Source organism: Leptodactylus fuscus, chromosome 10, assembly GCF_031893055.1.
Source record: "Leptodactylus fuscus isolate aLepFus1 chromosome 10, aLepFus1.hap2, whole genome shotgun sequence".
In the NCBI taxonomy this organism is placed as follows: domain Eukaryota; kingdom Metazoa; phylum Chordata; class Amphibia; order Anura; family Leptodactylidae; genus Leptodactylus; species Leptodactylus fuscus.
Genome location: NC_134274.1, coordinates 86824202 through 86895513, shown reverse-complemented (window position 1 = coordinate 86895513; position 71312 = coordinate 86824202). Strand labels below are relative to the sequence as shown.

The 71312-nt window shown below is 52.3% G+C and overlaps 2 protein-coding genes across 2 annotated transcripts; both read left to right on the top strand.

The window, feature by feature from the left end:
- The first annotated feature begins 29318 nt into the window (after positions 1 to 29318).
- Positions 29319 to 45777, top strand: CCDC86 (coiled-coil domain containing 86). The gene is made up of 5 exons (XM_075288361.1): positions 29319 to 29375; positions 31023 to 31515; positions 43508 to 43637; positions 43869 to 43943; positions 45384 to 45777. The coding sequence occupies exons 2-5, from the start codon at positions 31211 to 31213 to the stop codon at positions 45528 to 45530; spliced, it is 657 nt and encodes a 218-aa protein (XP_075144462.1). The 5' UTR covers positions 29319 to 29375; positions 31023 to 31210; the 3' UTR covers positions 45531 to 45777.
- Positions 45778 to 49015: 3238 nt separating this feature from the next.
- On the top strand, positions 49016 to 57508 carry LOC142219241 (zona pellucida sperm-binding protein 1-like). Its single transcript, XM_075288187.1, has 12 exons — positions 49016 to 49187; positions 50357 to 50478; positions 52924 to 53191; positions 53274 to 53417; positions 54089 to 54264; positions 54343 to 54440; positions 54528 to 54649; positions 55117 to 55306; positions 55581 to 55698; positions 56486 to 56567; positions 57207 to 57287; positions 57360 to 57508. Exons 1-12 carry the CDS (start codon positions 49016 to 49018, stop codon positions 57506 to 57508), a joined length of 1722 nt encoding a protein of 573 aa, XP_075144288.1.
- The last annotated feature ends 13804 nt before the right edge of the window (positions 57509 to 71312 follow it).

Here is a 71312-nt window from a genome sequence, read left to right as displayed (position 1 = left end):
ATGACACCCTTTCTCATTTGGTGAAGAGGCCCCGGCTAGATGTGGCCGAGCCCTCCCTCCCCTCCTTGGAAAGATTACACATCGGGGAGGTGGAGTCCTCGGACGAGGACCTAGAGGAGACAGAAAGGAAAAATTTTTCCTTAGATAAAATGAGTAGGCTCTTTTTATATTTTATAACCACTGGCTAACACGGTACCAAAACAAACATAGGCTCTTTATGGCCATTAGGCCCAGAGACCGCGAAGCTAGCGAGGGACCTAGCCGCTGGTCGAAGACATTCAGAGCCAATTCGGACCTAGTCCGCATCATGGAGGGAGAGTGGAGTCGCCCAGAAAGAGCCTTTGCACCATCTGCCCGCTTTAAAGCACTCTTCCCGGTATCTGAGTCCCAGCAGGGAGTCTGGGTCTGCCACCCAAAGTGGACATCGCTGTGGCGAAGTTGTCGCGCTGAACAGTGCTTCCCGCAGAGGATGGCTCAAGCCTGCGGGACCCAATGGACCGCCGTGTAGAGGGTTCCCTAAGACGGGCATACTCTACGACCTCCTCTCAGGCCTCAGTAGCCATCGCAGCCAATGAGGTGGTCTCTGGCCTGCGGGCCGAGCTAGCGTCCCTATCTAGCGATATAGACACAGGGGTCCACCGTGACAACCACTTTTCGGCCATGTCCGACATAAATTTAATGGTGGACCACCTAGCAGAGGCCTCATGGATGCAGGCAAGGCTAGCTTCAAAAGCGATGGCTCTCTCTACAGTAGCCAGGCGCCCATTATGGCTGAAGCCGTGGAGGGTGGACAACACCTCAAAATTTGGGCTCTGTGCGCTCCCATTAGAGCCGGGGAGGCTCTTCGGCAGGGAGCTTGACAAGATTATGAAGAACCTGGCAAATACGAAAACAAAGAATCTGCCACAGCCGCCCGAAAGTAGGAGGGCTCCCTTTCGAGGCTGCAGATCATCCTCTAGGGGCTTCAGAGGTCAGAGGTGCACTGGCCCCCAGTCCAGATGTAGGGGGCGGGGCACCTCCCGCGAGCGCAAGAAGGGCCTCTGACTAAGCCCCCCATATCTCAAGTCCCCCACTGGTAGGCGGGCATCTGCCTCATCATCTTCACGCCCGGCGCCAGTTCATACAAGACCCCGGGGTTATTTCACCCATCCAGAACAGGTACAGAAGATATTTCACCGCCCCCACTGCGGGCAATTGTGTAACAACTCACCCTTTTTAGGGCACCAAACAACTTCATCTGGAAGGAGCCGGCTTAGAGCCTTAAGTATTGCGCTGCCAGGGGTTCGGCGTTCCGATCTTCTTCATACCCAAGACACCAGAGGGATGGCGTATGATTACCGATCTCAGAAGCCTGATTCAGCTCATTCACAGAATTCAGGTCTGCATGAAGATAATCAAAGCAGTATTACCCCGTCTAGGGCCCGGAGACCCCTTTATCATCCTGGACTTGAGAGACGCAGATCTGCACACTACAAACTTCATTAAGCGCAGGAAGTTTCTAGCAGTGGCTGTACACCCAGATGGAAAGATGCAGCATCTTCAATGCTCCACCCTCCCAGACGGCAGACCTTCAGTCCGCCATACCTTCCTAAAGGAAAGAACTCCGCCGTTACTACCCTGCACCTTCCAGGATGCTTCAGAGTCCCTTATCGGAACGACTAGTTTCTCAGAGCCCAAGCCAAGGAGGCCCTTACCATGCAGGTTCAGACCGTAGTAGCTTGGTCGTGTCAGCCTGGCTGGCTAATAGTCTGGCTAAAGCCAGTAGTGATTCCATCAGTATGGATCCAGTTCTGGGGATTCACCAAGGACTCTCTCATCATAATGATCTCTTGGTCCACTCCTCGCAGGGGAAAGATTGCTTGTGCGGTTCATCATCTCTCTGCCACCAGGAAGGTCACGAGAGCCAGGAAGGTCCTAGGGTCGATGTCCGCCCCCAAAGAAGAAGTTCCCTGGGCCCGGTGGCGTATGGGCTCACTACACAACGAGATCTTGAGAGTCTGGAATCACTGTCCTTCGGGACTATAAAAGCCTTTCCAGGTAACCATCAGCACCCGGCAATCACCAGCCCAGTGAGCCCGTCTTCGCAATGGGAAATCCTCGGCCAGGTTTACCTGGACCCTGTTGACAACAGATGCCTCCCTCACAGGATGGGGAGCTCATCTGGGGGAGATCCCGGTATAAGGCACCTGGAATTACCTGGAGAGAACGCACTCATCCAGCTGGCGAGAGCTTATGGCAGTTCGCTGGGGACTTCCGACGCTTGCATCACTTCCTGGGAAGAAGACGATCAGGGGTCAGACGGACAACCTGACGACAGTCTGCCTCAGCATCAGACAGGGGGAACCGGGTCCCCCTCCCTTCCACAAGTCAGCATCTGGATCTTCGCCTGGACAGAGCAGAAGATCTCCCAGCTGTCAGCAGTTCAGTTCCCAGGTTGCCTAAGCATCCTAGCGGACCAAATCAGCAAAAGATTAGCTACCTCAGGCGAGTGGTCCCTACACCAGAGTACCTTTCACCATCTCAACAAGAGGTGGGGTCTCCCTGAGGTGGATCTGATGGCCACCCATTACAACGCCAGAATAGAAAGGTTTTGCTCCCTGTACCGGAAGGACAACCCTTTGGTGTTGGCTGCCCTGTCAATACCTTGGAGGTTCAAACTGGCATACATTTTTCCTCCCATTCCGAAGGTATTGACGAAACTCAGGCACAACCAGACATCGGCAATAGGGAGCATGCCATTCTGGTCAAAAAGGGTATGGTTCACCGACTTCATTCCTATGAGTCGGGGGAACTACTGAAGGCTTCCACCAGCGCAGAAGCTGGTAATCCGGAACAGTTGGCCTTGCTAAGGCCTGGACAAATTCAACCTCACTGCCTGGAGGTTAACCAGCCCATAGGGGGCAAAAGAGGATTGTCTCAGGGAGTTCTAAGAACATTGGCGCACTCAAGAGCAGGATCGACTAACCAGAGCTACCAGAGGGTCGCCCGAATATTTCAAAACTGGTGTACGAGTAACCAGCGCGACCCTAACAGGGATGCAGTCTTGGAATTTCTACGAGACGGCCTGGAAAGAGGGCTGGCACCGGCTACCCTGAAGGTTCAAGTTTCAGCTCTGTCTGCTCTCCTGGAAACCAGGTTATCACTAGATCCTCTAATCAGACAGTTTCTAAGAGGGGCTACCAGACTTCGCCCTCAAGTGCAGCCTCCTGTCCCTACCTGGGACCTGGCTGCGGTTCTACAGGGTCTCTGTTCTCCATCCTTTGAACCCTTATCGGAAGTGGAATGGAAGTACTTGTCATATACTACATGACTATATATACTATATGACTACTGCAACACCCTTCTCCATGGACTCCCAGCTAACACTCTCGCTCCCCTCCAGTCCACCTTAAACTGCGCTGCTCGCTTAATCCACCTCACCCCACGATCTTCATCGGCTGCTCCCCTCTGCCAGTCCCTCCACTGGCTACCTATAGCCCAGCGAATTGAGTTCAAGCTACTAACGCTAACATACAAAGCCATCCACAACCTGTCCCCTCCATATATCTCTGACCTCACCTGTCCCCTCCATATATCTCTGACCTCATCCTCACCTGTCCCCTCCATATATCTCTGACCTCATCCTCACCTGTCCCCTCCATATATCTCTGACCTCATCCTCACCTGTCCCCTCCATATATCTCTGACCTCATCCTCACCTGTCCCCTCCATATATCTCTGAACTAATCTTGCGCTACCTGCCCACACGTAACCTCAGATCCTCCAATGACCTCGTGCATCCCCCATACTCTGGAACTCCTTACCATGACACATAAGACTGACCCCCACAATCACAGGTTTCAAGAAGGCCCTGAAGACTCCCCTATTCAGGAAGGCCTACACCCCCCAATAACACTATCACCGCACCGCCATCTGTACAGTCTCCCCCTCTCCTTCTGTCTCTACCCCCTTTCCCTCATAGATTGTAAGCCCTGCGGGCAGGGCCCTCTACCCCACTGTGCCAGTCGGTCACTGTTAGTATTATATCTACCTGTATATTCTGTGTATTGTATGTAACCCCCAAATGTAAAGCACCATGGGAATAATGGTGCTATATAAATAATAATAATAATAATAATAATATAAAGTGACTTTCCTGCTGGCAATAACCTCCGCCAAGAGGGTTGGCAAACTACAGGCCCTAGCGGCCTCCGAACCCTTCATAACCTTCTTTCCAGACAGAGTCCAGCTGAGGTTCGTTCCAGGATTCTTGCCAAAGGTACCCACTCCTCAGAATATCAACCAGGTAATTGTCTTACTGACCTTTTTCCCTCTCCTGTCTCCGAGTGGGAGGAGAAGATGCACAAGTTGGCCTTGGTGAGAGCATTATGAATCTACCTGGAGCGCACTGCGTCCTTCCGAAAATCAGAGAATTTACTAGTCAACGTGTTTGGCCACAATAGAGGTGCCAAAGCATCCAAACCAACTCTGTCAAGATGGATCAAGGAAGCCATTATCTGCTCCCTACGTACCCAGGACCTCCCGGTACCAGACTTTGTCCGTGCCCATGCCACCCGAGCAGTGGCAACATCTTGGGCCGAAAGGCGTTCCCTTTCCTTAGAGCAGATATGTGCCGTGGCTTCCTGGAGTTCACATCTAACATTCGCCAAGCATTATAGACTGGACTGGAGAACGACGGACTCTACAGCGTTTGGACACTCGGTGTTGGCATCAACCTGCCAGGATCACCCACCCTAGGGTAAAAGCGATACTTGCTAAATCCCCAGTTGTGCTGCTGTTGGGTGTAGGGGGAATGAAAGATTATGAATGATAATCTGTTAGCCCAAACAGCAGCACAAGGCTCCCTCCCTATGCTGTATTATTGTACTATCTGTGTTATTTGTATAAACGTGTACTTATGTATTATACTTGCTACTAACACAAGGGGGAGTTGGTCTTCCGGCCTCTTATAGGGGTCAAAGCTGTTAGGTAATTAAAGATTCCACCTGTCCTAACAGCTCATAGGGGCAGGAATACCCCAGTTGTGCTGCTGTTTGGGCTAAAACAGATTATCATTCAGAATCTTTCATTACATTACATTTCAGGAACTTGTAGAAAATAGTTTTGGTTTCAAAATTCTACAAAATTCCCTGGAAATGGCGACTATTACAGAAAGTTACAGAGAGAAACTTCCATCTGCGGCAATAGGAAAGGCTGGGTGTCACTTTGGTTGCTCCGGTCCTACTGCTAAGTGCTATTACTTATTGTGTGCCATCTCTCAAGTGCCCTCCAATCCTACACGATCGTACATAGTGTTATATATTTGGGCTGGTGCACGAGGTCTTAGACCAGAGTCACCATATTACTGATGAGCATAGTGCTAACACCAGACCCAGGCAGATCAGACCAGAACTCCCAAATGGAGCGATCCCACAGCCTAAGCCCCCCAGAGAAGCTAGGATTACAGGTAGACGCCACAGCACCCGGCAGAGATAGAGGGATTCTCTACACATAGGAGACATCACTGCCCTGCAAATGACTTTTTCAAAAAGTTGCAGAGACAAATTGACATAAAAAGACTGGGTGTCACTTTGGGCTACTCCAAGCCGGCTGTTCATAAGTGCAATCTGTATATAAGTGTCTTATCGTCTGAGTAAAGACTGAATGTGGTTGTTGACCCGGGCCGGTGACCCCCTGAGCGCTCTTATCAGTAATGAACAGAAACACCAGACCCCACAGAAGGAGCAGAACTCTACAAAATTCCCTGGAAATGGCGACTATTACAGAAAGTTCCAGAGAGAAACTTCCATCTGCGGCAATAGGAAAGGCTGGGGATCACTTTGGTTGCTCCAGTCCTACTGCTAAGTGCTATTACCTATTAAGTGGGTTTTTGTAAGTGCCCTCCAATCCTACACGATCGTACATAGTGTTATATATTTGGGCTGGTGCACGAGGTCTTCGACCAGAGTCACTATATTAATGATGAGTATAGAGTGCTAACACCAGACCCTGGCAGATCAGACCAGGACTCCCAAATGGAGCGATCCCACAACGTAAGCGCCCCAGAGAAGCTAGGATTACAGGTGAGCGCCACAGCAGCCGGCAGAGATAGAAGGATTCTCTACACGTAGGAGACAACAGCATACCGCCCAACTAAACCGAATTTGGGGTCCTGTCCCGCAGTCCCAGTTGGCGGGAGGTATGTTCTGGTTTCTGGAGGATACAGATGAGTTGAATACACAGACGAGTGTAGTAGTTGCTGTCACAGCTCAGCTCCTGCTTCACCGCTGAGCTCCGGCTCCTGGAGATGTAGGCGCGATGTGATGATGTCATTCACTACAACTCCGTAAGTGACACTGCAGACAGAGCAGCGAGGAGAGGTAAGTAACACTGTTTTTTATGTTAACCTTGAGGGCAAATTGAGGAGGAACATAATGAAGGGCAGTGGCATAACTACCGGGGAAGCAGTGGTAGCGGCTGGCACAGGGCCTGAGATATTAGGGGCCCGGCGACAGCCGCTACCGCAGAAGGTTGTGGTTTTTTTTATAGGTCGTTATCGGCTGGAGTGGTGGAAATAAGGTAAACATGAGGGGGGCGCTGTACAGCACTGACCTGGCTATTTAATACAGATAGAGCGGCCAGGATCCAGACATGGATGTCCCTATATGTACCCTCTCTATCTGCTTGGCGGAAAGAGCCCCTGGCGGTTTTATTGCTGCACATGATTGGCAGCACTAAAGAACCTCCACCCACCGGCGAGTGACAGCGCAGCGTCCAGAATATAAGTATTATTGGGAGCCGCGCCATCTTGTTATAGCTGATCTGCAGGGTCCCAGGTGTTGGACTCCCACAGATCTAGCATTGATGGCCTCTCCTAAGGGTAAGATATCAATAGTAGAAACCAGATAACCCCCTAAATACCTACAACCAGATTGTCTGTGATTGTGGGCAATGACCCTGGGTCTCCGCCGTGTCCGTCTTACAAAATATTCCATCCAATTCTCTTTGAGTCCGATATTTGTATATTTGTCCCATGAGTTTTAAAACAGAATGTAATGTCCCGGTACTGCTCGTCCCATTCCCTTTAATAGTCCTTGCAGACCGAGATGGTATGGACATTTGCATGTAAGGTAAAGAGTTTCCTCCCCCTTCATTCCTTCTATATATTACCAGAGCCAGCACACAGGGGGTCTATTAATGCGCCATCTTCTGGATGTTTTTGTGAACTACACCTGCATATACTTGCCATTGTAATTTGAGTTGCCAATGTGAAGGTGTGTCCATTATGATCAGGTGACCTTCAGGACCAATCAAGCTCCCTTGACTGGCCTGGAGGAGGAGGAGTTACAGGCTCCTCTGGGGGGGTTGGGGACCTTTTGTCTGTTTCCTTTGTGTGGAGCTAGATGTAGACAAGACATGTGGAGCTAGCAGCACATGGAAAGCTGAAAATGGCAGCCAAGTCTCAGAGCACTTCAAACAGAGATGGCTTTTCCTCTGTACTCAAGATTCTCCTCAGAGAGTGTTTTCCTCTGAAGCTCCAAGCCTACAAGCACTAAAGTTGACGGACCTGGTTATCCATACATCTGGGACCTCACACGTATCTCTCTATTCAAGTAAGTCTTTGGGACAGATCTATATTTAAGAAACCCATAGCTAGTCTGGCAGAATTTGAGGGTCTCCCGCTGCTGACACCCCTGTATTTGCTCTTCTACATACGTGTACCCAGTTTGTTGAGGACTAACCCCCTGGATACAGGCCATCTTTACAAGTATATACAAGTTTAACTACCCAAGCAACTACTAATTAAACTATCCAAAGCATTCCGGCTCCAAGCTCTATCACCTGCTTAATTGGACACTACCTACAAAGATCGCTGTATTGTATGTGAAGAATTACTCCATATGTACATTTGTATTACTTTGTCCTGCTAGTAAAAGAGCAACGGCTACCCCCGAGATGTGGTTGTCTGTTGTCATTGTCAGATATCACGTGGGGGTGGGTAGTTGGGGACATCAAAAAGGAGATTTTGTGCACATTTGGGACCCAGGGACCCCCTGAAAGCCGGCCACATCTGATATATTACCCGTGATACCAGCCCTGGCCCTCCTGAGTGTTACAAGAACATGGAAGATAAATCTCAGGTCAGTCCCCCCCTCCCCCACCAAGGCTGTTACTACAGTTTGGTTTCCCATTTTCTCCATAACTTTATATTACATTTCAGGAACTTGTAGAAAATAGTTTTGGTTTCAAAATTCTACAAAATTCCCTGGAAATGGCGACTATTACAGAAAGTTACCGAGAGAAACTTCCATCTGCGGCAATAGGAAAGGCTTGGTGTCACTTTGGTTGCTTCGGTCCTACTGCTAAGTGCTATTACCTATTAAATGCTTTTTTGTAAGTGCCCTCCAATCCTACACGATCGTACATAGTTTTACATATTTGGGCTGGTGCACAAAGTCTTAGACCAGAGTCACCATATTACTGATGAGCATAGTGCTAACACCAGACCCAGGCAGATCAGACCAGAACTCCCAACTGGAGCGATCCCACAGCCTAAGCCCCCCAGAGAAGCTAGGATTACAGGTACACGCCACAGCACCCGGCAGAGAAAGAGGGATTCTCTACACATAGGAGACAACAGCATACCTCCCAACTATACCGAATTTGGGGTCCTGTCCCGCAGTTCCAGTCGGCGGGAGGTATGTCCTGGTTTCTGGAGGACACAGATGAGTTGAATACACAGACAAGTGTAGAAGTCGCTGGGGGGCGTGGCTTAGGACATGGCGGTGTGAAGACTAGAGATGAGCGAACACTGTTCGGATTAGCCGATCCGAACAGCACGCACCCATAGAAATGAATGAAAGCACCTGTGACGCCGGCCGGCCGCCGGCAAAGTCAGCGTCACAGGCGCTTCCATTCATTTCCATGGGTGCGTGCTGTTCAGATCGGCTGATCCGAACAGTGTTCGCTCATCTCTAGTGAAGACGTGATCCCTCAGAGCTCCCGGACCCCAATGGCTATCTCTTCACCTATCTTGGGATCCGGCACTTACCTGTTCCCGGCTCCATCATGGTTCGACGTGTGGGCCGCAAGGCATCATCCTCTGCCCGGCTCGATCCTCCTCTGGCGCGGTTCCTCCTCGCCGCGGCCTCATCGGCTCCCCCATCTGCTGACTCCAACATGGCGCCGGCGCGCGCTTCCTCCCTGTCCTCGGCGGTCCCGGCGGTACTGCAGCAGGCTCCTGCGGTGACGGCTTCTGCTCCGGCTCCTCCTGCGACCTCCCTGGCTCCTGCGCTTCTTCCTCCCAGCATGGGGACTCCCCGGACTGCTGCTGACCAGGTACCAGCATATCACAGGAATGGCGGCGATGATCTCGTGGCGGCCCCCCTCCCCCACTCCTCTTCCTGGGACGCCATGTCTGTTTCTCCTCCTATGCTTCCTGCTCCTCCTACGACCTCCCATGGTGGACTGTCCTCAGTGGCCGACCTTCCTCCCATCCCCGGCTCTCTGCTGGTACTGCATGAGGCTGCCTCCTCAGGACCTTTTACCCAGACCCTGGACTTGGTGGCCATCAGCCTCTCACTCCCCTGCCTCCTGCCATGGCTTCCACTGCCTCCCCTGAGATGTACCTGACCCCCTCCCTTGGGGCCCGCTCCCCTCTCAATCAGCCAGTACAAGTCTCACCCCTGCCCCCCGGGGATGACCCCACTCGGCCCCCTCTGCAGCGTGATGTGGACTTGGATTTCTCTTCTACCCCTGCCACACTACGTGCTCCTATGGACTCTGATTCATCTGTTTCTTCTTCCAGGGCTTCTCCCTCCCCTGGACGGCCCAAGCGCCCCAAGTTGTCAGATATCTGGGAGTTACTCCATGCCATGCCTACTAAATCGGACATGGAGGTTCTTGTTCGCAGGGTGGAGGAGTGGCAGGACAAAATTCTAAATGGCTTCAAGGCTAACCTGGACTCTCTTTCGGCTACGGTTTCATCTCAACAGCTCCGTACGGACTCCATCGATCAGCATCTCCTGGCGGTGGAGCAAACCTTATCTAATCAACGCAATTTGAACCGTCATCTCTTACTGCAGGTGGATGACCAGGAAAATAGGGGCCGCCAAAACAATATAAAGTTACGGGGCATCCCTGATGCTGGGCCTACAGGGGAGCTTCACTCTATTGCTGTCTCAGTGTTCAATACCGTTCTGTCCAGACTGACAGACACTGCAATCAATATCGACAGGTTTCACCGCGTTTTGGGGCCCAGGAGGGCCTCCTCCACTGATCCTAAAGATGTCCTTTGTCGGGTACATTTCTACAAGGAGAAAGAGGATATCCTCCAGGCGGCTTGCCATCATGGTCCGGTTCCATTCATGGACGGTTCGATTACCCTTCTCCCGGATGTCTCCCGCTGCACTTTGGCTATGCAGCGCCTCCTGAAACCCGTTCTTCGCATGGTCTTGGACTCTGGCGCCTCCTATCGTTGGGGTCACCCCTTCCATCTTCAAGTCCGTCGCAATGGAGCTGTCTTCACTTTGCATTCCCCGGATCAGGCGGAGGCCCTGGCTAATTTTCTGGATGTCCTGGGTCTGTCCCTGCCGGACTGGTTGGAGTACCCGCTCCCTGTGCCTCCCACCGCTGCTCGGCCTTCTTCCCCTCCGCTGCCGCACCAGGGGCGGTGCCTTGTGGACTCTGCTGTGGCTCCCTCGGGGAGCTCTGTATCCTTACTCGCTGAGTAGACTTTGATGGGCCCGCCGCGGCCCGCTTACATTGTATCTCCGCATTTTTTCATTGTTGCCTGATTGACTCTAATGTTGTTTGCTCTCTTGTTTCTCCTCTTACCGTTAAGTTTTGTGCCCCGCTGCCGCGCGGTGCGGGCTTCGGTTCCAGCTGGTGTATCTCGCCCCCCCCCTCCTTTCCCTGGCCGTTTTTGATTGTTTTTCTTTTTCCTTTTCCTTGGTCCTTTGTTCCTACCTTCCTCCTCCCTCCTTTCTTCTCGGTCTCCTTTACTCTTCTCCTCTCGCCTCCCCCTCCCCTCCCTATTTTTCTCCTTTCCCCTTCCCTTCCCCCTCTCTACTTTCTCCCCTTCTCCTTCCTCTCCCCCTTTCTCTCCCCCGCCCTGAGGGGTGCTCCGGATCCTCACCTTAGACTCACTGATCTTTTCCTCTATCAACGCGAACGGGCTTAACACCCCGGAGAAGCGGTCCTCTCTCTTGCGACTACTCTGGAGTAAGAGGGGTGCGGTTGCATTTATTCAGGAGACGCATTTCCGGGAGGGCTCAGCTCCTTCTCTCTCTTCCTCTAGATACCCTGATAGTTATGACAGTTGTTTCTCTGATTCTAAGTCTAGAGGAGTTAGTATTCTGATTGGTTGCACAGTGGTGTGGAAGTTCCGGGCCGTGGTCTCGGACAACACAGGCAGGTTCTTGTTTGTAAAGGGGGAGTTGGCTGGCACCTTGTTCACCTTTGCTAATCTTTATCTCCCCAATTCGGACCAGATTGGTACCCTAGATCGTATCCTAGATAGCTTTCTGACTTTGCTGAGGGCACTCTCTTGGTGGGTGGGGACTTCAACCTAGCTCTGGACCCGTCGATGGACATTTCCAGTGTCCAGTCGTACCTGCCGGCCTGGGCGCTTTGCCGGGTTCGCAGGCTCCTCCACTCTCACCATCTGATTGATGCTTGGCGTGTGATTCATCCGGACGTACGGGATTACTCATTCTATTCTCACCCTCGCGATGTTTACTCCAGACTAGACTATTTCTTTGTTCAGCATGCCGATGTCGCTCTGCTCCGTGGTTCGACGATCGATCCTATTACCTTCTCCGACCATGCGATGGTCCATGTTGAGCTGTCATCCCCCGCCATGAGACCTCGGTCTTGGCAGTGGCGCCTCAATGAGTCGCTCCTTCAGGACATTCCGACTTCTCAGGCGGTCTCTTCAGCTCTCGAATTTTATTTTCGGGAAAATGACACGGCCAACGTCTCCCCGGTTACGCTCTGGGCGGCTCACAAGTGTGTCATTAGGGGGGTGCTGGTTCAACATGGCTCTCGTTTGAAGAAGGAGAGGTCTCGTGAGATAGCGGCTTTGATAGCCGATGTAGTCTCTTTGGAGCAGACCCACAAATGTTCGCATGCGTCGGATGTTCATGCTGCCCTTCTTTTGGCCCGTAGGAAGTTGCGCGAGTGTCTGGATATTAGGACTAGATGCCTCTTAGCTAGAGGCCAACGTCATTTTTATGAGTTCGGGAACAAGTGCAATAGGACTTTAGCTCGGTCCCTCCGGGAGCAGTGCTCGCGTAACTTTGTCCCCCTTATTGCAGGGTCCTCGGGTTCACGTCTCACCGATCCGAATTGTATCACGGAGGAATTCGCCGGTTTTTACCGCCGTCTGTATAACCTCTATCCTGCTTTCACGGTCCACTCGGATTCTCCGCTTCTCCCAGCGATCAAACGGTACCTCGAGGACTCGGGTTTGCCCCGTCTTTCAAATGCGGCTCTGGCTTCATTGGAAGCTCCTATTACCGGTGATGAGGTTGCGCAGGCTCTCAAGTCCATGCAACCTAGCAAGGCCCTGGGCCCTGATGGCCTCCCTGCTTCCTATTATAAAAGTTCACGCCCTTGCTCCTGGGCCCCCTGTCGCACGCCATTAACTCCATCTCCGAGGGTTCCTCCCTCCCTCCAGATCTGACCAGAGCCCACATTACAGTTATACATAAGGAGGGTAAGGATCCTGCTCTCTGCTCCAGTTATAGACCCATCTCCCTTCTTAATGTGGACTTGAAAATCTTTTCCAAGGTTCTGGCCACTCGCCTTGCCCCTCTCCTTCTTGACCTAGTGGACTCCGACCAGGTTGGCTTTATTCCCTCACGGGAGGCGAGAGATCACACTGTGAAGGTTATCAATGCCGTCCATTTTGCTCGCTCTCGGGACCTCCCGCTCTGTCTTCTCTCTACTGATGCGGAGAAGGCATTCGACCGGGTAGGTTGGCCTTTCCTCTTTGAGGTTCTGAATCACATCGGTCTTGGCCCGGTCATGAAATCCTGGATCTCCTCTTTGTACTCCAACCCCTCGGCTTCCACTAGGGTCAATGGTATCCTTTCCTCTCCTTTCCTGATTGGTAATAGCACGCGTCAGGGTTGTCCCCTCTCCCCCTTAATTTTCGTCCTCACCCTGGAACCCCTCCTTCGGACGCTTCGGGCCAACGCGACCTTGCTGGGTCTCGAGATGGGGAGAAAGCACCTTAAGGTAGCGTCCTACGCGGATGACCTCTTGTTTTTCTTGCGTGACCCCTCTTTTTCCCTCCCTGTCTTGATTTCCGAGCTGGACGTGTTGTCCCCCTTCTTACCAACTTCAAAATCAATTATCAAAAGTCTGAGGCGCTTGATGTCTCTTTGACACCGGGGCTTAGATCCTCCCTTGCTCTCACTTTTCCCTTCCACTGGTCTCGATCGGCCATCAAATACCTAGGGGTGTGAATTCCTGGGGACCTTCGAGATCTCTTTGCCACGAACTATCTTACTCTATTTAAGACTGTTCGCCTGGACCTGAAAAGGTGGGCGAGAGGCACCTATATCTGGTTCAGTCGCTGTGCCATTTATAAAAAGAATGTAATGCCAAGGCTCCTCTACCTACTGCAAACTTTGCTGATTCATGTCCTCCCTAGCTTTTTAAGCTACTCTACTCTGATCTAGTCCGTTTTGTTTGGCAGGGTAAACGTGCCAGGCTTGCGCGTTCCACTTTGACTCTCCCGAAACAATGGGGGGTCTGGGCCTACCGGACCCCCGCCGCTACTATGAGGCTGCTCTCCTGCAGCGGGTGATCGATTGGTGCTGCCACTCCCCCTTCAAACAGTGGGTCTCCCCGGAGGACTCTTTTTCGAATCTTCCGCTCCATTTGCTTCCCTGGTTGGACTCAGTCACTCCTCCCTTTCTTAACTCTCACCCCACGATCGGACCGACTCTTAAGGTATGTAGATCGCTCCTCCGTAAGGTTTGCCTTTCCCCTTCTCCTTGCCCCCTCTTTCCTGTTTTAGGGAACCCAGCATTTCCTGCTGGGCTCACTGGAGGTCCGTTCCGAGTCTGGTCCAATGCAGGCTTGCAGAGCGTCCTTCATTACCGTACGGATGGTACATGGCGCTCGCTTGCGGCTCCTCATTCCGAAATGGGCCTACCCCCCTCGGCCTCTGGAGGGTTTTGTAGCTCTCCCATTTCCTTTCCTCCCTTCGTGTCTCGGGGAACTTCGATAGGCCTCTTACGGGCTTTGAGAAGGCTTGTACGGGCTCTGGGCTTCTGCGTCACTCCTTGTCGGAGCTCTACATGATGCTGGTCTCCCCTCCTCCGAACCACAGACCTGATTTTTTGTCCAAATGGGAGGCTGATCTCAATCTCTCCTTCTCAGATGTGGAATGCTCAAGGATCTTGGAACTAGCCCATAAGAGCTCTATGGCCTGTAAGTATCAAGAGGCGGATTACAAGATCCTTACCAGGTGGTACCATGTCCCCTCTCTCTTTCACAAGTTCTTTCCGTCTACCTCTCCACTCTGTTGGCGCTGTGGTTTGGAGGAGGGGACTCTCCTCCATGTTTTTTGGGGTTGCTCAGCCCTAAGGGACTTCTGGGATGGAGTCCACCGCCTGACATCCCAGATCTTCCAAACTGCCCTCCCTAATACACCGGCTTGTTTCCTCCTCCACCTTTCTAGTATTCCCCGCCGAGCCTACCGTAAATCAGCGATCCGTCATCTGATCAATGCCGCCAGGGCCTGCGTTCTGGCGTTGTGGAAATCCCCCAACCCCCCGTCTCTTCGCCATTGGATTCGCAAGGTAGAGGACATCCAATCTATGGAGGAGCTCACGGCGTCTCTCTGAGACTCCCACGAGGCTTTCTTGAAGGCTTGGACCCCGTGGATCCTTTTTCAGGGGTCCCAGTCTTACAGAGATGTCATGGGTTAGGTCTGCGTTTCACTTGGCAGCTTGGTCCCGGAGCCCCCCCCCTTCGTCTCCTCCTCATCCCTTTCGTGTGCTTTCTGCCCTTTCCCGCCTCTCCCTCTTCTTATTTTCCTGCTTTCCCCTTTCGATCCCTCCTGGTTTCCCCTTCCTACCCCTCCTCCACCTCTTTAGTGTTCCTTGGCGATGCCGGTGCCTCTCTCACTTTATTGCTGGAGTAGAGGCTCTATCCCCGCGCTCCTTGTTCTGTTTTTAGCTTTTGGGCCCTTATTTTTTTCGTGGGCCACCCTTGTTTTGCTGCTGGCTTGTTCATTGCCTCAAACTGTTTTCCCTTTTGTTTGTTCTTGTGTTTTATAAATAAAGAATTTATAAAAAAAAAAAAAAGTATAGTAGTTGCTGTCACATCTCAGTTCCTGCTTCACCGCTGAGCTCCGGCTCCTGGAGATGTAGGCGCGATGTGATGATGTCATTCACTACAACTCCGTAAGTGAGACTGCAGACAGAGCAGCGAGGAGAGGTAAGTAACACTGATTTTTATGTTAACCTTGAGGGCAAATTGAGGAGGAACATAATGAAGGGCAGTGGCATAACTACCGGGGAAGCAGTGGTAGCGGCTGGCACAGGGCCTGAGATATTAGGGGCCTGGCGACAGCCGCTACCGCAGCGTTTTTTTTGTTTTTTTTTAAATAGGTCGTTATCGGCTGGAGTGGTGGAAATAAGGTAAACATGAGGGGGCACTGTACAGCACTGACCTGGCTATTTAATACAGATAGACCGGCCAGGATCCAGGGTCCCTATATGTACCCTCTCTATCTGCTTGGCGGAAAGACCCCCCTGACGGTTTTATAGCTACACGTGATTGGCAGCACTAAAGAACCTACACCCACCGGCGAGTGACAGCGCAGCGCCCAGAATATAAGTATTATTGGGAGCCGCAACATCTTGTTATAGCTGATCTGCAGAGTCCCAGGTGTTGGACCCCCACAGATCTAGCATTGATGGCCTCTCCTAAGGGTAGGATATCAATAGTAGAAACCAGATAACCCCCTAAATACCAACAACCAGACTGTCTGTGATTGTGGGCAATGAACCTGGGTCTCCGCCGTGTCCATCTTACAAAATATTCCATCCAAGTCTCTGTGAGTCCTATACTTGTATATTTGTCCCATGAGTTGTAAAACAGAACATGGAAGATAAATCTCAGGTCAGACCCCCGCCCCCCACCAAGGCTGTTACTACATTTTGGTTTTCCATTTTCTCCATAACCTTCTATTCCCCCTACGCCCAACAGCAGCACAACTGGGGTATTCCTGCCCCTATGAGCTGTTAGGACAGGTGGAATTTTTAATTACCTAACAGCTTTGACCCCTATAAAAGGCCGGAAGACCAACTCCCCCATGTGTTTTTTTCTGTCCTGTGGGACAGGACAGGTGGTAGGGGTAGAGGTGTTCTGGGAAGCCAGGCGGCCATTTCCGGTCCGGCCGCGCATGTGCGGTAGGTCGCAACCCGGAGTAGGCCGCAGACTAGATTTTTTGGGAGTCTCTGCGCTCCTCCAGTCCACTAGTTGGACTTTGTATCATAGTCCGCCCCCCTCCCTCCACCCTGGACGGGGGGGGGGGGGGGGGGTAGAGACCGTGGGCGAGGCTTCTGGATTCCGGCCCCTCCCCTTCCTACTGGAAGTCCTATTTAAACCCCCCTCCACCGCCTAGTTCTTGCTTGTCGTTCCGGTTACAGGCACCTACTCAAGACCCTGTGTCAGAGTAGTGATTACTGTTTGCTGATTGCTTTGTTGAGACAAAGTTCGTACTTCGTAGAGGTCTGGTGGAGGGGGAGGGAGTGGGTGGTTTACCTGCTGATTTAAGGAGATTGATTGTCTGTTTCTTCTTTTTCCTAGAATGTCATCTTCATCCTCTTCCGCCCTCCCTCCTAGGAGAAAGAGTGCATCAAAGAGGAAGCATCTGGCCTGTGCCAATTGCAGGATCCCGATACCAGATTCCTGTGAACACAGGTTTTGCAAGGGGTGCAGAGCTCCTCCCTCTGAACCCACCCCCATCCGAGAGGTAGTGTCGTGGGTCAAAGACTTAGTGTCCCACTCCATGAGAAAGGTGGAAGACACCGTTTCCCACCTGGCGAAGAGGCCCCGCCTAGAGTCATCTGAGCCCTCTCCCCCCCCCCCCCCCCTGAGGAGCTTCAGATCAGGGAGGTGGATTCTTCCTCCGAGGATCCGGAGGATGCGGAGAAGGAAATTTTCCCACTAGAGAGGATGCCTAGGTTATTTAAAATCATCAGGCCTAGAGACCGAGAGGCTGGCAAGGGGCCGAGCCATAGGTCGAAGACCTTCAGAGGCAGCTCGGATCTAATCCGGACCATGGAGGGAGACTGGAGACGTCCTGAAAGGGCGTTCGTCTCATCCAAAAGATTTAGAGCGCTATTGTCTACCTCGGAATCCCAGCTGGGGGCCTGGGGTCCACCGCCCAAGGTGGACATCGCGGTAGCGAAGCTCTCCGGCGCACAGTGCTCCCCGCAGAAGACAGGTCGGGTCTACAAGATCCCATGGACCGCCAGCAAGAAGGGTCCATGAGGCGTATGTATGCAGCCTCCTCCGCTCAGTCCTCTGTGGCGATCGCGGCTAATGAGGTCGTCTCGGGCCTCCATTCTGAATTGCGATCCCTTAGTAGGGATATTGATGCGGGAATTAATCGGGACGATCGACTGTCAGCAGTAAAGGACATCAACCTGCTGGTTGACCATCTTTCGGATGCTACGCGTTTCCAGGCAAGTCTGGCGGCTAGAATGATGGCTCTCTCTACTGCAGCCAGACGTCCCTTATGGCTGAAGCCTTGGTGGGTGGACAACTCATCGAAGTTCAGCCTCTGCTCTCTTCCCTTCGAACCAGGTAGGCTCTTGGGCAGGGAGCTGGACAGAATAATGGAGGGCCTCGCTGTCTCCAAAGGGAAGAATCTCCCCCAACCTGCTGAGAGGCGAAGATCCTTTCGAGGACGTGGATTTTCTCAGAGAGGCTCCAAAGGTCATAGGCGCGCTGGACCTCAGTCCAGAGGTAGAGGACGTGGTACCTCCCGTGAGCGCAGGAAGGCCCTCTGACGGTGTTACCTCCCGCCCCCCAATTCCCTCCGAAGTAGGCGGCTGTCTTTCCTACCATGCAGCTGCCTGACGCCTGCACACCTGGGACCCCTGGGTCATTCAAACAGTGTAGGAGGGCTACAGGATTGTCTTCACATCTAGTCCTGTAGACAGATTTGTAACAACTCGCCCTTTTCAGGGCCCCAAACAACTTCATCGGGAGAAATCTGTCCAAGAATACGTGGACAAGGCAGCGCTGGAACTTGTTCCTCAAGTGGAACAGGGCCAAGGTGTCTACTCTCCGGTTTTCCTGGTATCCAAGACTTCGGGCGGATGGCGAATGATTATTGATCTCAGCTATCTGAATCAGTTCATCCACAAGGTACGGTTCCGCACAAGTCTGTGCTACGGTTCCGCACAAGTCTGTGCTACCCTTTCTACAGCCTGGAGATCATTTCGTCTCCCTGGACCTAAGGGATGCTTTTCTCCACGTACCTATCTTTCCCGCACACAGGAAATTTCTAAGGGTTGCAATATACAGTCCTATGAAAAAGTTTGGGCACCCCTATTAATCTTAATCATTTTTAGTTCTAAATATTTTGGTGTTTGCAACAGCCGTTTCAGTTTGATATATCTAATAACTGATGGACACAGTAATATTTCAGGATTGGAATGAGGTTTATTGTACTAACAGAAAATGCGCAATATGCATTAAACCAAAATATGACCGGTGCAAAAGTATGTGCACCTCAACAGAAAAGTGACATTAATATTTAGTACATCCTCTAGATAACAGCCTCTAGTTGCTTCCTGTAGCTTTTAATCAGTTCCTGGATCTTGGATGAAGGTATTTTGGACCATTTCTTTCTACAAAACAATTCAAGTTCAGTTAAGTTTGATGGTCGCCGAGCATGGACAGCCCGCTCTCAAATGATCTGAAAACAAAGATTGTTCAACATAGTTGTTCAGGGGAAGGATACAAAACGTTGTCTCAGAGATTTAACCTGTCAGTTTCCACTGTGAGGAACATAGTAAGGAAATGGAAGACCACGGGGACAGTTCTGGTTAAGCCCAGAAGTGGCAGGCCAAGAAAAATATCAGAAAGGCAGAGAAGAAGAATGGTGAGAACAGTCAAGGACAATCCACAGACACCTCCAAAGAGCTGCAGCATCATCTTGCTGCAGATGGTGTCACTGTGCATCGGTCAACTATACAGCGCACTTTGCACAAGGAGAAGCTGTATGGGAGAGTGATGAGAAAGAAGCCGTTTCTGCACGTACGCCACAAATAGAGTTGCCTGAGGTATGAAAAAGCACATTTGGACAAGGCAGCTTCATTTTGGAAACAAAGATTGAGTTGTTTGGTTATAAAAAAGGCGTTATGCATGGCGTCCAAAAAGAAACAGCATTCCAAGAAAAACACATGCTACCCACTGTAAAATTTGGTGGAGGTTCCATCATGCTTTGGGGCTGTGTGGCCAATGCCGGCACCGGGAATCTTGTTAAAGTTGAGGGTCGCATGGATTCCACTCAGTATCAGCAGATTCTTGAGAATAATGTTCAAGAATCAGTGACGAAGTTGAAGTTACGCCGGGGATGGATATTTCAGCAAGACAATGATCCAAAACACCGCTCCAAATCCTCAGGCATTCATGCAGAGGAACAATTACAATGTTCTGGAATGGCCATCCCAGTCCCCAGACCTGAATATCATTGAACATCTGTGGGATGATTTTAAGCGGGCTGTCCATGCTCGGCGACCATCTAACTTAACTGAACTTGAATTGTTTGTCCAAAATACCTTTATCCAGGATCCAGGAACTGATTAAAAGCTACAGGAAGCGACTAGAGGCTGTTATCTTTGCAAAAGGAGGATCTACTAAATATTAATGTCACTTTTCTGTTGAGGTGCCCATACTTTTGCACCGGTCAAATTTTGGTGTAATGCATATTGCACATTTTCTGTTAGTACAATAAACCTCATTTCAATCCTGAAATATTACTGTGTCCATCAGTTATTAGATATATCAAACTGAAATGGCTGCTGCAAACACCAAAATATTTAGAACTAAAAATGATTAAGATTAATAGGGGTGCCCAAACTTTTTCATAGGACTGTAGATGGAAGACTACTGCACCTTCAGTTCACCGCACTACCATTCGGCATATCATCAGCCCCCCACACCTTCACAAAGGTGATAGCTCCGGTCGCTGCCGCCCTGCGCCTCCAAGGGATCTTCATAGTCCCATATCTGGACGACTGGCTTCTCAAGGCTCAGTCAAAGGAGGTTCTCACTACGCAAGTACAGACCATAGTAGCTTTGCTAAGCCAGCTGGGCTGGCTAATAAACTGGCAGAAGTCAGTCATAATTCCATCAACACGAATCCAGTTCCTGGGTTTCATTTTAGACTCTATCAATATGATGATCTCTCTGCCTTCTCCTCGCAAGGAAAAGATTGCTCGAGCAGTTCATCATCTCTCCGTCACCAGGAAGGTTACGATCAGGATGGCCATGAAGGTCCAAGGATTGATGTCCGCCTCCATAGAAGCAGTCCCCTGGGCCCTGTGGCACATGCACCCACTGCAGAGCGAAATCTTGAGAGTCTGGAATCACAGTCCTTCGGGACTACAGAAGCCTATCCAGTCAACCATCAGCACCCGGCGTTCACTATCCTGGTGGTCCCATCTACGAGATGGGCAGTCCTCGGTCAGGTTCACCTGGACTCTGTTGACAACAGATGCCTCCCTCACAGGATGGGGAGCTCATCTGGGGGAGACCCTGGCACAAGGTACATGGAACCATCTGGAGAGAATGCGCTCATCCAATTGGCACGAGCTTACGGCAGTTCACCGAGCACTTCTGACATTTGCGCGTGTTTTGCGGGGGAAAGCAGTTAAGATACGGACGGACAACCTGACGGCAGTCCGTTACATCAACAAACAAGGGGGAACCAGGTCCCCCTCTCTTCTGCAGGTTACCAACTTGATCTTCGCCTGGGCAGAACAGAATCTTCTCCAGTTGTCAGCGGTACACATCTGAGGTTGTCTGAACATCCTGGCGGATCAACTCAGCAGAGGTTTGACAGCCTCAGGAGAATGGTCTCTAAACCAAGACATCTTTCACCATCTCACCGAGATGTGGGGTCTCCCCGAGGTGGATCTGATGGCCACCCAATACACCGCCAAAGTAGAAAGGTTTTGCTCCCTGTACCGGGAAGACAACCCTTTGGCGGTATATGCCCTGTCAATACCTTGGAGGTTCAAACTGGCATACGTTTTTCCTCCCATTCCGACGGTATTGGCGAAACTCAGGCAGGACCAGACCTCGGCAATAGTGATCATGCCATTCTGGCCAAAAAGGGCATGGTTCACCGACCTCATGCTTAAGAGTCGGGGGAACTACTGGAGGCTTCCAACAGTCCGAAACCTGGTAACTCTAAACAGCCGGCCGTGCCAGGGCCTGGACAAATTCAACCTCACTGCCTGGAGGTTAACAATGACGTATGCGGAGAAGGAGGATTGTCCCAGGGAGTGCTAAGGACCCTAGCACATTCAAGAGCGGAATCAACTAATCAGAGCTATCGAAGGATCGCCCAGATATTACGGAGAAATTCAGTCTTGGAGTTCCTACAAGATGGCCTGGAAAGGGGGCTAGCACCCGCTACCCTGAAGGTCCAAGTTTCAGCTCTGTCTGCTCTCCTGGAGACTAGATTATCTCAAGATCCTCTTATCAAACAATTCCTAAGAGGGGCTGCTAGGCTCCGCCCACAAGTGCAGCCTCCTGTCCCTACCTGGGACCTGGCTGCGGTTCTACAGGGGCTCTGTACTCCACCCTTTGAACCCTTATCTGAAGTGGATTGGAAGTACCTGTCATATAAAGTGACCCGAGCAGTGGCAACATCTTGGGCCGAAAGGCGTTCCCTTTCCTTAGAGCAGATATGTGCCGTGGCTTCCTGGAGTTCACATCTAACATTCGCCAAGCATTATAGACTGGACTGGCGGACGACGGACTCTACAGCGTTTGGACACTCGGTGTTGGCACCAGCCTGCCAGGATCACCCAGCCTAGGGTAAAAGCGATACTCGCTAAATCCCCAGTTGTGCTGCTGTTGGGCGTAGGGGGAATGAAAGATTATGAATGATAATGTGTTTTCCCTTATCCCAAACAGCAGCACAAGGCTCCCTCCCTATGCTGTATTATTGTACTATGTTGTACTATTTTATATTATTTCTATGAAATACACGCTGTACTTTATACTTGCTACTAACACAAGGGGGAGTTGGTCTTCCGGCCTCTTATAGGGGTCAAAGCTGTCCTAACAGCTCATAGCGGCAGGAATACCCCAGTTGTGCTGCTGTTTGGGCTAAAACAGATTATCATTCATAATCTTTCATTACATTACATTTCAGGAACTTGTAGAAAATAGTTTTGGTTTCAAAATTCTACAAAATTCCCTGGAAATGGCGACAATTACAGAAAGTTCCAGAGAGAAACTTCCATCTGCGGCAATAGGAAAGGCTGGGTGTCACTGTGGTTGCTCCGGTCCTACTGCTAAGTGCTATTACTTATTGTGTGCCATCTCTCAAGTGCCCTCCAATCCTACACGATCGTACATAGTGTTATATATTTGGGCTGGTGCACGAGGTCTTAGACCAGAGTCACCATATTACTGATGAGCATAGTGCTAACACCAGACCCAGGCAGATCAGACCAGAACTCCCAAATGGAGCGATCCCACAGCCTAAGCCGCCCAGAGTAGCTAGGATTACAGGTGAGCGCCACAGCACCCGGCAGAGATAGAGGGATTCTCTACACATAAGAGACAACAGCATACCCCCAACTATACCGAATTTGGGGTCCTGTCCCGCAGTCCCAGTTGGCGGGAGGTATGTTCTGGTTTCTGGAGGACACAGATGAGTTGAATACACAGACGAGTGTAGTAGACGCTGTCACAGCTCAGTTCCTGCTTCACCGCTGAGCTCCGGCTCCTGGAGATGTAGGCGCAATGTGATGATGTCATTCACTACAACTCCGTAAGTGAGACTGCAGACAGAGCAGCGAGGAGAGTTAAGTAACACTGTTTTTTATGTTTTTTATGTTAACCTTGAGGGCAAATTGAGGAGGAACATAATGAAGGGCAGTGGCGTAACTACCGGGGAAGCAGTGGTAGCGGCTGGCACAGGGCCTGAGATATTAGGGGCCCGGCGACAGCCGCTACCGCAGAAGGTTGTGGTTTTTTTATAGGTCGTTATGGGCTGGAGTGGTGGAAATAAGGTAAACATGAGGGGGGCGCTGTACAGCACTGACCTGGCTATTTAATACAGATAGAGCGGCCAGTATCCAGACATGGATGTCCCTATATGTACCCTCTCTATCTGCTTGGCGGAAAGACCCCCCTGACGGTTTTATAGCTACACGTGATTGGCAGCACTAAAGAACCTCCACCCACCAGCGAGTGACAGCGCAGCGTCCAGAATATAAGTATTATTGGGAGCCACAACATCTTGTTATAGCTGATCTGCAGGGTCTCTGGTGTTGGACCCCCACAGATCTAGCATTGATGGCCTCTCCTAAGGGTAGGTTATCAATAGTAGAAACCAGATAACCCCCTAAATACCTACAACCAGATTGTCTGTGATTGTGGGCAATGACCCTGGGTCTCCGCCGTATCCGTCTTACAAAATATTTCATCTAAGTCTCTGTGAGTCTGATACTTGTATATTTGTCCTATGAGTTGTAAAACAGAACATAGAAGATAAATCTCAGGTCAGACCCCCCCCTCCCCCACCGAGGCTGTTACTACATTTTGGTTTTCCATTTTCTCCATAACCTTCTATTACATTTCAGGAACTTGTAGAAAATAGTTTTGGTTTCAAAATTCTACAAAAAAGTTGCAGAGACAAATTGATATGTAAAGACTGGGTGTCACTTTGGGCTACTCCAAGCCGGCTGTTCATAAGTGCAATCTGTATATAAGTGGGACGTTGTCTAAGTAAAGACTGTATGTGGTTGTTGACCCGGGCCGGTGACCCCCTGAGCGCTCTTATCGGTAGTGAAGGGAAACACCAGACCCCACAGAAGGAGCAGAACTCTTCAAAATTCCCTGGAAATGGCGACTATTACAGAAAGTTACAGAGAGAACCTTCCATCTGCGGCAATAGGAAAGGCTGGGTGTCACTTTGGTTGCTCCGGTCCTACTGCTAAGTGCTATTACTTGTTAAGTGGATTTTTGTAAGTGCCCTCCAATCCTACACGATCGTACATAGTTTTATATATTTGGGCTGGTGCACGAGGTCTTAGACCAGAGTCACCATATTACTGACGAGCATAGTGCTAACACCAGACCCAGGCAGATCAGACCAGAACTCCCAAATGGAGCGATCCCACAGCCTAAGCCCCCCAGAGAAGCTAGGATTACAGGTGAGCGCCACAGCACCCGGCAGAGATAGAGGGATTCTCTACACATAGGAGACATCACTGCCCTGCAAATGACTATTTCAAAAAGTTGCAGAGACAAATTCGCATAAAATGGCTGGGTATCACTTTGGGCTACTCCACACTGGCTGTTCATAAGTGCAATCTGTATATTAGTGGGACATCGTCTAAGTAAAGACTAGAGATGAGATGAGTCAGCCGATCCGAACAGCACGCTCCATAGAAATGAATGGATGCACCTGGTGCTTTGACGTCGGCCGGCCGCTTAACCCCCCGCGTGCCGACTACATCCATTCATTTCTATGCGAGTGTGCTGTTCGGATCGGCTGATCCGAACATTACTCGCTCATCTCTAGTAAAGACTGAATGTGGTTGAACCAGGCCGGTGACCCCCTGAGTGCTCTTATCGGTAATGAAGGGAAACACCAGACCCCACAGAAGGAGCAGAACTCTACAAAATTCCCTGGAAATGGCGACTATTACAGAAAGTTACAGAGAGAAACTTCCATCTGCGGCAATAGGAAAGGCCTCCCCCATACTCTGGAACTCCTTACCAAGACACATAAGACTGACCCCCACAATCACAAGAAGGCCCTGAAGACTCCCCTATTCCGGAAGGCCTACACCCCCAATAACACTATCACCGCACCGCCATCTGTACGGTCTCCCCCTCTCCTTCTGTCTCTACCCCCTTCCCTCATAGATTGTAAGCCCTCGCGGGCCCGGCCCTCTACCCCACTGTGCCAGTCAGTCATTGTTAGTATTATATCTACCTGTATATTCTGTGTATTGTATGTAACCCCCAAATGTAAAGCACCATGGAATTAATATAATAATGTACAGCACCATGGGATTAATATAATAATGTACAGAACACCATGGGATTAATATAATAATGTACAGAGCACCATGGGATTAATATAATAATGTACAGAGCACCATGGGATTAATATAATACTATACAGAGCACCATGGGATTAATATAATAATGTACAGAACACCATGGGATTAATATAATAATGTACAGAGCACCATGTGAGTAGTATAATAATGTACAGAGCACCATGGGATTAATATAATAATGTACAGAGCACCATGGGATTAATATAATAATGTACAGCACCATGGGATTAATATAATAATGTACAGCACCATGGGATTAAATTAATAATGTACAGAACACCATGGGATTAATATAATAATGTACAGCACCATGGGATTAATATAATAATGTACAGAACACCATGGGATTAATATAATAATGTACAGCACCATGGGATTAATATACTAATGTATAGCACTATGTGATTAATATAATAATGTACAGCACCATGGGATTAATATAATAATGTACAGAACACCATGGGATTAATATAATAATGTACAGCACCATGGGATTAATATAATAATGTACAGCACCATGGGATTAATATAATAATGTACAGCACCATGGGATTAATATAATAATGTACAACACCATGGGATTAATATAATACTATACAGAGCACCATGGCATTAATATAATAATGTACAGAGCACCATGGGAATAATATAATAATGTACAGCACCATGGGATTAATATAATAATGTACAACACCATGGGATTAATATAATAATGTACAGCACCATGGCATTAATATAATAATGTACAGCACCATGGGAATAATATAATAATGTACAGAGCACCATGGGATTAATATACTAATGTATAGCACTATGTGATTAATGGTGCTATATAAATAAATAATAATAATAAAAAGGCTGGGTGTCACTTTGGTTGCTCCGGTCCTACTGCTAAGTGCTATTACCTGTTAAGTGTATTTATGTAAGTGCCCTCCAATCCTACACGATCGTACATAGTGTTATATATTTGGGCTGGTGCACGAGGTCTTAGACCAGAGTCACCATATTACTGATGAGCATAGTGCTAACACCAGACCCAGGCAGATCAGACCAGAACTCCCAAATGGAGCGATCCCACAGCCTAAGCCCCCCAGAGAAGCTAGGATTACAGGTACACGCCACAGCACCCGGCAGACATAGAGGGATTCTCTACACAGACCAAACATCAAGCTCATGGAAATCCCACAGCAAAGACATAGGAAAGCTGAGACATTTGTCAGACATCTGTGCTGGAGACAATTCCAAGGAAGTTTCCCTGAGTCCTGGATTCTTGTAAGTTTCGTGTAATGTTGTGTAGGATGTTACATGGAGTAATTCCCGCATCTTATATTCTCACCCGCTTTCCTATATATATATATATTACTACATTCTTATGTTTCTCGTCTTCTCTCCATTGCATTACATTTCGGGGCACTTGTTTAACCCTTTTCCTTCTGCAGCCATTCTGCATTTCGGGATTCTCGTCTTTTAATCTTCTTTCCATTTACAAAGATATTTCGTGGCTGGTTTATTGGTAAGACGAATATTACCTCACGATAGGGCCATAATATTCCAAACCGTATACTGGGGATCTGAGAAAATAAAAATTATAAATGGGGTGGAATTAGAAGAACCTGCAGTCGCACACCACAGATAGACGCCCTCCTGTTTATTGATCTCTCTCACTAATCGCCTGTAATTGATTCAATCTGACTAAACTCTCCTATTCCTTCTGTAACTCTATAGCAATGTGTAAGCGTTCCAGCAGTCAGTGCTCTGTATCCTGCAGTGAGAGGAGCCACAGAGCCATCCGTACGTCCTCCATTACTGTAACGCCTTGTGTTCACCTTACAGCACCTTATATATTATACTAGCTGGAGGACGCGGCTTCGCACGGGTATATTACATTTTATGTTTGTGTAGTGGCCCCATAAGAATTGTCCAGTTTTGCACTGGTGTATTTTGTATGTTGTTTGTGTGTATGTCCATAAGCGTCATGTGATTGTGTGAATCTCATTTTGGATGTCAGTGAAAAACCTGTGATCAGTTGTTATGGATACCTGGAGTAAAGCTGTATCTAATCCTTCCCCGTGTAGTACTGTGTTTAGATGCAAGTATCTAATTCTTGTTGGTGTGGTACTTTGTGCAGATGCACATATCTAATCCTCCCCATGTGATATTGTGTGAAGAGGCGTGTATCTAATCCTCCAGTAAGTGAAACTGTGTGCAGACACGCGTATCTAATGACTCTGGCGTGTGGTACTGTGTGCAGATGCGCGTATCTAATCCTCCCCCATGTGGAACTGTGTGCTGATATGCGTATCTAATTCTCTGGCATGTGGTACTGTATGCAGAGGCCTGTATCTAATCCTCCCCCGTGTGATACTGTGTGCTGATACGCGTATCTAATTCTCTGGCTTGTGGTACTGTGTGCAGAGGCATGTATCTAATCCTCCCCCGTGTGATACTGTGTGCTGAGACGCGTATCTAATTCTCTGGCTTGTGGTACTGTGTGCAGAGGCATGTATCTAATCCTCCAAAGTGTGATACTGTGTGCACACACGTATCTAATCCTCCCCTGTGTGGTACTGTGTGAAGAGTCGCGTATCTAATCCTACTGCATGTGGTACTGTGTGCAGACGCGTGTATCTAATTCTATGGCGTGTGCAGACGCGCATATCTAATCCTCTGGAGTGTGGAACTGTGTGTAGATGCGCGTATCTAATTCTACGGCATGTGGTACTGTGTGCAGACGCGCGTATCTAATCCTCCCCCATGTGGTACTGTGTGTAGACGCGCGTATCTAATCCTACGGCATGTGGTACTGTGTGCAGAAGCGTGTATCTAATCCTATGGCGAGTACAACTGTGTGAAGACACATGTATCTAATCCTCCCCTGTGTGGTATTATGTGAAGAGGTGCGTATCTAATCCTACAGTGTGTGGAACTGTGTGTAGAAGCATGTATCCAATCACCCGGCATGTGGTACTGTGTGCAGACGTGCGTATATAATCCTACGGCATGTGGTACTGTGTGTAGATGAGCGTATCTAATCCTCCCCCGTGTGATACTGTGTGCTGAGACACGTATCTAATTCTCTGGCTTGTGGTACTGTGTGCAGAGGCATGTATCTCATCCTCCAAAGTGTGGTACTGTGTGCACACACACGTATCTAATCTTTCCCTGTGTGGTATTGTGTGAAGAGGCGCGTATCTAATCCTTTGGCGTGTGGAACTGTGTGTAGACGCACGTATCTAATCCTACTGCATGTGGTACTGTGTGAAGACGCGTGTATCTAATCCTATAGCGTGTACAACTGTGTGCAGACGCGCGTATCTAATCCTCTGGAGTGTGGAACTGTGTGTAGACGCCTGTATCTAATCCTTCAGTGTGGAACTGTGTGCAGAAGTGCGTATTTAATTCTCTGGTTTGTGGGACTGTGTGCAGACGCGCGTATCTAATCCTCTGGAGTGTGGAACTGTGTGTAGACGCCTGTATCTAATCCTTTGGCATGTGGAACTGTGTGTAGACGCCTGTATCAAATCCTTCAGTGTGTGGAACTGTCTGCAGAAGCGCGTATTTAATCCTCTGGTGTGTGGGACTGTGTGCTGATCTGTGTATCTAATCCTCTGATGCGTGTATCTCAGTTTGGATATCAGTGTTGTATTGTGCTTGTGGAGTGACCGTGTGTATTGCAGTTGGAATATGAGTGAAAGTCTTGCAGGTTTGTATTGGCTAAGGGGGGGGGCACTGTGTTTGGAATGCTGTATCTCAGCAACGGTACGTCCGAGCGAGTTGGAGTCTCGTCTTAAACCTTCCCGGATACCTGAAGTATCTCTGTGCCAAATTTGGTGAAGATCGGTCCAGTCATTTGGTTCGCATTAGAGAACAGACAGACAGACAGACAGAAATTCATTTTTATAATATAGTGTATATGACATCAGCAGTGTAAGGTCCCCGCCCACCACTGTCTATTGGCTATGAGACTGTCAGGTGGTGCCAGAATATCCCAGGGACTCACAAGACGCGCGTCTCTTCTGTAATGTTCCTGTGGCAGAGGTCAGAGATGAATCTCCATGTGTTTGTTTTTTTACATATGAATCGGTTTCTCTAGGAAAGGACGGGAAGAGGGGGATGGGGTAAGACGATAGGGAGGAGGGAGAGAAAAGGGATAAGTGGAGCCATCAGTCACCTCAAGCCAAATTACAGGTGAAGGGCAGATAGAAGGAGTCCACGTGTGCACACAATTGTCCCGAAAACCCCAATCCTCAGCCAAGGGTTCTGTGCACATGTTATGTCCTGATCCCACTCCAAAATGGATAGAATCGCAGCAAAAGGGGCAACATGGTGGCTCAGTGTTTAGCACTGCAGCCTCACAGTGCTGGAGTCCTGGGTTCAAATCCCACCAGGAACAATATCTACAAGGAGTTTGTATGTTCTCTCTGTGTTTGTGTGGATTTTCTCCCATTCTACAAAGACAGACTGATAGGAAAACTAATGTACATTGTGTTCCCTATATATATATATACTAGCAGTACCCACGACTTCACCTGCGGAACCCTGACCCCCTGCGCAACCCACCCATAGCGCCGCGCAGGCTTCTTCCTTTGCGTTGTGCTCCCTTTTCCTCATCTCCCCCCTGGCACCCGCCAACCCCCTTTTTTCTACCCACTCCCTCATGTGCTCTCTTCTTTCTCCTATCCCGTGCCCCTTTTCCCCTCAACCCTATGCCCCCTTCCCTGTCTTACCTACCCAGTGACCCCTTCAAACCCCCCCCCCCCCCCCAGACCGTGTGTCACCTTTCCCCCCCACCAACCTGTGCCCACGGCCTCACCAAACCCTGGGCTCCCTATGCACCAATATTACAGGGGTGCCTATGAGGGCCCCCGTCCCGCGGCAAGCCATGTGCCCCCATTCTGTCTGTGGGCGCTGTGGTGGCCCTATCCCCGTTCCCCTTCCAGGGGGCCCCAGGTTTACCTGCCCCAGGCCCCCCCATTCCTGCGTCTCCTAGTGGATCGGCAACCTCCTCACTCTCAACACCCCACCCCTCTCCCTTCTCAAAGTCCCCTAACTCGCCTGTCGTCACAACCCTTCTCCTGTAGATGGCCCTGAGCAGACATCGGTGACATCCCCGACGGACATGCAGAGTCCAGAGGCCGCAGCCGCCACGGGACACCAGGCCGAACCGACGATCCAGACCACGGCGCAGGCGACCCCTTGTCCGGCCGCGGCAGAGCACTGCGGTCCTGTGGTAAGCCCACACAGGTGGGGCAGCGTACGCCCGGAGTACGGGCACTGGTTCAGGACGCTCTGGACCTCTGAGAGCCGCCATGTTCTTGTGGACGCCGGCCGTCCCATAGCTCCGCCCACATAGAGAAGCGGTCAGTCCTGCCTAGGAGCTATGCAATCTACATAATATAACTAAAGCTAGGTGTGAGTTTTCCAACTTGTTGGTGTTCGCTCGGCGCCTCGCTCGCTCCGTCATTCTTCTGCTATGGCTGCAGAGGTCGCTATGCAATGGTTTCGGGGGTCTGTATACATTTCGGGGAGTCCTGTGCGCTATTCTGGTGTCTTATAGAAATGGGGCAGTTCGCTTCTCCTTCCCCCTCCTCAGTATCCCCCCCTTCTCCAAATATCTAAGTGCACTGTCCATAGGGGGCGCTGTAGGTGGCAATAACTGTCTCTGTTGTTCTGCTGTCACTATAGTGAATCCACTCCAGGGGGCGCTGTACAGGGACGAGGAACCAGACGCGCGTTCATGTTTTTATGGTGACAGGGTTCGGGCAGCGCCGCGTGACGTCATCAGAGCGCGTCCGCCGGAGGCCGCACGTGGAGTGTGAGGCTTCTGCTAAGCGGAAGTTGTCGTGGGCAGCGAGAGAGAGGCGGCAGCTAACATGGACAGGAGGGGGAAGACAAGGAGAAGCAGGCGGAGGGGAGATCAGGAGGCGGCAGAGACCCCGGAGGAGGGGGATCGTGTAGAGGAGACCAAGATGGAGGTGGTGGCGGCTCCTGTGCAGGCAGAGAAGGGCCAGGACAAGAGGGAGGAGGAGCCAGTGCAGGCAGAGGAGAGCCAGGGACCCCAGAAGACTGGAGGGGAGAATCAGCCAAATCTGAAGAGGAAGAGGGAAGCCCCGGCCCAGCCGCTGATACCCCAGGGGAAGCCAAAATCTGGAAGAGTCTGGAAAGAGAATAAGAAGAGGTGAGCAGGTGAATGGGAGAGGCCAGAGAGTATAAGCAGCGCCCGGGGAGGTGAGAGGGTGAATGGGAGAGGCTATCCTCAGACCATAGAGTATAAGCAGCGCCCGGGGAGGTGAGCAGGTGAATGGGAGACACCAGAGAGTATAAGCAGCGCCCGGGGAGGTGAGCAGGTGAATGGGAGACACCAGAGAGTATAAGCAGCGCCCGGGGAAGTGAGCAGATGAATGGGAGAGGCCAGAGAGTATAAGCAGCGCCCGGGGAGGTGAGCAGGTGAATGGGAGAGGCTATCCTCAGACCAGAGAGTATACAAAGCGCCCGGGGAGGTGAGCAGGTGAATGGGAGAGGCTATCCTCAGACCAGAGAGTATAAGCAGCGCCCGGGGAGGCGAGCAGGTGAATGGGAGAGGCTATCCTCAGACCAGAGAGTATACAAAGCGCCCGGGGAGGTGAGCAGGTGAATGGGAGAGGCTATCCTCAGACCAGAGAGTATAAGCAGCGCCCGGGGAGGTGAGCAGGTGAATGGGAGACACCAGAGAGTATAAGCAGCGCCCGGGGAAGTGAGCAGATGAATGGGAGAGGCCAGAGAGTATACGAAGTGCCCGGGGAGGTGAGCAGGTGAATGGGGGAGGCTATCCTCAGACCAGAGAGTATAAGCAGCGCCCGGGGAGGCGAGCAGGTGAATGGGAGAGGCTATCCTCAGACCAGAGAGTATACAAAGCGCCCGGGGAGGTGAGCAGGTGAATGGGAGAGGCTATCCTCAGACCAGAGAGTATAAGCAGCGCCCGGGGAGGCGAGCAGGTGAATGGGAGAGGCTATCCTCAGACCAGAGAGTATACGAAGCGCCCGGGGAGGTGAGCAGGTGAATGGGAGAGGCTATCTCAGACCAGAGAGTATAAGCAGCGCCCGGGGAGGTGAGCAGGTGAATGGGAGAGGCTATCCTCAGACCAGAGAGTATAAGCAGCGCCCGGGGAGGTGAGAGGGTGAATGGGAGAGGCTATCTCAGACCAGAGAGTATAAGCAGCGCCCGGGGAGGTGAGAGGGTGAATGGGAGACACCAGAGAGTATAAGCAGCGCCCGGGGAGGTGAGCAGGTGAATGGGAGAGGCTATCCTCAGACCAGAGAGTATACAAAGCGCCCGGGGAGGTGAGCAGGTGAATGGGAGAGGCTATCCTCAGACCAGAGAGTATAAGCAGCGCCCGGGGAGGCGAGCAGGTGAATGGGAGAGGCTATCCTCAGACCAGAGAGTATACAAAGCGCCCGGGGAGGTGAGCAGGTGAATGGGAGAGGCTATCCTCAGACCAGAGAGTATAAGCAGCGCCCGGGGAGGTGAGCAGGTGAATGGGAGACACCAGAGAGTATAAGCAGCGCCCGGGGAAGTGAGCAGATGAATGGGAGAGGCCAGAGAGTATACGAAGTGCCCGGGGAGGTGAGCAGGTGAATGGGGGAGGCTATCCTCAGACCAGAGAGTATAAGCAGCGCCCGGGGAGGCGAGCAGGTGAATGGGAGAGGCTATCCTCAGACCAGAGAGTATACAAAGCGCCCGGGGAGGTGAGCAGGTGAATGGGAGAGGCTATCCTCAGACCAGAGAGTATAAGCAGCGCCCGGGGAGGCGAGCAGGTGAATGGGAGAGGCTATCCTCAGACCAGAGAGTATACGAAGCGCCCGGGGAGGTGAGCAGGTGAATGGGAGAGGCTATCTCAGACCAGAGAGTATAAGCAGCGCCCGGGGAGGTGAGCAGGTGAATGGGAGAGGCTATCCTCAGACCAGAGAGTATAAGCAGCGCCCGGGGAGGTGAGAGGGTGAATGGGAGAGGCTATCTCAGACCAGAGAGTATAAGCAGCGCCCGGGGAGGTGAGAGGGTGAATGGGAGACACCAGAGAGTATAAGCAGCGCCCGGGGAGGTGAGCAGGTGAATGGGAGAGGCTATCCTCAGACCAGAGAGTATACAAAGCGCCCGGGGAGGTGAGCAGGTGAATGGGAGAGGCTATCCTCAGACCAGAGAGTATACGAAGCGCCCGGGGAAGTGAGCAGGTGAATGGGAGAGGCTATCCTCAGACCAGAGAGTATAAGCAGCGCCCGGGGAGGTGAGCAGGTGAATGGGAGAGGCTATCCTCAGACCAGAGAGTATACAAAGCGCCCGGGGAGGTGAGCAGGTGAATGGGAGAGGCTATCCTCAGACCAGAGAGTATAAGCAGCGCCCGGGGAGGTGAGAGGGTGAATGGGAGAGGCTATCTCAGACCAGAGAGTATAAGCAGCGCCCGGGGAGGTGAGCAGGTGAATGGGAGAGGCTATCCTCAGACCAGAGAGTGTACGAAGCGCCCGGGGAGGGGAGCAGGTGAATGGGAGACACCAGAGAGTATAAGCAGCGCCCGGGGAGGTGAGCAGGTGAATGGGAGAGGCTATCCTCAGACCAGAGAGTATACGAAGTGCCCGGGAAGGCGAGCAGGTGAATGGGAGAGGCTATCTCAGACCAGAGAGTATAAGCAGCGCCCGGGGAGGGGAGCAGGTGAATGGGAGAGGCTATCCTCAGACCAGAGAGTATAAGCAGCGCCCGGGGAGGTGAGAGGGTGAATGGGAGAGGCTATCCTCAGACCAGAGAGTATAAGCAGCGCCCGGGGGAGGTGAGCAGGTGAATGGGAGACACCGGAGAGTATAAGCAGCGCCCGGGGAGGTGAGCAGGTGAATGGGAGAGGCTATCCTCAGACCAGAGAGTATAAGCAGCGCCCGGGGAGGTGAGCAGGTGAATGGGAGAGGCTATCCTCAGACCAGAGAGTATAAGAAGCGCCCGGGGAGGTGAGCAGGTGAATGGGAGAGGCTATCCTCAGACCAGAGAGTATACGAAGCGCCCGGGGAGGTGAGCAGGTGAATGGGAGAGGCTATCCTCAGACCAGAGAGTATAAGCAGCGCCCGGGGAGGTGAGAGGGTGAATGGGAGAGGCTATCTCAGACCAGAGAGTATAAGCAGCGCCCGGGGAGGTGAGAGGGTTAATGGGAGAGGCTATCTCAGACCAGAGAGTATACGAAGCGCCCGGGGAGGTGAGCAGGTGAATGGGAGAGGCTATCCTCAGACCAGAGAGTATAAGCAGCGCCCGGGCAGGTGAGCAGGTGAATGGGAGAGGCTATCCTCAGACCAGAGAGTATAAGCAGCGCCCGGGGGAGGTGAGCAGGTGAATGGGAGACACCGGAGAGTATAAGCAGCGCCCGGGGAGGTGAGCAGGTGAATGGGAGAGGCTATCCTCAGACCAGAGAGTATAAGCAGCGCCCGGGGAGGTGAGAGGGTGAATGGGAGAGGCTATCTCAGACCAGAGAGTATAAGCAGCGCCCGAGGAGGTGAGAGGGTGAATGGGAGAGGCTATCTCAGACCAGAGAGTATACGAAGCGCCCGGGGAGGTGAGAGGGTGAATGGGAGAGGCTATCCTCAGACCAGAGAGTATAAGCAGCTCCTGGGGAGGTGAGCAGGTGAATGGGAGAGGCTATCTCAGACCAGAGAGTATACAAAGCGCCCGGGGAGGTGAGCAGGTGAATGGGAGAGGCTATCCTCAGACCAGAGAGTATAAGCAGCGCCTGGGGAGGTGAGCAGGTGAATGGGAGACACCAGAGAGTATAAGCAGCGCCCGGGGAGGTGAGCAGGTGAATGGGAGAGGCTATCCTCAGACCAGAGAGTATACGAAGTGCCCGGGAAGGCGAGCAGGTGAATGGGAGAGGCTATCCTCAGACCAGAGAGTATAAGCAGCGCCCGGGGAGGGGAGCAGGTGAATGGGAGACACCAGAGAGTATAAGCAGCGCCCGGGGAGGCGAGCAGGTGAATGGGAGAGGCTATCCTCAGACCAGAGAGTATAAGCAGCGCCCGGGGAGGTGAGCAGGTGAATGGGAGAGGCTATCCTCAGACCAGAGAGTATAAGCAACGCCCGGGGAGGTGAGCAGGTGAATGGGAGAGGCTATCTCACACCAGAGAGTATACAAAGCGCCCGGGGAGGTGAGCAGGTGAATGGGAGAGGCTATCCTCAGACCAGAGAGTATAAGCAACGCCCGGGGAGGTGAGCAGGTGAATGGGAGAGGCTATCTCACACCAGAGAGTATACGAAGTGCCCGGGAAGGCGAGCAGGTGAATGGGAGACACCAGAGAGTATAAGCAGCGCCCGGGGAGGGGAGCAGGTGAATGGGAGAGGCTATCCTCAGACCAGAGAGTGTACGAAGCGCCCGGGGAGGGGAGCAGGTGAATGGGAGAGGCTATCCTCAGACCAGAGAGTATAAGCAGCGCCCGGGGAGGTGAGCAGGTGAATGGGAGAGGCTATCCTCAGACCAGAGAGTATACGAAGCGCCCAGGGAGGGGAGCAGGTGAATGGGAGAGGTTATCCTCAGACCAGAGAGTATACGAAGCGCCCGGGGAGGCGAGCAGGTGAATGGGAGAGGCTATCTCAGACCAGAGAGTATAAGCAGCGCCCGGGGGAGGTGAGCAGGTGAATGGGAGAGGCTATCCTCAGACCAGAGAGTATAAGCAGCGCCCGGGGAGGTGAGCAGGTGAATGGGGGAGGCTATCCTCAGACCAGAGAGTATAAGCAGCGCCCGGAGAGGTGAGCAGGTGAATGGGAGAGGCTATCCTCAGACCAGAGAGTATACGAAGTGCCCGGGAAGGCGAGCAGGTGAATGGGAGAGGCTATCCTCAGACCAGAGAGTATAAGCAGCGCCCGGGGAGGGGAGCAGGTGAATGGGAGACACCAGAGAGTATAAGCAGCGCCCGGGGAGGCGAGCAGGTGAATGGGAGAGGCTATCCTCAGACCAGAGAGTATAAGCAGCGCCCGGGGAGGTGAGCAGGTGAATGGGAGAGGCTATCCTCAGACCAGAGAGTATAAGCAACGCCCGGGGAGGTGAGCAGGTGAATGGGAGAGGCTATCTCACACCAGAGAGTATACAAAGCGCCCGGGGAGGTGAGCAGGTGAATGGGAGAGGCTATCCTCAGACCAGAGAGTATAAGCAACGCCCGGGGAGGTGAGCAGGTGAATGGGAGAGGCTATCTCACACCAGAGAGTATACGAAGTGCCCGGGAAGGCGAGCAGGTGAATGGGAGACACCAGAGAGTATAAGCAGCGCCCGGGGAGGGGAGCAGGTGAATGGGAGAGGCTATCCTCAGACCAGAGAGTGTACGAAGCGCCCGGGGAGGGGAGCAGGTGAATGGGAGAGGCTATCCTCAGACCAGAGAGTATAAGCAGCGCCCGGGGAGGTGAGCAGGTGAATGGGAGAGGCTATCCTCAGACCAGAGAGTATACGAAGCGCCCAGGGAGGGGAGCAGGTGAATGGGAGAGGTTATCCTCAGACCAGAGAGTATACGAAGCGCCCGGGGAGGCGAGCAGGTGAATGGGAGAGGCTATCTCAGACCAGAGAGTATAAGCAGCGCCCGGGGGAGGTGAGCAGGTGAATGGGAGAGGCTATCCTCAGACCAGAGAGTATAAGCAGCGCCCGGGGAGGTGAGCAGGTGAATGGGGGAGGCTATCCTCAGACCAGAGAGTATAAGCAGCGCCCGGAGAGGTGAGCAGGTGAATGGGAGAGGCTATCCTCAGACCAGAGAGTATAAGCAGCGCCCGGGGAGGTGAGCAGGTGAATGGGAGAGGCTATCCTCAGACCAGAGAGTATAAGCAGCGCCCGGGGAGGCGAGCAGGTGAATGGGAGAGGCTATCCTCAGACCAGAGAGTATAAGCAGTGCCCGGGGAGGTGAGCAGGTGAATGGGAGACACCAGAGAGTATAAGCAGCGCCCGGGGAGGTGAGCAGGTGAATGGGGGAGGCTATCCTCAGACCAGAGAGTATAAGCAGCGCCCGGGGAGGTGAGCAGGTGAATGGGAGAGGCTATCCTCAGACCAGAGAGTATAAGCAGCGCCCGGGGAGGTGAGCAGGTGAATGGGAGACACCAGAGAGTATAAGCAGCGCCCGGGGAGGTGAGCAGGTGAATGGGGGAGGCTATCCTCAGACCAGAGAGTATAAGCAGCGCCCGGGGAGGTGAGCAGGTGAATGGGAGAGGCTATCCTCAGACCAGAGAGTATAAGCAGTGCCCGGGGAGGTGAGCAGGTGAATGGGAGACACCAGAGAGTATAAGCAGCGCCCGGGGAGGTGAGCAGGTGAATGGGGGAGGCTATCCTCAGACCAGAGAGTATAAGCAGCGCCCGGGGAGGTGAGCAGGTGAATGGGAGAGGCTATCCTCAGACCAGAGAGTATAAGCAGCGCCCGGGGAGGTGAGCAGGTAAATGGGAGAGGCTATCCTCAGACCAGAGAGTATAAGCAGCGCCCGGGGAGGCGAGCAGGTGAATGGGAGAGGCTATCCTCAGACCAGAGAGTATAAGCAGTGCCCGGGGAGGTGAGCAGGTGAATGGGAGACACCAGAGAGTATAAGCAGCGCCCGGGGAGATGAGCAGGTGAATGGGAGAGGCTATCCTCAGACCAGAGAGTATACAAAGCGCCCGGGGAGGTGAGCAGGTGAATGGGAGAGGCTATCCTCAGACCAGAGAGTATAAGCAGCGCCCGGGGAGGTGAGCAGGTGAATGGGAGAGGCTATCCTCAGACCAGAGAGTATAAGCAGCGCCCGGGGAAGTGAGCAGGTGAATGGGAGAGGCTATCTCAGACCAGAGAGTATAAGCAGCGCCCGGGGAGGTGAGCAGGTGAATGGGAGAGGCTATCCTCAGACCAGAGAGTATACAAAGCGCCCGGGGAGGTGAGCAGGTGAATGGGAGAGGCTATCCTCAGACCAGAGAGTATAAGCAGCGCCCGGGGAGGTGAGCAGGTGAATGGGAGAGGCTATCCTCAGACCAGAGAGTATAAGCAGCGCCCGGGGAGGTGAGAGGGTTAATGGGAGAGGCTATCTCAGACCAGAGAGTATACGAAGCGCCCGGGGAGGTGAGCAGGTGAATGGGAGAGGCTATCCTCAGACCAGAGAGTATAAGCAGCGCCCGGGGAGGTGAGCAGGTGAATGGGAGAGGCTATCCTCAGACCAGAGAGTATAAGCAGCGCCCGGGGGAGGTGAGCAGGTGAATGGGAGACACCGGAGAGTATAAGCAGCGCCCGGGGAGGTGAGCAGGTGAATGGGAGAGGCTATCCTCAGACCAGAGAGTATAAGCAGCGCCCGGGGAGGTGAGAGGGTGAATGGGAGAGGCTATCTCAGACCAGAGAGTATAAGCAGCGCCCGGGGAGGTGAGAGGGTGAATGGGAGAGGCTATCTCAGACCAGAGAGTATACGAAGCGCCCGGGGAGGTGAGAGGGTGAATGGGAGAGGCTATCCTCAGACCAGAGAGTATAAGCAGCTCCTGGGGAGGTGAGCAGGTGAATGGGAGAGGCTATCTCAGACCAGAGAGTATACAAAGCGCCCGGGGAGGTGAGCAGGTGAATGGGAGAGGCTATCCTCAGACCAGAGAGTATAAGCAGCGCCTGGGGAGGTGAGCAGGTGAATGGGAGACACCAGAGAGTATAAGCAGCGCCCGGGGAGGTGAGCAGGTGAATGGGAGAGGCTATCCTCAGACCAGAGAGTATACGAAGTGCCCGGGAAGGCGAGCAGGTGAATGGGAGAGGCTATCCTCAGACCAGAGAGTATAAGCAGCGCCCGGGGAGGGGAGCAGGTGAATGGGAGACACCAGAGAGTATAAGCAGCGCCCGGGGAGGCGAGCAGGTGAATGGGAGAGGCTATCCTCAGACCAGAGAGTATAAGCAGCGCCCGGGGAGGTGAGCAGGTGAATGGGAGAGGCTCTCTCAGACCAGAGAGTATACAAAGCGCCCGGGGAGGTGAGCAGGTGAATGGGAGAGGCTATCCTCAGACCAGAGAGTATAAGCAACGCCCGGGGAGGTGAGCAGGTGAATGGGAGAGGCTATCTCACACCAGAGAGTATACGAAGTGCCCGGGAAGGCGAGCAGGTGAATGGGAGACACCAGAGAGTATAAGCAGCGCCCGGGGAGGTGAGCAGGTGAATGGGAGAGGCTATCCTCAGACCAGAGAGTATACGAAGCGCCCGGGGAGGGGAGCAGGTGAATGGGAGAGGCTATCCTCAGACCAGAGAGTGTACGAAGCGCCCGGGGAGGGGAGCAGGTGAATGGGAGAGGCTATCCTCAGACCAGAGAGTATAAGCAGCGCCCGGGGAGGTGAGCAGGTGAATGGGAGAGGCTATCCTCAGACCAGAGAGTATAAGCAGCGCCCGGGGAGGTGAGCAGGTGAATGGGAGAGGCTATCCTCAGACCAGAGAGTATACGAAGCGCCCAGGGAGGGGAGCAGGTGAATGGGAGAGGTTATCCTCAGACCAGAGAGTATACGAAGCGCCCGGGGAGGCGAGCAGGTGAATGGGAGAGGCTATCTCAGACCAGAGAGTATAAGCAGCGCCCGGGGGAGGTGAGCAGGTGAATGGGAGAGGCTATCCTCAGACCAGAGAGTATAAGCAGCGCCCGGGGAGGTGAGCAGGTGAATGGGGGAGGCTATCCTCAGACCAGAGAGTATAAGCAGCGCCCGGGGAGGTGAGCAGGTGAATGGGAGAGGCTATCCTCAGACCAGAGAGTATAAGCAGCGCCCGGGGAGGTGAGCAGGTGAATGGGAGAGGCTATCCTCAGACCAGAGAGTATAAGCAGCGCCCGGGGAGGCGAGCAGGTGAATGGGAGAGGCTATCCTCAGACCAGAGAGTATAAGCAGTGCCCGGGGAGGTGAGCAGGTGAATGGGAGACACCAGAGAGTATAAGCAGCGCCCGGGGAGGTGAGCAGGTGAATGGGGGAGGCTATCCTCAGACCAGAGAGTATAAGCAGCGCCCGGGGAGGTGAGCAGGTGAATGGGAGAGGCTATCCTCAGACCAGAGAGTATACAAAGCGCCCGGGGAGGTGAGCAGGTGAATGGGAGAGGCTATCCTCAGACCAGAGAGTATAAGCAGTGCCCGGGGAGGTGAGCAGGTGAATGGGAGACACCAGAGAGTATAAGCAGCGCCCGGGGAGGTGAGCAGGTGAATGGGGGAGGCTATCCTCAGACCAGAGAGTATAAGCAGCGCCCGGGGAGGTGAGCAGGTGAATGGGAGAGGCTATCCTCAGACCAGAGAGTATAAGCAGCGCCCGGGGAGGTGAGCAGGTGAATGGGAGAGGCTATCCTCAGACCAGAGAGTATAAGCAGTGCCCGGGGAGGTGAGCAGGTGAATGGGAGACACCAGAGAGTATAAGCAGCGCCCGGGGAGGTGAGCAGGTGAATGGGAGAGGCTATCCTCAGACCAGAGAGTATACAAAGCGCCCGGGGAGGTGAGCAGGTGAATGGGAGAGGCTATCCTCAGACCAGAGAGTATAAGCAGCGCCCGGGGAGGTGAGCAGGTGAATGGGAGAGGCTATCCTCAGACCAGAGAGTATAAGCAGCGCCCGGGGAAGTGAGCAGGTGAATGGGAGAGGCTATCTCAGACCAGAGAGTATAAGCAGCGCCCGGGGAGGTGAGCAGGTGAATGGGAGAGGCTATCCTCAGACCAGAGAGTATAAGCAGCGCCCGGGGGAGGTGAGCAGGTGAATGGGAGAGGCTATCCTCAGACCAGAGAGTATACAAAGCGCCCGGGGAGGTGAGCAGGTGAATGGGAGAGGCTATCCTCAGACCAGAGAGTATAAGCAGCGCCCGGGGAGGTGAGCAGGTGAATGGGAGAGGCTATCCTCAGACCAGAGAGTATAAGCAGCGCCCGGGGAAGTGAGCAGGTGAATGGGAGAGGCTATCTCAGACCAGAGAGTATAAGCAGCGCCCGGGGAGGTGAGCAGGTGAATGGGAGAGGCTATCCTCAGACCAGAGAGTATACAAAGCGCCCGGGGAGGTGAGCAGGTGAATGGGAGAGGCTATCCTCAGACCAGAGAGTATAAGCAGCGCCCGGGGAGGTGAGCAGGTGAATGGGAGAGGCTATCCTCAGACCAGAGAGTATAAGCAGTGCCCGGGGAGGTGAGAGGGTGAATGGGAGAGGCTATCCTCAGACCAGAGAGTATAAGCAGCGCCCGGGGAGGTGAGCAGGTGAATGGGAGAGGCTATCCTCAGACCAGAGAGTATAAGCAGCGCCCGGGGAGGTGAGCAGGTGAATGGGAGAGGCTATCCTCAGACCAGAGAGTATACAAAGCGCCCGGGGAGGTGAGCAGGTGAATGGGAGAGGCTATCCTCAGACCAGAGAGTATAAGCAGCGCCCGGGGAGGTGAGAGGGTGAATGGGAGAGGCTATCCTCAGACCAGAGAGTATAAGCAGCGCCCGGGGAGGTGAGCAGGTGAATGGGAGACACCAGAGAGTATAAGCAGCGCCCGGGGAGGTGAGCAGGTGAATGGGAGACACCAGAGAGTATAAGCAGCGCCCGGGGAGGTGAGCAAATGTTCTCACTACCTCCGTTGTAAACCCCAGTGAATCTGGACAGGGGGCGCCGGCGGTCATTCATATGAATGGGTTTTAAAGGGGAGCGCCGGTGTCCATAAGCACCCTCAAACCTGGTAACTATTTTCTTTGCATAGACACAGAGTCCTGCAGGTCTTAGTTTGTGTCTGTGCAAAAAAAAATAAAACGGTTACCAGGCAGGGAGGGCGCAGTATGGACACCGGCGGTCACCTATAAAAACCATTCAAATGACCACCGGCAAGTTGTCCCCGTCCCATTCTCTCCTGCAACAGACATCGGTGGTAGTGTGAGCCTTAGGGGTATTTTGATTAGGATATTGAGACGGAATCCACCTCAAAATCCTTTCCAAAAAACGGAATCAATTGGAGCCGGTCAGTTCTTTTTTTCGGTAGTGGTTTGCTCCGGTTCCCGGAAATAAGAAGCGACGTGCTCATTCTTCAGACGGATGCTGCGGCCGCTTTCGTCTCGGACGTCCGACTGAAGACACTCCCTCCTGACTAGGCACATTCATCTGGGCCTAATCCGGAGCGGAGTGCTGCATCGGCATCTAGTCGCAGTTACCTGTTTTTTGGCCTGGAACCTGAGGCAGCCTCCGCATCAGTTTCTGGTCCAAAATACCCTGTGTGAACCCGGTCTAAGGCTGAGGTCACAGAGTTCTTTGGTCTAGAATTTGAGGCAGAGGCCAACTCAGATTCCGGACCAAAAAAAACGGAAGCCACGACTGGATGCCGGTGCAGCACTCCGCTCCAGATTAGGCCCAAATGAATGTGCCTAGTCAGGAGGGAGGCGGAGGTCAGCGGCTGAAGAATGAGCAGGTCGCTTCTTTATTCCGGAGCCTGAACAGACCGCTCGAGGAGTAAAGAAATGACCGACTCTCGTTGATTTCAATGGGGGGCCGATTTTTTGGTGGATTCCGCCTCAAAATCTTGACCACAAAACCCAGTGTGAACCCAGCCTTACTCCTCTCTGGGCTTGGGCTGAGTCTTCATCGTCTTCTGGATGGCTGAGGCCTGTGATTGGGCCCCTGTGGTCAGGTGGTGTTGTGACTTGTCATGAAATTGGTCACACTTGCCCAACCATAGGACAATCGCTGACACCATTCAACATACTGTACCTGAAGAAGACCAGGAGAGGTGAGTAACACGGTTTCCAATCCAAAGCCAATCATTTCCAGCACGGAACGGTTGCACCACAACTAAAGTTACAGCTTCCACATGTCATCGGACGGCCTTAGTCCTATCATGATGCTACGACTAGACTGCCGAAACGTGTAAGCGGCAGCTTCAGTTCCCTGCTGGGGTCATGTTAATGGTGTGAAGAGAGGCAAAGTTTTCCGTACTGGAAATGATTGATTTGGGATTGGAATTTCCCTACGCGGAGCCCGGCGACTACCTGAGGACTCTTGGTGATGATGTCCGAAGATCCTTCAGCCATTCCAGCCACAGAGACTGCAGGTCTGCCATTACTAGTGAGGCCCTGCTTTATATCACAGCAGCTGCCTTGCAGTTGGACAAGCGAGCACAGCCGCCCCCTGACAAGGTGGGCTATAGGGCAATCATGCAACGATACTGCCCACCGGTGGAGGAATAAGACTTTGCATCCTTATACAGAATATATACTAAGCTTCATGTATCCGCTGCCTCCTCAGGTTCTCAATCATGGTGAAGGATCGGCCGCTGCGAACCTCGTGGGAGGTGAAAATGAAGCAAAGACAAGAGAAAAAGTTGATGCAAAGCCTGGCCCAGCAGTTAAAGGATGAAAAGCAGCAGGAGAAAGAGGTGAGGCCGTCCGTCCGTCCGTGCGCCTGATACAGGACTAGGGCGACTTACTATATAGCACATCAATGTTCTGTACATTATACCGCCTACTATAAGAGACCAGGCAAGTCTGGCCTAGATGTGAGACTAACCCAGAGCCTAAAACCATATCTGACTACAACTCCCACCATATGTCCCAGTGGACTCTTTGCACTCGGGAAGATTTTGTATTAAATCCTGCTTTGTTTTTAGGAGAAAAAGAGACGTCGGGAAGAAAATCTGAAACGTAGGCTGGAGAATGAGAGACGAGCGGAGGTGGTGCAAGTGGTAAGTGGCGGCCCGAGGGGCCGTGTTCGGGGTTCTCCTCTCTTTTTTAACCCTTACCTTAGTCGGGATCCGTCAGCCAGTTCAGAGAGAAGTAGGACAGAGCTAAGGGCTGGATTATCTCTGCCGATCCCGGCCCTTTAACCCCTTCCCGCCGATGGCATTTTTTTATTTTGGTTTTTCGTTTTTGACTCCCCTCCTTCTAAACCCCATAACTTTTTTATTTCTCCGCTCCCAGAGCCATATGAGGTCTTAATTTTTGCGGGACAAATTTTTCTTCATGATACTACCATTAATTATTCTATATAATGTACAGGGAAGCAGGAAAAAAATTCAGAATGGGGTGGATTTGAAGAAAAAATGCATTTCTGCGACTTTCTTACAGGCTTTGGTTTTACGGCGTTCACTGTGCAGCCAAAATGACATGTCCCCTGTATTCTGTGTTTCGGTACGGTTCCAGGGATACCAAATTTATATGGTTTTATTTACATTTTGACCCCTAAAAAAAATTCCAAAACTGTGTTAAAAAATTTTTTTTCTAAAAGTCGCCATATTCCGACGGCCATAACTTTTTTATACGTGCGTGTACGGGGATGCATAGGGCGTCTTTTTTTGTGGGGCCGGGTGTACTTTGTAGTTCTACCATTTTCGGGAAATGTTATTGCTTTGATCACTTTTTATTCAAATTTTTATCAGAATCAAAACAGTGAAAAAATGGCGGTTTGGCACTTTCGACTATTTTTCCCGCTACGGCGTTTACCGAACAGGAAAAATATTTTTATAGATTTGTAGAGCCGGCGATTTCGGACGCGGGGATACCTAACATGTATGTGTTTCACAGTTTTTAACTACTTTTATATGTGTTCTAGGGAAAGGGGGTGATTTGAACTTTTAATTCTTTTTATATTTTTTTTAACTTTTTTTTTTATTTGCATTTATTAGACCCCCTAGGGGTGTTGAACCCCAGGGGGTCTGATCACTAATGCAATGCATTACAATGCTAATGCATAGACCAGCCTGCAAAAGAGAGGATTTGCAGACAAGCCTGGGAGCCTTGTACAGGCTCCAGGAGCCGGCGATCCCGGGCAAAATGGCGGCGTCGGAGGGGTTAATGCCTCTGATCAGTCCGGGGACCGATCAGAGGCATTAGAGCCGGTTGTCTACTGCTTAAAGCAGTAGTTACAGACCCGACATGCGCCGTACTATTACGGCGCATGTCGGGAAGGGGTTAACATAAGGCTTATCTGCAGCACGTCCCTTTTACACGGGGCGATGTGCTGCGGATAATCGCCATCTTTTATGCTGCGCCTGCTTATGTCGGCAGCACAAGGTGGAGCACGTATTTTGGCACAGACCAGTCCATCATCCTATAGAACAGTCCATTATTTTCGCCGTCGCTCGCTGCCTCTACTTCCGCTAACCGCAGATATTCTCTTCCCTTAGATCCGGAATCCAGCAAAACTGAAACGGGCTCGCAAGAAGCAGCTGCGCAACATAGAGAAGAGAGACACGCTGATGATGTCACAGGCCGGCAAAAAGCAAAAGACGGCGCCCTCTAAGGGCAAAGAGAAGGAGGCCATCTCTACATGAAGCAACTTTATTAGGACTTCAAAGATGGACAGAAACAAAGTGCCTGCCGTAGACGTCACTGCGGATTGCTTATGTGTAACTGAAGGGGAGGAGATGCCGATTTTAGTGTTTTTGTGTAACCAGTGACCTTTGGCTTTGCATCTGAGATGTCGCCCGTCACCCAATTCTGCCCCCTGTGGAACAGACTGTTCTGCTACAACCAGTTCTTTCTTACTGAATAAACTGATGTGGATTTTTGTTTCCCTTCCATTGACCCTGTCGGAGTGTTTTATAGGGAACCCCATTTATTCTCAGTATAAGCCTTGTGTATGTGCCAGGTCTGTGAGCGGCAAAGGATGCCATCCATGCTCCATCCCGGGCTGCAAAAGGTGATGCCATATACGCAGGCCCATGATAATACACGGGAATTTGTATAGGGCCATAGAGACAAACCGGTCAATGTGGCTAGCTGTGTAAGGCCTGGTTCACATCTGCGTTCGGTATTCTGTTTAGGTCTCCCGGAGGACCCCCTGAATGGATTACCGAATGCATTGATAAGCAGTGAACGTATGAAAGCACACAGACCCCATAGACTATAATGGGGTCCGCGTGTTTTCCGTGCAGTGTCCGCAGAGAAGCTGCAGAGAGAACAGGACTTCATGGACTACTTTCCTCTCTGCATGATTCGTGTGGAAAACACCTGGACCCCATTATAATCTATGACAGTGGTTCTCAACCTTTCTAAGGCCGTGACCCCGCAATACAGTTCCTCATGTAGCGGTGACCCCATTCAGTTTGGAATGTGCGTCCATAACGGCATGCGTTCCAGCTGAATAGCGCTGCTGCAGACAGTAGCGCGGCTTCTCAGTGGCTAAAGCAATCGGAAATACGTATTTTCTGATGGCTTTAGGCATACCTCCCAACTTTTGAATATTAGAAAGAGGGACAAAATATGCTCAAATATGTGAATTTAGCTCCGCCCGCTTTTATGTTGACTCCGCCCATTCTCATTCATTTTTCATGTGCCCGCACACAGTATAATCCTCCTACAGTCACCCGTACATTATATGCCCCCCTCCATCTCTGCCCCCAGTTTCATATACACCCTTCATCTGCCCCCAGTTTCATGTCCCCCCCTCCATCTCTGCCCCAGTTTCATGCCCCCCCCATCTCTGCCCCCAGTGTCATGCCGTACCCCCTTCATCTGCCCACAGTTTCATGTCCCCCCATCTCTGCCCCCAGTTTCATGTCCCCTCATCTCTGCCCTCAGTTTCATGTCCCCTCCATCTCTGCCCCCAGTGTCATGCCGTCCCCCCCTTCATCTGCCCCCAGTTTCATGTACCCCCATCTCTGCCCCCAGTTTCATGTCCCCCCATCTCTGCCCCCAGTGTCATGCCGTACCCCCCCTTCATCTGTCCACAGTTTCATGTCCCCTCATCTCTGCCCTCAGTTTCATGTCCCCTCCATCTCTGCCCCCAGTGTCATGCCGTCCCCCCCTTCATCTGCCCCCAGTTTCATGTACCCCCATCTCTGCCCCCAGTGTCATGCCATCCCCCCCTTCATCTGCCCCTTCATTATGTTCCACCTTAATGTTTAAAACAAATAAAACCTCTTACACTCACCTTCCAACACTCCCCCGCCGCTCTCTCCACAGTCTCGCTCACTCATATAGTTGTAGGCGCGATGTGACGTCATCACATCGCGGCTACACGTGCAGAAGCCGCAGCGCTAGAGCAGGAGCCGGTTGTGACAGCTCCTGCTTTAATCGCCTGTGTGTTCAACTTATCGGCGTCCAGTTGAAACTGGGACATGCCGACCGGGATGGTTGGGAGGTATGACCCCTGTGTTTTGGTTGTTCGACCCCCGCCGGGGTCGCGACCTACAGGTTAAGAACTGAGGTCTGTCTGCTTTCATAAGCTCACTGCTTGTATATTCCATTTGTGGGGGGGGCACTCCCCGAAAGGAATCCCGAATGCAGATGTGACACGTCATGCACATAAAGCCTAAGACTTGTTTTTACATCTGTTTGTTACAATAAAATAAAATGGCTCCATTTCTGCTTTTTTTTTTTCTCTTAAGGGCACAAACATTGAATAACCCCATGCTCGTGTCTGTCCAAAAGCAACCAAAAAAAATGGATTTTTTTTCTTTGATCTGCGGTCAGGAATTGTAGATCTACATCACGTCCGTTTTTATCACATGTTGAGCAGATTTGCTGTAGATTTTCCTACTGAATTCAATAGGGAAGAAAAGTCTGTCATCTTGATCCTCGTGCTGGGGGGCCTATTTAGGAGAAGACTAACCTTAGCAGTACCCTGGCGCTCACATGGCCCCCCTTGTCTCTGTATACAGGCGGCTTGTGGTCACGTAACATCCATGGGCCGGGAATGACTGCAGCGAGCGCTCTCATGTCAGCACATATCGGGGTACGTAACTCTGCGCGGCTAGCCCCGACCTAGCATTGGCATCCCATACATGATTAGGCTCAAATGAATGGAGTCTCGAGCCATGGATGCTGCAGCTAACTCACCGGCCTGTGATGTCACATTCATCGTTCAAGTGATCTGTTTGCAGTTCAGTCCCATTCAAGAGAATGGGGCTGAACTGCAATACCAGGTAGATGCACTATCCGATATACAGGGCAGTGCCTGCTATGTAAGGAGGGGATCGCTCATCCAAGTATTGTGACCTTTTCAAACACCTGACTACTAGGGGGGCCGGGTGTCAGACCCCTCCAAGGATCCATCATCAATATTATCTCCTAAGAAAGCCCCTTCTGTTCTCTCTGCACCTTCCAAGTCACCGATCCCTTCTTACACAGACTGCAGGACACGATGGTGCAAGCAGAAGACACAAATCTATGCAAAGAATTAACATTTACATCAATTATATTAATCCTATTCAATTACTTGTCACATCCTAAAATGGCCTATGCGCCAGACACTGCGCGGTCACTGGCTGTACAATGTATGGCGCTGCGCCTGTTAGGTAGTGACGAGGCCTCAGTACTAGGACACTGTCCCATCTGGGAACGCCGCTTTCGTACCATAGATCTCCCACAAACTGCCTACATTGGGGTCATTTGACCCCCAAATCCTGCCCCTTTGTGTCGGCCCTTCCTGTAGCTAGGCCCTTAATGTAAATGGTTTTGGCTTTCAAGTCGTTAATGGCGGCCATGGTTTTCTTGCCCTACGGCGCCATTTTGTGGTACAACCACACGTCGGATTTTAGGTGAGCGATTTGACCATGCCATGCAGTACCCCAAGGTGGCCACTAGGGGGCGCCGGTGCTCTGTCTGATTAACGGCAGGTGGGGTAAAGAACAGGCCACATGATTGGGGGTAATTAGTGATAAATGACCTGCCCCAGGCCGCCGACACCCACTGACCCCTTACTCTATATATATGACCCAGAGGTGGGACTCGCTCCTCTTATACACAGGCATCACTCAGGGGTACATGGTACTTACCCCCTGCCTGTAGAAATCCCCCTCCCTCCCTCCACAGAATGGTGGCCTGGAAGTTTTTCGATGGTTTGTGGTTGCTCCTCTTGTCCATGTGGCCCCTGCTTGGATCGTGTAGTACCTCCGCTGGGGCAGACTATAAGTGTGGAGAGGAGGGGGTGCAGCTCCATGTGGCCCCTGGCTACTTAGGGGGACAAGTCTTCTTCCAAGTTCGAGGTGAGTTTCCTTATGTAGTTTTGGGGGGTGGGGGCGTAGTCCTGGTGGTCTGGGGTCTTACAGATGTAGCAGGTGCCAAATATTCAGCGCAAAATGCTAAAAGGTGGTGAAAAAGTAGACGGTGTAAAAATCTGCAAAATTATAATCAGGTGTAGGGGAATATTCACACAGGGGGTGAGGATTGGTGCAGTTTCCTAATTTTAGAAGTGGAATGAAAAACTGAACTGAATGAACCCCGAGTCTGCTCCGTGTGTGTGACTGGCTGGGGATATGCTCAGAATATCAGGCCCCCTATATATCTGTATCAGGGATATACTCAGAATATCAGGCCCCCGTATATATTTGTATCAGGGATATACTCAGAATATCAGACCCCTTATATATCTGTATCGGGGGATATACTCAGAATATCAGGCCCCCTATATATCTGTATCAGGGGATATACTCAGAATATCAGACCCCTTATATATCTGTATCGGGGGATATACTCAGAATATCAGGCCCCCTATATATCTGTATCAGGGGATATACTCAGAATATCAGGCCCCCTATATATCTGTATCAGGGGATATACTCAGAATATCAGGCCCCCTATATATCTGTATCAGGGGATATACTCAGAATATCAGGCCCCCTATATATCTGTATCAGGGGATATACTCAGCTTGTCAGGCCCCCTATATATCTGTATCAGGGGATATATTCAGCTTGTCAGGCCCCTTATATATCTGTATCAGGGGATATACTCAGCTTGTCAGGCCCCCTATATATCTGTATCAGGGGATATATTCAGCTTGTCAGGCCCCCTATATATCTGTATCAGGGGATATACTCAGCTTGTCAGGCCCCCTATATATCTGTATCAGGGGATATATTCAGCTTGTCAGGCCCCTTATATATCTGTATCAGGGGATATACTCAGCTTGTCAGGCCCCCTATATATCTGTATCGGGGGATATACTCAGCTTGTCAGGCCCCCTATATATCTGTATCAGACGATATACTCAGCTTGTCAGGCCCCCTATATATCTGTATCAGGGGATATACTCAGCTTGTCAGGCCCCCTATATATCTGTATCGGGGATATACTCAGCTTGTCAGGCCCTCGGCTAGAGATCTCGGTGGATACGTATTGTGTTATCTACAAGTTATTCTCTTCTCCTCCACAGATGAGTTTGATATGGGTTATGATCTACAAGGTTGTCTATCGAAATGTCTTCTCTCAACACAAGGCCCAAATGGTGAAAGTGTATTTTACTCTCCTTACTCCATATGCCTCTCTGTCCGGAAGGTGGGTTACACTCGGGGTGGTGGCGGCTGTATACACCCACGTGACACGTTACAATGTACTGTTATAATACTGTTACCATCTTACTGTGCATTTAAAGGGGTTATGTTGGGGGGGGGGGGTACAAAGGGGTCTCTGCACATCCACTGCACTGGATAAACCTCTCACTGACACAGACGAGGCCCCCCTAGATCTGCAGAGCACAGTGGGGTGCAGTAAGTCTGTGTTCAGCCTCTTCCATTGGCTTTCACTACCCCGGCTCTACTCCCGCTGCTTGTACATGGAGGAGAGCAGAGATCTTTGTTCTTGTTTCGTCATCAGTAGAGAAACCAGACTTCTGGCACCTCATTGATGTTGGCTAAGGTTCCCCCACTACCATAGGGCTCAGTGCAGGTGCATTGTTTGCCCAATGGCGGAAGATGCCGCTATTGGTGGTAGATAGAGATGAGCGAACAGCGTTCGATCGAGTACATGTTTGATCAGATATCAGGCCGTTCAAGATGTTTGTTTTCAATTGAACACCAGGCGGCAAACTCAGTAAAAATTCGTATCCCCTTCCACCTTCCCTGGCGCGTTTTTTGCACCAATAACTGCGCAGGGGAGGTGGGACAGGAACTACAACAACGGAGGCATCGGAAAAAAGTCAGAAAAAGTAATTGGCGGCCAAAATCAGATAACCTCCAATTTATACGAATGGTGGATTTAATATCCGGTTAATTTGAGACTGAACTATATGACTGTGAGACAGGGACAGATGTACAGGCAGGGTTAGCTAGGGGTTACCTTTATTTAGGGGGGAATGTCACTCACCAGCTCTTTGGGGCTCTATCTGGTCGGGATCCCTGTCAGCTTGTGATATGCCGGAGCTGACTTTTTCCCATAGGAATGCATTGACCAGCGTTGATTGGCCGAATGCCATACAGACTACAGCATTTGGCGAATCAACGCTGGTTCTGCCGGAGACTCGTCTGTGAGGAGGCGGAGTCTAAGATCGGACCAGAATGGAGACTGCTGTGGACCAATCTTAGACTCCTCCTCCTCCGGCAGAACCAGCATTGATTGGCCGAATGCTGTACTCTGTATGGCATTCGGCCAATCAACGCTGGTCAATGCATTCCTATGCCGAGATGTAGCAGAGCTGGCCGTGCCCTCAGCTCGACTACACCAGAGATGCAGCCAAGCTCAGCGCACGGCCAGCGCTGCTACACTGGAGAACCGCTGAACCCTGCCGCACACTCAGCTCTGCTACATCTCCGCAGAGCTGAGTGTGCAGCAGGGTTCAGAGGTTCTCCGATGTAGCAGTGCTGGCCGTGCGCTCAGCTCGGCTCATCTCTGGAGTATTCGAGCTGAGTGCACGGCCAGCTTTGCTACATCTCGGCATAGGAATGCATTGACCAGCGTTGATTGGCCGAATGTCATACAGAGTACAGCCTTTGGCCAATCAACGCTGGTTCTGCCGGAGGAGGCGGAGTCTAAGATCGGTCCACAGCAGTCTCCATTCTGGTCCGATCTTAGACTCCGCCTCCTCACAGACGAGTCTCCGGCAGAACCAGCGTTGATTGGACGAACGCTGTTCTCTGTATGACATTCAGCCAATCAACGCTGGTCAATGCATTCCTATGGTAAAAAGTCAGCTCCCGCATATCACAAGCTGACAGGGATCCCGACGTAATACAGTGACTTGGCTTGTTAGATGCCCCCAGACATGCTTCCCCTGCTGTCCCAGTTGCATTGCAGAGGTGCCAAGGAAGCCATCAATGAGCACAAAGATGGCCTGGTTGTTAAAGGGGTTTTCTGGGACCAGGATATCCTTAGGATAGATCTGTAACACCGGGACCTCCAGCCATTAAGCTGCTTGTGGCACTTGGATGGCCAACCTTGCCAATACTACTGAAATTTTTTATACTCAAAAAAAAAAATAAAAAATGGGGAGACTTTACAGATTCCTGAAAATTGGCAGATATCCTGGATGGCCATCGTGACTTCACCTGTCGTTAGACACAATGGTTAGGGTAGAGCCATTGCCTCCTTGCTCCATTGTTCACCCCGGTATTGTGAGTCTCAGTGCCATCAGTGACTTGGGTGCCATGTAGTGTTATGTCTGCTGATCTCCACCACTGACACCGTACAGAGGATGTGTTTTGGGGATTGGTACTAGTAATAGGACTGGTTACAAACAGATTGGAACAGGGCAAAAGCCTCAAAATGAGAAGCTCCTGTGTGTAGAAGATGACGTGACTGTCTACCATACCTCCTCGTGTGCTGGCCAGGTCCGTGGTCACACATGGAGATGTTCTTTCAAGTCTTAGATACACCAAAGGTCTTTTTGCTGCTCAATCCGAACAAATGTCTGAAAAGTGTAAATGACCCAGAAGTTCTATAAAACTATTTTATTTCAGAGAGTTGGATCTACAAACCCTACCAGTTTGCTTGTTGTTCTTCTTGTAGGATGGCGAGTGGCTTCTTCGCGTGAGACTGGTTGGCCGTGAAAATTCTGAAGACCTGAATCTAATTTGCCCTAAGCCAAAACTTTTGCGTCCAAAAGTAATAAGTCGCACACATAAACCAAGTAAGACAAGAATGTCTACGACTGGCCAACCTTCCAGAACTACACCGTACGGAACAACGGAGAGTCCTCCAGTGATAATCGCGCCACCAGAGGACCAAGTGACAACACGGCCAAGGCTTACGGGTTCAGTGCCAACACCCATGTCCGGTATATTCACCTCACTGTCCGCTGTTGTCCTCCTCCTGCCGCTACCTTTTGATACCTATGGGGTTTTTTTGTCCTTTGACAGATAAGTTGACTCCATCGCAGTGTTCAGTTCCAACGGGGAAGATAACTTGCCTAAATTCCACAGTCTCACGTGACATGTGCTTAGATTATCGTTGCTGCCATGACCCTACAGATACCATCGTCCCATGCTACTATGGACATACTGGTGAGTAGAGATGAGCGGACAGTAAAATATTCGATATTCATTTCGAATAGCCGCTCAATATTGGACTATTGGAACAAATATCGAACCCCATTATAGTCTATGGGAGAAAATGTTTTGTTTCAGGGGATCCCACCATTCCAAGTCCACTATGACACCCCAGGAAATGATGCCAACACCTCTGCAATGTAACTGGGACAGCAGGGGGAGCATGTCTGGGGGCATCTAACAAGCCCAAATCACTGTATTATGTCGGGATCCCTGTCAGCTTGCGATATGCCGGAGCTGACTTTTTCCCATAGGAATGCATTGACCAGTGTTGATTGGCCGAATGTCATACAGACTACAGCATTCGGCCAATCAATGCTGGTTCTGCTGGAGGCTCGTCTGTGAGGAGGCGGAGTCTAAGATCGGACCAGAATGGAGACTGCTGTGGACCGATCTTAGACTCCGCCTCCACCGGCAGAACCAGCGTTGATTGGCCGAATTCTATACTCTGTAATCGACGCTGGTCAATGCATTGCTATGCCGAGATGTAGCAGAGCTGGCTGTGCACTCAGCTAGGCTACTCCGAAGATGCAGTCGAGCTCAGCGCATGGCCAGCACTGCTACATCGGAGACTGATGGTGGATCCAATAATCGCATTCTATTCTCTTCTACCATGTTTCCTTCAGTAACCGTTCACTGCTTCCCTGATGGACTCTTCCAATTGATCCTGTCTCGCCACGTCACCAGCCCACCACTGCGATTATCTTCAGTTGTTCTCGGCCCTGGTACGTGTCCCCCTCCTACAATCTTGGGAGACTTTCTGCAATTTCAAGGCGACCTCTCGTCCTGCAGCGCTCGTCGGGTGAGGAGATATTACGTACGCCCTTTAGAGGTCACCTTGCATGGAGACTGTTGAATCAGCCTTGTCTGTCTCTTTCAGTTTTTCCAAGGACGTCCAATGTATGAACTGTCTCTAACTGCAAAGCCAGACGTTCTCGTCTCCCCCTTAGGGTCCATCACCCGGGACAGCAGCCTCTCGTGAGTGTTTTGTAAGATTTTGGTTGTTTCAGGTCGGAGTCCCCCCACCCTATGATGTCTATATAATGTTTTTGTGATCCCTTCCAGGGTTTTGTCTCAGTGCCTGTATAATAACACCCTGTCAAATGTCTCTCTGGTGGTTTTGGCCCCGCAACCTCCAACGGTGACCAGTACTGGAGTCCTGAGCGTGGAGCTGCGCATTTCTAGAGGTGACCAGGCCGCGGACTTATTAGTAATATTTCCAGGGCTCCCTACGTGTCTGAGCTGCAGTGTTATAGGGGTTGTCTAATGATGAAAGCCCCAATGACCAGGGCCTAGTGCCCCTAGTGCCCCTGCAAGCCATACGTGGTCTCCCATGTTCATGAAGACCTAGCTGGCCATGTGTTCTTGCTTAGCCATAACGGAGAACATCTTCACCCTTAAAATTTTTGGAGCAATCTTCCTTGCAGTCTGAAATGTCTCCTATTATCTTCCATAGAGGTGGAGGCAGGTTTGGGTTTTTTTTTTTTTTGCACCATCCATAGCCCTTTAATTTCCCAGGGGTGTGTGATATTCCAGCTCAGTCCATACCAGACATCACTCATGGACAATTATGGTAGCACTTCTTGAAGAAAGCGGCCATGTTTTTCCATCCAGGTATTTAAGAAGAATCCCTTCTTGTAACACTTTGGTGTAGGTCCATCGTTTTCCTCCTTCTACGCACCAGAGGACTTTCCATTGCAGATTCCACTTCGGGAGCTGGTGTTCTTGGAGGCCAGACTTCTCCAACCTTCTGATCCCAGGCTGCACCTCCGCCTGCACCAATGCTGGGGAGCCCCGAGTACGGATCCAGCGTCTACTGTGCGTTGGCCTGTCATCCAAGATGGGTGAGTTGTTGTGTAGAGCTCTGTTTTCTGGATGGTCATGTATAGAATGCAAACAAAATACTGTCCTATAAGAATGGAGGAGGATGAGGACAACAGGGGCGTTACTAAGGGCTCAGGAACGACTCCCCGAGACCATCAGCCATGTCCTAGCCAGACATGATAGCAGGATTATCTGGGCGCATTTTGATTCTTTCCATGTCACCTTATCTGGGTTTTCTTCTTCTCCATCTCTGTTGCCACTCATACGTGTATGACGGACTCTCCTGTCTTGTAGATGTCCATTTTCAGAAGATGACACCCTGACCAAGATTCTGCCAGCGTCCGTCCCTTCAGGCTATCGGAGATTTGCGGTTTCTGCCTTCACTTTTGTTGGCTTTCCATACAACACTCAGGTAGGACGGGGGATAAAACATGGCTTCTGCGCAGTGACTCGGGGGTTACAGCGTATAGACTCCATGTAGTTGTTGCTGTTTCCACCCACATTGCAGAGTCTTACTGATAGTGATTGCAGATTGATGAGTCCGAGAGTGATGACAATGTATGGAACCTGCTGAAGGATCAGATAAGTTGTGACCTCGCCTTCCTCTCAAGATGCTCAGCCCAGTATACACGATTACGGTCAGGTCTGACATTTTTTGCAGGTGATATTGAGGCAGCGAATCAAGTGGGGAAACGGATTCAGGTGGCCCTAACCTATGTCTGGGGACACTCGCCCATCCCCCTTCACTGTAACATTCAAGACCTGTAGACAGAAGATGTCGTCAAATCAGTAATGTTAGAACCAAGTTAAAGGGATTTTCTGGGCTTTAAAAATTGTGCTGATTTGCCCTAAGGATATGTAACCACTATCCTATTGGTTGGGGTTCTGACACCCCTTGTTCCTTATCTGGACTTGAAACCGGAACACTCACCGATCAGCAGCCAATACACAGAGAATGGAGCAGGAAGCAGACAGCGCTGTTCTCGGTGTAGTGGTCAGACCAGGTTACTGCATTCCCTTGAGCAGGACCTATGTGACTCTATTCAGCCCTGTCTGCTTCCTGCTCCATTCTCTGTCTAGTTGTTGCTGATTACTTTGGGTCCGACACCCCAACCAATCTGATAGGTCTCTAAATCCGCCCTGACCCTAAATCCTCACGGCTTCTTCATCATCCATGACCATTGTGCTTTCTCTCGCAGGTGTATTTCTTCTGTAGCGTCTCGGTGTGTCTGCCGTCCTCCTCTGAAAGCTGTGCCTTAGACTGTGCTGACCTCACACGCAGTAAGTACACGACCCAGGCTATTCCAGTCAGAAGCAGCGCCACCTCTGTCCATAGGCTGTGTGCGGTATTGCAGCCTTGCCACATTCACTTTATTGGAGATGATTTGCAGCGTCAGATGACTGTTCCTGGAATAAAGCGGCCATGTCTCTAGTCCTGGGGAACCTGAAGAAGTTGAAGTTGTTTGGCCAGGGTCTCTCTTCTGGGGTGGAGATCTTTGGAAATCTCATAGAAGGGAAATTAAATGGTGGATGAGTATGGGGATCACCGTGCCATTCACACGGGTTACACTTGGGACCCCATTATTGTTTAGGATCCCAGTACCCCAAATATCAGACATCCCTCTAGGTAGTGAGTAATGGGAGAACCCCCTTATGGTCGGTTACCCGTGTTTTGTATGGTGGGATAGGGAATGTTTGGTCTGCAGATGTTACATGACTGTCTATGGTAAACGATGAGACTCACTACAATTGTTTCCTGTTGGTGGATGTTGTGCAGGTAGCCCAAATCTCCCCACCCCACACGTCCTCCATTGGGCCTTCCCTCCATTGGGCCTTCCCTCCATTGGGCCTTCCCTCCATTGGGCCTTCCCTCCATTGGGCCTGCTGGTTGTCTCTTGACCTTTATTCTCTTCCTTCAAGGTCGTCGTGCTCCGACGGATCTCTCCGTCTATGGGATGGGCAGCGCTGGACCCCTTGTCCTCCAACAGGACGAAAAACTAGGTAACAAAAGCGTGACGCGGACGCCCATTGTATAACACCACACCGCCGTTCTCACAGATGTTGTCTCCGCAGGTCTGACCGCTCGCCAGTTCTTGACCTCGGCTCTCCCGGGAATCCTCCTCGCTGTTACGTCCCTCCTTATGATGTTGCTTCTAGCCTTTGCTCTTAAAGTCAAAAGTGGTTTTATGACGTCTTGTCCCAAATTTGATGTCAAATCCTAAATAAATACAATTGTCACCCGTGACGGCCCCATTTTACGCTTTCATTGGTAACCGCTCGGACTCGGTTCTTTCAGATGTAGTCGGATTGGAGTTTCTTTGCTTTTGTGTAAGGACATGGTGGAGGCCTCCACTTATTACCGGAGAGCGCCAGGTGCTGTCTGAGGCCTTCTCCGGCAGTCCCTGCACCAATCAGATAGGATAATGCAGGACCCCAATTGTCAGGTTCTGGGGGGTCCCAGTGGTCTGTCCGCCACCGATCCTTTAATAACCTTTTAGATATGGAGATGGTGTTATGCCTACTACATTGTCCCCAAGGCCCTGCACCATGTGCAGTCCTACAAGTCATGTTCAGGTGGGGAAACTTTGTATGTGTATCTGCCGGATTCACTAGCCCGAACCAATTGCCAGTAAATTTGGCCATGTAAAGTAGCCCATGGCCTCATGCACTCAAATGGGGGGTTGCAGGCGGAACCGATGTTGAAATGGTCCATTTTTATGTCTGTATTAAAGTCCTACTAGCAAAGGGCAGTATAGGAAGCCGCTGACATCTCCAGACTCAGGAGTCTCTGCTTACATGGACCAATGCAATGCTCTTTAATGTGATGAACCACAAGTCCCAGCATGCTGAGACTTCTAGTGTTACCGCAGGTTGGTGCACAAGGCTCGGCCCATCTTCTAGATGTAACTGATAATTTGCCCTGCCTGACCCAGTTGACTTTGGAATTTTCAGACAAAGGAACACGCCAGCCTAGACTGATACTGTTATTTGTTCTGCGGGGGCGGAGCCTGACTAATCTGTGTGGACCGCCCCCACAGGACCAGTGTTCTTTTAATGCTTTGGCCTTTCCACTAGAGTGTATATTTTACCTATAAAATGTTGGTATGATTAAAGCCTTTCCAGCAAATGTTGTTTTGTACTTTTTGCTGTGTGTTTCTTGAAATAAAGTTCTTTCTAAGAGGAATGTCTTCTGAGAATTCTTGTCCACACCTTGTGCGGTGCTGTTATTGGGAGGGTAAGGGCTGGGCAGGGAAGCATGCATGTGGACGGGTGCAGCCATGTGTCGGACGGATGGACGGACGGGTGCAGCCATGTGTCGGACGGACGGGAGGGTGCAGCCATGTGTCGGACGGACAGGTGCAGCCATGTGTCGGACGGATGGACGGACGGGTGCAGCCGTGTGTCGGACGGACGGGTGCAGCCGTGTGTCGGACGGACGGGTGCAGCCGTGTGTCGGACGGACGGGTGCAGCCGTGTGTCGGACGGACGGGTGCAGCCGTGTGTCGGACGGACGGGTGCAGCCGTGTGTCGGACGGACGGGTGCAGCCGTGTGTCGGACGGACGGGTGCAGCCGTGTGTCGGACGGACGGGTGCAGCCGTGTGTCGGACGGACGGGTGCAGCCGTGTGTCGGACGGACGGGTGCAGCCGTGTGTCGGACGGACGGGTGCAGCCGTGTGTCGGACGGACGGGTGCAGCCGTGTGTCGGACGGACGGGTGCAGCCGTGTGTCGGACGGACGGGTGCAGCCGTGTGTCGGACGGACGGGTGCAGCCGTGTGTCGGACGGACGGGTGGGTGCAGCCGTGTGTCGGACGGACGGGAGGGTGCAGCCGTGTGTCGGACGGACGGGAGGGTGCAGCCGTGTGTCGGACGGACGGGAGGGTGCAGCCGTGTGTCGGACGGACGGGAGGGTGCAGCCGTGTGTCGGACGGACGGGAGGGTGCAGCCGTGTGTCGGACGGACGGGAGGGTGCAGCCGTGTGTCGGACGGACGGGAGGGTGCAGCCGTGTGTCGGACGGACGGGAGGGTGCAGCCGTGTGTCGGACGGACGGGAGGGTGCAGCCGTGTGTCGGACGGACGGGAGGGTGCAGCCGTGTGTCGGACGGACGGGAGGGTGCAGCCGTGTGTCGGACGGACGGGAGGGTGCAGCCGTGTGTCGGACGGACGGGAGGGTGCAGCCGTGTGTCGGACGGACGGGAGGGTGCAGCCGTGTGTCGGACGGACGGGAGGGTGCAGCCGTGTGTCGGACGGACGGGAGGGTGCAGCCGTGTGTCGGACGGACGGGAGGGTGCAGCCGTGTGTCGGACGGACGGGAGGGTGCAGCCGTGTGTCGGACGGACGGGAGGGTGCAGCCGTGTGTCGGACGGACGGGAGGGTGCAGCCGTGTGTCGGACGGACGGGAGGGTGCAGCCGTGTGTCGGACGGACGGGAGGGTGCAGCCGTGTGTCGGACGGACGGGAGGGTGCAGCCGTGTGTCGGACGGACGGGAGGGTGCAGCCGTGTGTCGGACGGACGGGAGGGTGCAGCCGTGTGTCGGACGGACGGGAGGGTGCAGCCGTGTGTCGGACGGACGGGAGGGTGCATCCGTGTGTCGGACGGACGGGAGGGTGCAGCCGTGTGTCGGACGGACGGGAGGGTGCAGCCGTGTGTCGGACGGACGGACGGACGGACGGGCGCAGCCGTGTGTCGGACGGACGGACGGACGGACGGGCGCAGCCATGTGTCGGACGGATGGACGGACGGGTGCAGCCGTGTCGGACGGATGGACGGACGGGTGCAGCCATGTGTGGGACGGATGGACGGACGGGTGCAGCCATGTGTCGGATGGATGGACGCAGCCATGTGTCGGATGGACGGGGGTGGTGCAGCCATGTGTCGGATGGACGGGGGTGGTGCAGCCATGTGTCGGATGGACGGGGTGGTGCAGCCATGTGTCGATGGACGGGGGGGTGCAGCCATGTGTCGGACGGATGCACGGACGGGTGCAGCCATGTGTCGGACGGATGGACGGACGGGTGCAGCCATGTGTCGGACGGGTGCAGCCATGTGTCGGACGGATGGACGCAGCCATGTGTCGGATGGACGGGGGTGGTGCAGCCATGTGTCGGATGGACGGGGGTGGTGCAGCCATGTGTCGGATGGACGGGGGTGGTGCAGCCATGTGTCGGATGGACGGGGGTGGTGCAGCCATGTGTCGATGGACGGGGGGGTGCAGCCATGTGTCGATGGACGGGGGGGTGCAGCCATGTGTCGGACGGATGCACGGACGGGTGCAGCCATGTGTCAGACGGACGGGTGCAGCCCTGTGTTGGCCGGGTGCTAGCTTTCATACATTAATGATGTGATATGTAACTACAGCTGTCGGACGCCACGCGCTCAGGTCCAAGTCAATCACCATGAAGCGTACACGTAGATTACAATCAATGTTTAATGTGTAGGATTGGTTGTAGTCCGCATCACTCAGAGCGCTGGACTCCTTCAGTCTCTATCACCACTGATACTCTGCTGGTACAGTATACGCCGAGGTCACTACAGGGCCAGAGCACAGTATACGGCTTACTAGGACCTGACATGGATTCCTGGTTACAGTGTGGAGATCACAACCAGTTACAGAAGAATTGCTTGAAGAGAGGAGACTCGTTGCCCTCAGACACGACTTGGACCTGTGGATAGAATAAAAAAATTACTTCACCAGGGATTGAGAGAAAACTTACACAACGTAGACTTATATATGTGAGGAGTTCCCCTATTGTAGCTGTGGTGTCACCTTATGGGGATTGGATTTTGCTCCCCCAGAACAACCTGAGCCCCCCAAGAACCCTTTAATTTACTAATGATATGGAAACAAGTCTTCCCAAGGGCATGGCCATTTTTTTTTTTTTTTTTTTTTTTTTTTTTTTTAAGAACGGACACTTTTGCATGATCTCTGTGGCCCCGGCGCACAGTATTATGTCCCATAGTGGCCCCTGCACACAGTATTATGTCCCATAGTGGCCCCTGCACACAGTATTATGTCCCATAGTGGCCCCTGCGCACAGTATTATGTCCCATAGAGGCCCCTGCGCACAGTATTATGCCCCATAGTGGCCCCGGCGCACAGTATTATGTCCCATAGTGGCCCCTGCGCACAGTATTATCCCCCATAGTGGCCCCGGCGCACAGTATTATGTCCCATAGTGGCCCCTGCACACAGTATTATGCCCCATAGTGGCCCCTGCGCACAGTATTATGTCCCATAGAGGCCCCTGCGCACAGTATTATGCCCCATAGTGGCCCCTGCACACAGTATTATGTCCCATAGTGACCCCTGCACACAGTATTATGTCCCATAGTGGCCCCTGCACACAGTATTATGCCCCATAGAGGCCCCTGCACACAGTATTATGTCCCATAGTGACCCCTGCACACAGTATTATGTCCCATAGTGGCCCCTGCGCACAGTATTATGCCCCATAGTGGCCCCTGCGCACAGTATTATGCCCCATAGAGGCCCCTGCGCACAGTATTATGCCCCATAGTGGCCCCTGCGCACAGTATTATGCCCCATAGTGGCCCCTGCGCACAGTATTATGTCCCATAGTGGCGCCTGCGCACAGTATTATGTCCCATAGTGGCCCCTGCGCACAGTATTATGTCCCGTAGTGGCCCCTGCGCACAGTATTATGTCCCATAGTGGCCCCTGCGCACAGTATTATGCCCCATAGAGGCCCCTGCGCACAGTATTATGCCCCATAGTGGCCCCTGCACACAGTATTATACCCCATAGTGGCCCCTGCGCACAGTATTATGCCCCATAGTGGCCCCTGCGCACAGTATTATGCCCCATAGTGGCCCCTGCGCACAGTATTATGTCCCATAGTGGCCCCTGCACACAGTATTATGCCCCATAGTGGCCCCTGCGCACAGTATTATGCCCCATAGTGGCCCCTGCACACAGCATTATGTCCCATAGTGGCCCCTGCACACAGTATTATGCCCCATAGTGGCCCCTGCACACAGTATTATGTCCCATAGTGGCCCCTGCGCACAGTATTATGTCCCATAGTGGCGCCTGCGCACAGTATTATGTCCCATAGTGGCCCCTGCGCACAGTATTATGCCCCATAGTGGCCCCTGCGCACAGTATTATGCCCCATAGTGGCCCCTGCGCACAGTATTATGTCCCATAGTGGCGCCTGCGCACAGTATTATGTCCCATAGTGGCCCCTGCGCACAGTATTATGTCCCATAGTGGCGCCTGCGCACAGTATTATGTCCCATAGTGGCCCCTGCGCACAGTATTATGTCCCATAGTGGCCCCTGCGCACAGTATTATGTCCCATAGTGGCCCCTGCGCACAGTATTATGTCCCATAGTGGCCCCTGCGCACAGTATTATGCCCCATAGAGGCCCCTGCGGACAGTATTATGTCCCATAGTGGCCCCTGCACACAGTATTATGTCCCATAGTGGCCCCTGCGCACAGTATTATACCCCATAGTGGCCCCTGCGCACAGTATTATGCCCCATAGTGGCCCCTGCACACAGTATTATACCCCATAGTGGCCCCTGCGCACAGTATTATGCCCCATAGTGGCCCCTGCGCACAGTATTATGCCCCATAGTGGCCCCTGCACACAGTATTATGTCCCATAGTGGCGCCTGCGCACAGTATTATGTCCCATAGTGGCCCCTGCGCACAGTATTATGTCCCATAGTGGCGCCTGCGCACAGTATTATGTCCCATAGTGGCCCCTGCGCACAGTATTATGTCCCATAGTGGCCCCTGCGCACAGTATTATGTCCCATAGTGGCCCCTGTGCACAGTATTATGCCCCATAGTGGCCCTGCGCACAGTATTATGTCCCATAGTGGCCCCTGCACACAGTATTATGTCCCATAGTGGCCCCTGCACACAGTATTATGTCCCATAGTGGCCCCTGCACACAGTATTATCCCCCATAGTGGCCCCTGCACACAGTATTACGCCCCATAGTGGCCCCTGCACACAGTATTACGTCCCATAGTGGCCCCTGCACACAGTATTACGTCCCATAGTGGCCCCTGCACACAGTGTTACGTCCCATAGTGGCCCCTGCACACAGTATTACGTCCCATAGTGGCCCCTGCACACAGTATTACGTCCCATAGTGGCCCCTGCACACAGTATTACGTCCCATAGTGGCCCCTGCACACAGTATTATCCCCCATAGTGGCCCCTGCACACAGTATTATGTCCCATAGTGGCCCCTGCACACAGTATTATGTCCCATAGTGGCCCCTGCACACAGTATTACGTCCCATAGTGGCCCCTGCACACAGTATTACGTCCCATAGTGGCCCCTGCACACAGTATTACGTCCCATAGTGGCCCCTGCACACAGTATTATCCCCCATAGTGGACCCTGCACACAGTATTACGTCCCATAGTGGCCCCTGCACACAGTATTATGCCCCATAGTGGCCCCTGCACACAGTATTATCCCCCATAGTGGCTCCTGCACACAGTATTATGTCCCATAGTGGCCCCTGCACACAGTATTATGTCCCATAGTGGCCCCTGCACACAGTATTATGTCCCATAGTGGCCCCTGCACACAGTATTATACCCCATAGTGGCCCCTGCACACAGTATTATACCCCATAGTGGCCCTGCACACAGTATTATGTCCCATAGTGGCCCCTGCACACAGTATTATACCCCATAGTGGCTCCTGCACACAGTATTATCCCCCATAGTGGCCCCTGCACACAGTATTACGTCCCATAGTGGCCCCTGCACACAGTATTACGCCCCATAGTGGCCCCTGCACACAGTATTACGTCCCATAGTGGCCCCTGCACACAGTATTATGCCCCATAGTGTCCCCTGCGCACAGTATTATGTCCCATAGTGGCGCCTGCGCACAGTATTATGCCCCATAGTGGCCCCTGCGCACAGTATTATGCCCCATAGTGGCCCCTGCGCACAGTATTATGCCCCATAGTGGCCCCTGCGCACAGTATTATGCCCCATAGTGGCCCCTGCGCACAGTATTATGCCCCATAGTGGCCCCTGCGCACAGTATTATGCCCCATAGTGGCCCCTCCGCACAGTATTATGCCCCATAGTGGCCCCTCCGCACAGTATTATGCCCCATAGTGGCCCCTGCGCACAGTATTATGCCCCATAGTGGCCCCTGCGCACAGTATTATGCCCCATAGAGGCCCCTGCGCACAGTATTATGCCCCATAGTGGCCCCTGCGCACAGTATTATGCCCCATAGTGGCCCCTGCGCACAGTATTATGCCCCATAGTGGCCCCTGCGCACAGTATTATGCCCCATAGTGGCCCCTGCGCACAGTATTATGCCCCATAGTGGCCCCTGCGCACAGTATTATGCCCCATAGTGGCCCCTGCGCACAGTATTATGCCCCATAGTGGCCCCTGCGCACAGTATTATGTCCCATAGTGGCCCCTGCGCACAGTATTATGCCCCATAGTGGCCCCTGCGCACAGTATTATGCCCCATAGTGGCCCCTGCGCACAGTATTATTCCCCATAGTGGCCCCTGCGCACAGTATTATGCCCCATAGTGGCCCCTGCGCACAGTATTATGCCCCATAGTGGCCCCTGCGCACAGTATTATGCCCCATAGTGGCCCCTGCGCACAGTATTATGCCCCATAGTGGCCCCTGCGCACAGTATTATCCCCCATAGTGGACCCTGCGCACAGTATTATATCCCATAGTGGCTCCTGCGCACAGTATTATGTCCCATAGTGTCCCCTGCGCACAGTATTATCCCCCATAGTGGCTCCTGCACACAGTATTATGCCCCATAGTGGCCCCTGCGCACAGTATTATGTCCCATAGTGGCCCCTGCGCACAGTATTATGTCCCATAGTGGCCCCTGCGCACAGTATTATGTCCCATAGTGGCCCCTGCGCACAGTATTATGTCCCATAGTGGCCCCTGAGCACAGTATTATGTCCCATAGTGGCCCCTGCGCACAGTATTATGCCCCATAGAGGCCCCTGCGCACAGTATTATGTCCCATAGTGGCCCCTGCACACAGTATTATTCCCCATAGTGACCCCTGCACACAGTATTATGTCCCATAGTGGCCCCTGCACACAGTATTATGTCCCATAGTGGCCCCTGCACACAGTATTATGTCCCATAGTGTCCCCTGCACACAGTATTATGTCCCATAGTGGCGCCTGCACACAGTATTATGTCCCATAGTGGCCCCTGCACACAGTATTATGTCCCATAGTGACCCCTGCACACAGTATTATGTCCCATAGTGGCCCCTGCACACAGTATTATGTCCCATAGTGTCCCCTGCACACAGTATTATGTCCCATAGTGTCCCCTGCACACAGTATTATGTCCCATAGTGACCCCTGCACACAGTATTATGTCCCATAGTGGCCCCTGCACACAGTATTATGTCCCATAGTGTCCCCTGCACACAGTATTATGTCCCATAGTGGCCCCTGCGCACAGTATTATGCCCCATAGTGGCCCCTGCGCACAGTATTATGCCCCATAGTGGCCCCTCCGCACAGTATTATGCCCCATAGTGGCCCCTCCGCACAGTATTATGCCCCATAGTGGCCCCTGCGCACAGTATTATGCCCCATAGTGGCCCCTGCGCACAGTATTATGCCCCATAGAGGCCCCTGCGCACAGTATTATGCCCCATAGTGGCCCCTGCGCACAGTATTATGCCCCATAGTGGCCCCTGCGCACAGTATTATGCCCCATAGTGGCCCCTGCGCACAGTATTATGCCCCATAGTGGCCCCTGCGCACAGTATTATGCCCCATAGTGGCCCCTGCGCACAGTATTATGCCCCATAGTGGCCCCTGCGCACAGTATTATGCCCCATAGTGGCCCCTGCGCACAGTATTATGTCCCATAGTGGCCCCTGCGCACAGTATTATGCCCCATAGTGGCCCCTGCGCACAGTATTATGCCCCATAGTGGCCCCTGCGCACAGTATTATTCCCCATAGTGGCCCCTGCGCACAGTATTATGCCCCATAGTGGCCCCTGCGCACAGTATTATGCCCCATAGTGGCCCCTGCGCACAGTATTATGCCCCATAGTGGCCCCTGCGCACAGTATTATGCCCCATAGTGGCCCCTGCGCACAGTATTATCCCCCATAGTGGACCCTGCGCACAGTATTATATCCCATAGTGGCTCCTGCGCACAGTATTATGTCCCATAGTGTCCCCTGCGCACAGTATTATCCCCCATAGTGGCTCCTGCACACAGTATTATGCCCCATAGTGGCCCCTGCGCACAGTATTATGTCCCATAGTGGCCCCTGCGCACAGTATTATGTCCCATAGTGGCCCCTGCGCACAGTATTATGTCCCATAGTGGCCCCTGCGCACAGTATTATGTCCCATAGTGGCCCCTGAGCACAGTATTATGTCCCATAGTGGCCCCTGCGCACAGTATTATGCCCCATAGAGGCCCCTGCGCACAGTATTATGTCCCATAGTGGCCCCTGCACACAGTATTATTCCCCATAGTGACCCCTGCACACAGTATTATGTCCCATAGTGGCCCCTGCACACAGTATTATGTCCCATAGTGTCCCCTGCACACAGTATTATGTCCCATAGTGGCCCCTGCACACAGTATTATTCCCCATAGTGGCCCCTGCACACAGTATTATGTCCCATAGTGTCCCCTGCACACAGTATTATGTCCCATAGTGGCCCCTGCACACAGTATTATGTCCCATAGTGGCCCCTGCACACAGTATTATGTCCCATAGTGGCCCCTGCACACAGTATTATGTCCCATAGTGACCCCTGCACACAGTATTATGTCCCATAGTGGCCTCTACACACAGTATTATGTCCCATAGTGACCCCTGCACACAGTATTATCCCCCATAGTGGTCCCTGCACACAGTATTATGCCCCATAGTGGCCCCTGCACACAGTATTATGTCCCATAGTGGCCCCTGCACACAGTATTATCCCCATAGTGGCCCCTGCACACAGTATTATGTCCCATAGTGGCCCCTGCACACAGTATTATGTCCCATAGTGGCCCCTGCACACAGTATTATCCCCATAGTGGCCCCTGCACACAGTATTATCCCCCATAGTGGCCCCTGCACACAGTATTATACCCCATAGTGGCCCCTGCACACAGTATTATACCCCATAGTGGCCCCTGCACACAGTATTACGTCCCATAGTGGCCCCTGCACACAGTATTATCCCCCATAGTGGCCCCTGCACACAGTATTACGTCCCATAGTGGCCCCTGCACACAGTATTACGTCCCATAGTGGCCCCTGCACACAGTATTACGCCCCATAGTGGCCCCTGCACACAGTATTATCCCCCATAGTGGCCCCTGCACACAGTATTATCCCCCATAGTGGCCCCTGCACACAGTATTATATCCCATAGTGGCTCCTGCGCACAGTATTATGTCCCATAGTGTCCCCTGCGCACAGTATTATCCCCCATAGTGGCCCCTGCGCACAGCATTATGTCCCATAGTGGCCCCTGCGCACAGCATTATGTCCCATAGTGGCCCCTGCGCACAGTATTATGTCCCATAGTGGCCCCTGCGCACAGTATTATGCCCCATAGTGGCCCCTGCGCACAGTATTATGTCCCATAGTGGCCCCTGCACACAGTATTATGTCCCATAGTGGCCCCTGCACACAGTATTATGTCCCATAGTGGCCCCTGAGCACAGTATTATGTCCCATAGTGGCCCCTGCGCACAGTATTATGCCCCATAGAGGCCCCTGCGCACAGTATTATGTCCCATAGTGGCCCCTGCACACAGTATTATGTCCCATAGTGGCCCCTGCACACAGTATTATGTCCCATAGTGGCCCCTGCACACAGTATTATGTCCCATAGTGGCGCCTGCACACAGTATTATGTCCCATAGTGTCCCCTGCACACAGTATTATGTCCCATAGTGACCCCTGCACACAGTATTATCCCCCATAGTGGTCCCTGCACACAGTATTATGCCCCATAGTGGCCCCTGCACACAGTATTATGTCCCATAGTGGCCCCTGCACACAGTATTATCCCCATAGTGGCCCCTGCACACAGTATTATGTCCCATAGTGGCCCCTGCACACAGTATTATGCCCCATAGTGGCGCCTGCACACAGTATTATGTCCCATAGTGGCGCCTGCGCACAGTATTATGTCCCATAGTGGCCCCTGCGCACAGTATTATGTCCCATAGTGGCGCCTGCGCACAGTATTATGTCCCATAGTGGCCCCTGCGCACAGTTTTATGTCCCATAGTGGCCCCTGCGCACAGTATTATGTCCCATAGTGGCCCCTGTGCACAGTATTATGCCCCATAGTGGCCCTGCGCACAGTATTATGCCCCATAGTGGCCCCTGCGCACAGTATTATGTCCCATAGTGGCCCCTGCGCACAGTATTATGTCCCATAGTGGCCCCTGCACACAGTATTATGTCCCATAGTGGCCCCTGCACACAGTATTATCCCCCATAGTGGCCCCTGCACACAGTATTACGCCCCATAGTGGCCCCTGCACACAGTATTACGTCCCATAGTGGCCCCTGCACACAGTATTACGTCCCATAGTGGCCCCTGCACACAGTGTTACGTCCCATAGTGGCCCCTGCACACAGTATTACGTCCCATAGTGGCCCCTGCACACAGTATTACGTCCCATAGTGGCCCCTGCACACAGTATTACGTCCCATAGTGGCCCCTGCACACAGTATTATCCCCCATAGTGGCCCCTGCACACAGTATTATGTCCCATAGTGGCCCCTGCACACAGTATTATGTCCCATAGTGGCCCCTGCACACAGTATTACGTCCCATAGTGGCCCCTGCACACAGTATTACGTCCCATAGTGGCCCCTGCACACAGTATTATGTCCCATAGTGGCCCCTGCACACAGTATTATACCCCATAGTGGCCCCTGCACACAGTATTATACCCCATAGTGGCCCTGCACACAGTATTATGTCCCATAGTGGCCCCTGCACACAGTATTATACCCCATAGTGGCTCCTGCACACAGTATTATCCCCCATAGTGGCCCCTGCACACAGTATTACGTCCCATAGTGGCCCCTGCACACAGTATTATGCCCCATAGTGGCCCCTGCACACAGTATTACGTCCCATAGTGGCCCCTGCACACAGTATTATGTCCCATAGTGGCGCCTGCGCACAGTATTATGCCCCATAGTGGCCCCTGCACACAGTATTACGTCCCATAGTGGCCCCTGCGCACAGTATTATGTCCCATAGTGGCGCCTGCGCACAGTATTATGCCCCATAGTGGCCCCTGCGCACAGTATTATGCCCCATAGTGGCCCCTGCGCACAGTATTATGCCCCATAGTGGCCCCTGCGCACAGTATTATGCCCCATAGTGGCCCCTGCGCACAGTATTATGCCCCATAGTGGCCCCTGCGCACAGTATTATGCCCCATAGTGGCCCCTGCGCACAGTATTATGCCCCATAGTGGCCCCTGCGCACAGTATTATGCCCCATAGTGGCCCCTCCGCACAGTATTATGCCCCATAGTGGCCCCTCCGCACAGTATTATGCCCCATAGTGGCCCCTGCGCACAGTATTATGCCCCATAGAGGCCCCTGCGCACAGTATTATGCCCCATAGTGGCCCCTGCGCACAGTATTATGCCCCATAGTGGCCCCTGCGCACAGTATTATGTCCCATAGTGGCCCCTGCGCACAGTATTATGCCCCATAGTGGCCCCTGCGCACAGTATTATGCCCCATAGTGGCCCCTGCGCACAGTATTATGCCCCATAGTGGCCCCTGCGCACAGTATTATGCCCCATAGTGGCCCCTGCGCACAGTATTATGTCCCATAGTGGCCCCTGCGCACAGTATTATGCCCCATAGTGGCCCCTGCGCACAGTATTATGCCCCATAGTGGCCCCTGCGCACAGTATTATTCCCCATAGTGGCCCCTGCGCACAGTATTATGCCCCATAGTGGCCCCTGCGCACAGTATTATGCCCCATAGTGGCCCCTGCGCACAGTATTATGCCCCATAGTGGCCCCTGCGCACAGTATTATGCCCCATAGTGGCCCCTGCGCACAGTATTATCCCCCATAGTGGACCCTGCGCACAGTATTATATCCCATAGTGGCTCCTGCGCACAGTATTATGTCCCATAGTGTCCCCTGCGCACAGCATTATGTCCCATAGTGGCCCCTGCGCACAGTATTATGTCCCATAGTGGCCCCTGCGCACAGTATTATGCCCCATAGTGGCCCCTGCGCACAGTATTATGTCCCATAGTGGCCCCTGCGCACAGTATTATGTCCCATAGTGGCCCCTGCGCACAGTATTATGTCCCATAGTGGCCCCTGCGCACAGTATTATGTCCCATAGTTGCCCCTGAGCACAGTATTATGTCCCATAGTGGCCCCTGCGCACAGTATTATGCCCCATAGAGGCCCCTGCGCACAGTATTATGTCCCATAGTGGCCCCTGCGCACAGTATTATGTCCCATAGTGGCCCCTGCACACAGTATTATGTCCCATAGTGGCCCCTGCACACAGTATTATGTCCCATAGTGACCCCTGCACACAGTATTATGTCCCATAGTGGCCCCTGCACACAGTATTATGTCCCATAGTGACCCCTGCACACAGTATTATGTCCCATAGTGACCCCTGCACACAGTATTATGTCCCATAGTGGCCCCTGCACACAGTATTATGTCCCATAGTGGCCCCTGCACACAGTATTATTCCCCATAGTGACCCCTGCACACAGTATTATGTCCCATAGTGGCCCCTGCACACAGTATTATGTCCCATAGTGGCGCCTGCACACAGTATTATGTCCCATAGTGTCCCCTGCACACAGTATTATGTCCCATAGTGGCCCCTGCACACAGTATTATGTCCCATAGTGGCCCCTGCACACAGTATTATGTCCCATAGTGGCGCCTGCACACAGTATTATGTCCCATAGTGTCCCCTGCACACAGTATTATGTCCCATAGTGGCCCCTGCACACAGTATTATGTCCCATA

Coding starts and splice junctions, on each gene's coding strand:
- LOC142219241 (XM_075288187.1), top strand. CDS start 49,016: ATGGTGGCCTGGAAGTTTTTCGATGGTTTGTGGTTGCTCCTCTTGTCC. Junction 49,188..50,356: donor AGTCTTCTTCCAAGTTCGAG/GTGAGTTTCCTT, acceptor TCTCCTCCACAG/ATGAGTTTGATATGGGTTAT. Junction 53,418..54,088: donor ATGCTACTATGGACATACTG/GTGAGTAGAGAT, acceptor TGTTTCCTTCAG/TAACCGTTCACTGCTTCCCT.
- CCDC86 (XM_075288361.1), top strand. CDS start 31,211: ATGGACAGGAGGGGGAAGACAAGGAGAAGCAGGCGGAGGGGAGATCAG. Junction 31,516..43,507: donor TGGAAAGAGAATAAGAAGAG/GTGAGCAGGTGA, acceptor CTGCCTCCTCAG/GTTCTCAATCATGGTGAAGG. Junction 43,638..43,868: donor AAAAGCAGCAGGAGAAAGAG/GTGAGGCCGTCC, acceptor CTTTGTTTTTAG/GAGAAAAAGAGACGTCGGGA.